The sequence below is a fragment of the Balaenoptera acutorostrata genome, chromosome 11, assembly GCF_949987535.1.
Source record: "Balaenoptera acutorostrata chromosome 11, mBalAcu1.1, whole genome shotgun sequence".
NCBI lineage: Eukaryota > Metazoa > Chordata > Mammalia > Artiodactyla > Balaenopteridae > Balaenoptera > Balaenoptera acutorostrata.
In genome coordinates, this window is record NC_080074.1 from 87,094,317 (window position 1) to 87,166,405 (window position 72,089).

Genomic DNA, 72,089 nt, shown 5'->3' on the forward strand with positions numbered 1-72,089 from the left:
CTCTCCTTCACATCCTCACCCTTCCTATGTTAGCCAGGCCTATTAGTCAGGGATTTCATTTTACCACCTCAAAACTGCTAAGGCAACCTTGTCATTGTAATTTTCACGCCCTTTCTTTTTCTTTGTTCTATATGTCAGTGAAATCTTCTCTCCACAGTCTTCTGTCATAGGTTAATAGCTTGGAACAAAGTTCAATTAGAGTTTCCAGCATAATAAAACAAATGCACAGATGAAAAAATTAGTAGCCACTGCCCTTCCCTGTACTTTATTCAAGGGCTCTTTGTTGAATTTTGCCCATCGGTGAAACTGAATTAGTGGATTTGCTGGGACATTGTCAAATGTGTGTATACCCATAGATTTTGGAGACTTTAATGCAACTGTGTTCTAGATGTCTGTCCTGGTGACATTGGAGTGCCCTAGAAATGTTCTTGATGTAAATTTTATTCTCTCAATGGTGTGGTATTTAAGCATATTGTTAAATCCAAAAGCTCTAAATAATGTATGGAAATTTAACATCTGAACATTATCTTTAAGCTTTTTGAAAAGGATTATTGGTTCATTTCCATATACTGCATTCAGTCAATTAAAATCACCTTTGCTAACAGGTTAAAGTCATGGGTCATTGTACTTATTCTCCTCATGCTGCTGTCTGCTCAAGGTGATTTGGAAATTATGTGGCAGAGAAATTTTCCAAAGAAATAAATGGTACTAGTGCAAATTTACTAGCTGGATTATTTGAGAAGAAATATATTGACACCACTGAACATTATCAACAATTCCACTGCCATCTTCCTCCTCCTGTACTCAATGAGCTGTTAAAAGACACAATTTGTTGAACCATGTAGCTAACAAGAAATAAATAACATGCAGCAGGTGCTACATGGGAAGGCACTGAGTGTTATTGTACTAACTGTGCCTGACTAATTCTAGCCAAAACAACAATTCTGTATTCAGTAAAGGAGAAGAACAGATAATTTAATGGAGATTTGGAGCCTAGTTGTTTGTAATGTCGGGGTTATGCTTGGAAAATAGAACCAAGTGAGAGACATGGCAGGAGGAAATTCTTGGCTGCAGAGACCTTATACTCAACTCACAAGAATCCAGTTCGATGCAGATGATTTAAAACATTGGATAATCCGAGTTTTTTGCTGTACGTTTTTTAGAAGAACTATGGGATTATTTTGGCATGGATCTACCCTCTACATCATACTTCTTTTAAATTGATGTTAAAAGTAATTTTCGTTCCCTAAGCATGTCATACCGATTTATACTAAAGGAAGGTGAGGAGCACAGCATAGTAAAGGGGAAGAAAGCCAGAAGTAACGTTTGCCATTCATAATCTGCAGAAGGAATAGAGATTTTGAATGATATAGGTATTTGTTTTATCTCTTGTACCAATGAGTTGATGTATATTGTTTTGATCATTCATTTACTCAATAATTACTAATTACTATTTATTACACTTAGCATCTACTGTATGTCAGGAACTGTGGACAGAGCAAAACAAAAGACAAATGAGGTCCTGCTTGTGTAGTGACTGTATTCTATTGGGGGAAGTAGACAGTTATTAAGTTAAAAAGGGTAATTACAGATTGAAATGAGTGTGAATTATGAAGGAAATAAAGAGGATGCAGACACTTGGAGAGAGCTTCTATAGGAGGTTTTCCTTTGAGAGTTGAGCTGAAGGATGGGAACGGGTCAGAAATTGCAGGAATTGTAGAGAAAGATTTTCCTGGACAAGGAACAGCAAGGGAGATGTTTTGGAGAGGAGCAAAATATTGCCAAGTTCAAGAAGCAGGAAAGAAGCTGGTGTAGTTAGAGCATCATAGCTGGTGTGGAGCGTAATTTTAGAAGATAAAATTGGAGAGGTAGGCAAGAGCCAGGCCTCTTAGGCAGTGACTCAAAGCTTAGTTTTCATTCTGAGAGTAATAGATCCTACTGAAGGATTTTAAGAAGCGAGTGACTTAAGCTAATTGATTTCTTTGAAAAAGATCACTGGGCTATCTGTGGAAAAGGGGTCGGAGAGAGGAAGAGTAGAATGGAAGGATTCCTTGGGAGGTTATTGCAATAGAATTGATAAATTTTAGACTAGGATGGTGATTGCAGAGGTGAAGAAAAATATGGGGGTTAATGCATACTGCGGAGGTTAAACTGACTTGACTTGCTAATAAACAGGATGAAAAAGGAAAAAAGGTCAGTACTGACTCCATATTTTTGGACTGGGCTCTGGGTAGATGCAGATGACATTTAGTGAAAGGGGGAAAGCTGGGAAAGTCCAGATTTGAGAAAATCAAGAGTTCTGGGAGTTTTGTTTGGATTTATTAAATGTGCAAAGACAATTCTATATTGAAGCAGAGATATCAAATAGGTTAGTTATACAAGAGTCCAGAGATTGGAGGAAAGTTCTGGGTTAGGGATATAAATTTGTTCCTCATCAGCATATAAAAATGGCATCTAATGTCATTGGCTTTGATGGGATCACCTGCAGAGAGTGTAGATAAAGAAGAGGTCCCAGTACCTAGATTGAGGTACTCAACTTCTCAAGACTGAGTAATGGAATGAGACTGAAAAAGAAACAACCAGGGACATAGGAGGAAGCCAGGAGAGGAGAAAGTGACAATGTTGTCAACGCTGCTGACTCTGGAAAACTGTGGTGATTTTTAACTTTGAAAAGAACCATTTCCATGCGATGGTGGGGAATGGGAGCAGATTGGAGTAAGTAGATTTAAGAATTAGGTGGGGGACTTCCCTGGTGGTGCAATGGTTAAGAATCTGCCTGCCAATGCAGGGGACACGGGTTCGAGCCCTGGTCTGGGAAGATCCCACATGCCGTGGAGCAACTAAGCCCGTGCACCACAGCTACTGAGCCTGCACTCTAGAGCCCGTGAGCCACAACTACTGAGCCCTCGTGCCACAACTACTGAAGCCACATGGCTAGAGCCTGTGCTCCGCAACAAGAGAAGCCTCTGCAAGAAGAAGCCCGCGCACCGCAACGAAGAGTAGCCCCTGCTCGCCACAGCTAGAGAAAGCCCACGCGCAGCAATGAAGACCCAATGCAGCCAAAAATAATAAATAAAATAAATAAATAAATAAAAAAGAATGAGGTGGGTGGTTTGGAAGGGGAGACCTTGAGTTTAGAATTGTTATTCAAAAATTTGAGCTGTGAATGGGGAGGCTGAAAAAAGGATAATAGTGGGAGATACAGAGTTCAAGCAAAGTTTTATTTGTTTATTTTTTAAGATGGGAAATGCCAGAATATGTTTGATATTCTAATACCCACAGTCCAATGAAAAGGGAGAGATTGTAGATGCAGGAAATGGGAGCAAGAACTGAAGTAAAGAAGTATTTTAAAAGAACTGTGAGATTCTAAGTTCCTGCATAAGAACTGCATTTGTGCATCTGCATTACACTTAATCTGACATAATATCATTATCATCATAGAATAGTAGGGTTGGAATGTGCCTTTAGAGCTCATCATAAGCAAATTTCTCATTTTACAACTAACCAAATGAAGGTTTCAATAAAAAGGTGAGACTTACACCTTGTCTCACAGCTAATTGATGAATCAGGGAGTGTCCATTTAGCACGATTTGTTGATACAGGGGGTGTGTAGGGAGGAGAAAGCCATTTCCTACTTGATGTCATAACCAGTGCATTTGCATCCATGAGACCACCTAGTACTTCGTAAGCAAATCACTAGGTAGGCTCAGGTTGAGAGGTAGTTAATTTTAGTATAAGGCACCTTATGTCACCCAGTCTTCTCTTCACACCTGAAGCACTCATTCCCTCAGCTGCTGGAATTGCTGGCATCCAGAAATTCTCAACTGACTCACTTTCTGAGACTTGCTTCACCTGAAGAGAGCTACTTTGCCCCATGTCCCACCCTCTTCCTGTGGGCACCCTGCATCCAGTGATTGGTTGATGAAGTACTATAAAGGTTCAGCTCCTTCATCCCAATTTAGAAAAACTCTGAATGGCCACCAAAGACTCCTGTAGGAACTTCTGAGGCTTTTATTTGGATTATATTACAGTTTAGCTCCTCTCTGTGACCAATCCTGTTGCCTCCCAGGTTGTTGATCCCAAGAGTACACCAAGTAATCTTCCTGCTTGAAAGTTTTCATCTCAGGATCTGCTTCCTCAAGGATCCTGACCTACAAAAGCCACAAAGGATATGACCAATAATTAAAACTCCAATACAACGATCTTGGGGTTAATCAGATGCAGCTTAGATATTTTAAAAAGTCACAACTGTTACATAGATTATTTTAGAAAAGGAAATGACTGAAGTCAGACTCTATGTCAGGGTTATGTTGGTGGAGAATTAACTCCATTTGGAATAAGACCCTAACTAGAGATTGGAAATTTGTGGGTATCAGGTTTTGGCCTAATAGAGAAATAGAAGATAAAAATTTTAGGAATTATCAGAGCCTCAGCTATGAATTCTATGTTCAGAAATGATTCCAGGATTAATAAATAGCCTTTTGGTTGAGCATGAAACATGTTGAAACATAGTGAACAAGAAAACTGTACTTTGTGCAGGGCACATAGATACCCAGGGCTAACATAAGTCTGAGCATATGAACACATAGCTAATTCCAGAACTTTCCTTCTGGTGGCGATATGGCTCCTGGTTATTACTACTCTTGGTCAGTGTGAGCTCAGGAGCTGGACAAACCTGCCTCTTTAGGGAGAGGGATGTAACAGAGAAAGGCTGGAGAAGGTGAAAGCTGAAAGTTCAAGACAACCATATACATTTATGGGAAGAAAATTTGCCTTACTAAAGGAAATTTTGTTTTTGTTCTCACATTTCTAGATTCTTTCTGATATCTAAGAATATTTAGTTTATCAAGGGAGTAGTAGCATTCAAATCCATTTTTTGTAAGCACTGTGGCCATTTCTTAAAACCTTCCCCTGTTAATAAGTCCTGAAATTTACTGGGTAGAGCCCATTGTGGGATAAATGAATTCAGTAAAAGGGTCAAATTAATGCCAATGTCTCAAACAATTGAAAACTCTGTGTGTGTGTGTGCGTGTGTGCGTGTGCACGTGTGTGTATGGTAGTATCCTAACTTAAATATTTCCAAAGCAGTCTTACCTCTGCAAAATTATAAGACTAAAAATAGAACACTGCCATTGGAAACCCCAAGAGCAGGATATTTGTAACATAGGACTCATGCTGAAAAGTACTGATGTGGTTGTTAATAGATCTAAGTGGTTAATAAGGAGATGAGCACTAACATCTTTTTAGTTAAGCCCTACCTGTAACCAATTTTGTTAGTAAGAAAGGTCTCATGATGATTTACAAAATTCACTGGCCACTACCTACTTCCAAAAATTATCACAACATTCCAGTGACTAAAGTTGTTGAAAAGAAAATAATGAAATTAGTGAAAATGGAAACAGAAGTTAATAGATATGGCATAGAATATTGTAGATTTTTAGAACTCAGTAAATGCTCCAAACTTCTCTGAGAATGCTCCAAACTTCTCTAAAAATAACAGTGAGAATAGTTGAGTGGAATACAAATAAGTTCAAAAGTTTAAACATCATTGAATGGGAGATGGATTACAAAGTGGACTTTAGTTTAAAAAAAAAAAGACAAGGTATCATGGGATGAGATTTTTAAAGATTATACTATAATCTTTAAAAATCTTTCATTATATTATAATGAAAGTTATTCCAGCTTATTCTTGGACAGCTTATTCCAAGACATACATCAAATGAGAGTGTGATAGTAGTGTATATCATGAAGTTGAAACATTTGGGTACTAATCATATAAATGAGGGAGGATTGTTCACATGGAACCTAATTCATTTTGGACTTGTTTTATTACTGGTTTAACTGCCTAAAAGATAACAGTAGTTCTGGGACAACTGAATATTCACATGCAAAAGAATGAATTTGACCCTTAACTGACACCATATAGGAAAACTGACTCCAAATTAATCAAAGACTTAAATATAAGAGCTCAAAAACTATAAAACTACTAGAAGAAAACATAGGGGTAAATCTTTATGAGAATGAGTTGGGCAGTGGTGCTTTAGATATGACACCAAAAGCACAAGCTACAAAAGAAAAAATAGATAAATTGGATTTCATCAAAATTAAGAACTTTTGTGCATTGAAGGGTATTTCAAGAGAATGAAAACAAAATCCATAGAATGGGAGAAAATATTGATAAATCATATATGATAACAGCCTAGTATCTAGAATATATAAAGAATTCTTGCAACTCTACAACATAAAGACATACAACTCAATTTAAAAATGGGCAAAGGACTTTAATAAACATTTCACCAAAGAATATATACATATGTCCAACAAGTGTGTGAAAAAACTGCTCAACATCATAAGGAATTAGGGAAATGCAAGTCAAAACAATGAGGGACTTTCCTGGGGACCCAGTGGTTAAGATTGTGTGCTCCCAATGCAGCGGGCCCAGGTTTGATCCCTGGTCAGGGAACTAGATCCCACATTTTTGATAGTACAAAAATATTGGAATCAAAGGGAGTCCAAAGCAGAAGAAAAGGAAGAAGCATCAGGAATCACCTGTCAGGAAAACTAAAATCTAGACTTCCTTTAAGTTTGAAAAACAAAACAAAGAAAACTAAGGGAGAGGACAAGTAGGCAAAGAAACTTCCCCAACATTGTATAGGTGAGAAAGGAAGAGATCAACTACTTGAGGAAGATGATGTTATATTAACAGAGTTAAGAAAGAAAACTATTCAAATTCTGTTTCATTTAAGTATAAAATACAGTAATTGATAGATTTTTTCCCTTTCTCCTGCTTTTTTGGAAGCCTATTTTTTCCCTGGAATAATCAAGGAAGTCTCTCTGTCTCTCTGTAGTGTGTGTGTGTGTGTGTGTGTGTGTGTGTGTGTGTGTTGAGGCTGTAAATGATGAAGAATTAAAAGAGGATTTATCATGCACAGCCTTTACATTCAAGACTATCATCACCAATCATTCCAGAAGGGAGACTGTACTTATAAATGATTTTCTTGGGGAAACAAAGGAAAGGAGGAAGTAACCAAGATAATTTTGAAGAAGTATAGATTTGGAAATGACTTTCTGTAAAATCTCATTACCTATTGTAAAGCCAAAAAATTTAGACAGTATGGAATTGGCATTAAGTCTGTCATATAGACCAGAGAGGGAAGAATTGAGAGTCCAGAAACAGTTAAATTCATATATGAAAGCACGATACTTGACAGTGGTAGCATTAAAAATCGGTAGGGAAAGTATGGGCTCTTCAGTATATGGTGCTAGGACAATTGGTTATCCATATGGAAAAAAGTAAATTTAGATCCTAGTGACAGAATAAATTCCAGGTGGCTTTAAAATCTGAAAGTAAAAAGCAAAACTTAAAAAATTCTACAGTCAAAAATAGGAGTATTTTTATGACCTCAGGTTAAGGAAGGATTTCATGAAGGAAAAGATTAGTAAATTTGGCCTCAGTAAAATTGCATTTTCTATACATCAAAAGAGACCATTAAAAAAAATAAAAAACCAAAAAACAGAAAAACAAGACACTGACAAGGGGAGCTATTGGAAAACCTATAGCCACCAAAGGATAAACATTTAGAACTTTAGCAGTAGGAAAAAGGCAAACAACCTATATTAAAATGAGTAAAGGAAATAAACAGGCATTTTACAGAAGAAATAATACAAATGTCAAATAAAATGATCTACAACTTTACTAGTTGTGATAGAAATTCAAATTAAAATAATATACCATTTCAATCCCATCAGATTGCCAAAAAATGAATGACAATACCAATGTCGGTGTGGGTAAAGAGCAATGGGAGCTCTCCTACAATTTTAGTGGCAGTGGTAATTGGTGTAGTCACTATGGAGAGCAATTTGGCAATATGCAATTGGACGGAAACGAACAATCAAAATACTTTCAAAAGACAAAAAATAAATTATAGGGTTTATTCATACAAGGGTTAAAAGGAATGAATTAGGATAAGTATCAATATAGATAAATATGAAAATATATTCTTTCAAAATAATGAATCCTTTATGGACAAAATGGAGAAAGGTTGCTTTGAAAGCGTTGATTTTGGGGCTTCCCTGGTGCACAGTGGTTGAGAATCTGCCTGCCAATGCAGGGAACACGGGTTCGAGCCCTGATCTGGGAAGATGCCACATGCCGCGGAGCAACTGGGCCCGTGAGCCACAACTACTGAGCCTGTGCGTCTGGAGCCTGTGCTCCGCAACAAGAGAGGCCGCGATAGTGAGAGACCCGGGCACCGCGACGAAGAGCGGCCCCCGCTCGCCGCAACTGGAGAAAGCCCTCGCGCAGAAACGGGGACCCAACACAGCCATAAATAAATAAATTAATTAATTAGAATACACTTTAAAAAAAAAAGAAAGTGTTGATTTTGGAACACACAGTTCATTGACATTTTAACTGGTTGGATAGCCCTAACTGCAAAGTATTGATTAGTGGATTGGGTAAGGTGTTATATCCATCAGCATTTTTGATAATTAACAAACCACCTAAAAACTCAGTGTCTTAAAACAGCTACCATTTTATTTAGCTCATGATTTGGTGGGTTGGCCAGGATGGTTGAGACTACTTGGATGGTTGGGGCCTCTTTCCATGTGGTCTTTTATCTTCTAGGACGGGGGTCCCCAACCCCTGGGCCACGGACCGGTACCAGTCTGTGGCCTGTTAGGAACTGGGCCGCACAGCAGGAGGTGAGTGGCGGCCGAGCTAGCGAAGCTTCATCTGTATTTACAGCTGCTCCTCATCGCTCGCATTACCACCTGCGCTCCGCCTCCTGTCAGATCAGCTGCAGCATTAGATTCTCATAGGAGCTCGAACCCTACTGTGAACTGCGCATGCGAGGGATCTAGGTTGCGCGCTCCTTATGAGAATCTAATGCCTGATGATCTGAGGTGGAGCTGAGGCGGTGATGTTAGCGCTGGGGAACGGCTGCAAGTACAGATCATCATTAGCAGAGAGGTCTGACCGCACAGAGACCATAATAAATCAATTGTACGCAAACTCGTATCAGAACCCTATCAGTGAGTGGCAAGTGAAAACAAGCTCGGGGCTCACACTGATTCTGCATTATGGTGAGTTGTATAATTTTTTCATTATATATTACAATGTAATAATAATAGAAATAAAGTGCACAGTAAATGTAATGTGCTTGAATCATCCCGAAACCATCCGTCTCCCCCCCACCCCCTGGCCGGTCCATGGAAAAATTGTCTTCCATGAAACCGGTGCCTGGTACCAGAAAAGGTTGGGGACCGCTCTCCTAGGAGATTAGCACAGGCTTTACGTGCCAATCTCTGGGTTCTAAAGACCAGCAAGAGAGGACATGTCCCAAAGAACAAGTGCGTTCTTGGACCACAGCTAACGTGCGGTGCTCGAAAGCAAGTAACATGGCGAAGCCCAGACCTAGGGCTGGAGAAATAGACTCCACCTCTTGAGGAAGAGCTTTCTTTTTTTTTTTTTTTTTTAACATCTTTATTGGAGTATAATTGGTTTATAATGTTGTGTTAGTTTCTGCTGTGTAACAAAATGAATCAGCTATACGTATACATATACCAAGGAAGAGCTTTAAAGGTACATTGCAAAAGGGTATTTGTACAGGTATGGGAAGAATTTGTGGACATTTTTGCAATCTATTACAGGTGTCTTTATATAGGTATCTGAACTTGGTCTATGAAACTTTTTGATCAGTTACTTGGATAATGATCCTTAACTTAGGGCCAGCTCAAGATGCAGCTTTTAGTAGAATAGCTTTACCCCCATTTTTTATGCAGGACCATTACTTCTGACAACTTTCTGCCAGAAGAGACTGTGGCCTTTCTGGACCTGACCATCTCCCAGACCATCTCTGGAGTGGGATTTACTGGTGAAGCAGCCTACTTCAGGGGCTGCTGCGTAGTTCAGCCTCTACAGGTTAGGACAGACATAACTTCTCAGGACTGGATAAGAAATATAATCTTTTGCTTCCCTGATAATGTAGAGGCCCTATTTGTGAGGAGAGAGTTCCCCTTGGTGGGATCTTTAAAGTAGATCCAATAAGATAATTGAAAAAAAAATAAAATTAGCAGCATTTGGCTCAGGTCTGGAAAGTAAATAAGTCCTTCTTTAGAGATTTATTCTTCTCCAGGATAACAGAGAGGGAAAATAATGAATCAGAGAAATTCAGCCACATCCACTTTCCTGTAACCTGAGAACTTTCTTCAGGAATAGAGATGGGATGAAGACCCAGGCCCTTGAGGTCCAATGGGCTTCCCTTCTTTGGCGCCAACATTCTAGGTGGACTCTGGTTGAAAGTATGTAGCGGTAACCAGCTAAGCAATAACCAAATTAGCTTCTAACTGTGATAAAAGATATTGGGTGGGGTGGGGTGAGGGCAGAGGGTGGAGAGAGCAGACCAGAAAGAGATGTGTCAGAACCTTAATAGTTACCATCCGCTTGGAAGCTGAGTAATGGATCATCAATATTTTCTTCTTTATGTTTTCTGAAGTTTTCAATAGCTGTAATGAGCACATATTATGTTAAAAATCAGGGGGGAAAGAAACTTTCATAGAGCTAGGGTTTAAACCCAGGCCACAAACTGTACATTATTCACATTTATACCTCATACCTACTTTAATCCTATATAGATATGGTGGACTCCCTAAATGTTTATTGAACGCATGTTAAAATTTTAGGGAGTTCAGGGGCTTCCCTGGTGGCGCAGTGGTTAAGAATCCGCCTGCCAATGCAGGGGACACGGGTTCGAGCCCTGGTCCAGGAAGATCCCACATGCCGCGGAGCAACTAAGCCCATTTGCCCCAACTACCGAGCCTGCGCTCTAGAGCCCATGAGCCACAGCTATTGAGCCTGCGCGCCACAACTACTGAAGACTATGTGCCTAGAGCTCGTGCTCTGCAACAAGAGAAGCCACTGCAATGAGAAGCCCGCACACCACAAAGAAGAGTAGCCCCCACTCGCCACAACTAGAGAAAGCCCGCACACAGCAATGAAGACCCAATGCAGCCAAAAATAAATAAAAATAAAATAAATAAATTTATTAAAAAAAATTATAGGGAGTTCAGTTTGGCTCACTGTGATAAAGAATTTTCTAGCATGTAAACTAGTTCCAAAATGAAGCCCTCTGTCAAGTGGTAATCTCCAATCCCTGAAAGTATCCACACAAAAGCTGGAGTAAATAAGCGATATTTTGGAAAGAGTTAATAGCCTGATTGCAGATTTTAGGGACGGCATCACGGGGGAGCTTGCATTAAATGGATGAGTAGAATTTCAGCAGATGAAAAAAGAGAGAGGGTAAGTAGAAATGAAAGAATAGTTGGTAAAAAGAAATGATTAGATAACTGCAAAAGCCCCCACCTCACAAGGATTTTAATATGTCACAGATTGAATGATTGGATTCTTTTGAAGAAAAATACTACATTTTCAATATTAGCATGGATTTTCTAGGTCTTATAGTAAGTAATTTCTGCCATGTGCCTCTATCTCACCCCATTATGTGACTGTCTTATTAAAATTTATTATAAAATAGCATTCCCTATTCACTTTATACCGCTTCTTCTTTTGGGAATATCTAATTTTTATTTTTCACTTTTAGAAACTTCTCTAATTTCAAATTTTCCCATAGTTTTAACCAGTAAAACACCACTGATACAGTGTATGATGAAAATATATCAATTTTGTTACGATGTAGAATTATACTTCATTCATATTCTATATTCTCTTTATTGTGTGTCAGTTTAAATACAAGGCTTGTGATGTTGAAAAACATCAATACTTAGTGGGTATTCCTCTCAGAAGTCAAGCATCTCTGAAACACTGATTTCTTGTCAGGCAATGTCACAAAACAAGTTCATTTTTTGAACTGGTGAACAAAGAACCAAACTTAAGAATGCACTTGGTCTTTGTTCTTCCAAAGTTGTGTTCTGAATGACAATTAAAAGAAAGAAAGTCAAGAAAATATAGCAGCAGAACTCTTGCTCTCTGGAATGTTTTTCTGGTTCTTCCATAAGGTGTCGACAGTTCTCTGTCAACTTGCAGGCTTGAAAAACAAAAAGCAGTCTTGTTTGTCAGGTGTTCTGCAGCATCCCTCCCCCAATTCTCCCAAGTGCACAGAGCTCTGGTTCAGATGTTTCAGTGTTATGTAATTTATTCTGTTTCTAAATGTCATTTCCCCACTATCTCATGATCTGCTTTCAGATTGGGTGCCTACAGCACACCGCCAATTACCCTGAAAACGCTTATGGCTCTATCTTACATTGACAATGCGTGGGTAAAACCAAGGTGTTAACAAGAGTAATGAAACTTTTATAGTAAAATATGCATGTATTTTGGATATATTTTAATCCAAATATTTTGATTTATCCAAATATTTGTCCAGTATTTTAATATATTATTTTCATTGAGGGAACTTCTTGTCCGTACAGTTATTTTCTTACTGTTTGTATTTTCTTTATAGAGACTCATACTAATACATAATTTTATCGTTTCACTTACTGGTATTATATACGTCTCTTTGAGCTCCTGGAGTGATTCAGCCAGTGGTCTTTGACCCAACAGTAAGAGAGAAGTATTCTTCGTAGTCACATAAAAATGTAGTGAATGTGAGTTTATGCTTCCCTTTCGTTAGCCAACTACCATTCATTCCGAAATGAGGTAAATGATTACTTTCACTGAGTTGAAAGTTAAGGATTTGGAAAGGGCACTTGGAAACTAGACATTTGCTGTTCCCTTTAAAATCAAGATCTAAGTAAATGAAAAGTGGTGAAAAAAGATTTTAACAAGGCTTTTAATAAAAGTACATTTTAAAAAATGAGGTGATCTCCATTTTCTGGGGATTTCAAGGTATTTTTCAATCACATATTATGATTCTGTTAAACATCTAAAATATTTAATCATTAAATGTGTATTTTGAGCATACCTATTTTTCACCCTTAAATTATTCTACCTGGTCTTATGTATCAATTACTTTCATTGGAAGAAAAAACTACGTATATACTTTCCATTTTCTATATAATAGAGGTGGTTTAATAACTGCAAAAAAGCCATTAGAACTACCTTATATTTATTATACCAAGAGCTTGTGGAGAGCCAACTAACTTTCCAGAAATGAAGAAGGAAAAATAGTATCTGAGAATCCCCATATTCAAAACACATCTTTCATTTACTTTATTCAGGTCTCATCTTAAAGAATTCCTTATAGGAATCTCTATGGCAATCTGGTGTTTAGACCAGAGGGGAAAGCACATAAGGCATGGCATTTTACCAGTCTTTCTGCTCTTTGTCATATGCTGTTTGGTTATCACCTAGAGGGTACTTCTGTGCCTCAATTTCCCACATTTATCAAAGATGACAATATAGCTCTGGAATATATACATTTTCTATTTGGTTAAATTTTTTCTATGTGTGAATATTATAAAGTATGTGTAGTCCTATATAAATGCCTAATATTCATGTATACATATAGACCTAAGGCTTAGCCTTTAGAATGTTAGGACATTAAAATATTCATGCCAGTTTTTCCAATATATCAATTTATGGGACTGGATCTGGCAAAGCTATCATTTGTAATGACGACTGGAATGCAGATGGATTTTAGTGACTGTATATAGAAACTGGGGGGAGGGAGTAGCAATCGTTCTTTGTTTTTTAGGATGAAGCAGAAAAATCTGCTCTTTCCTATATATGGAGGAATTTGTTAGAAGCAAGAACTAAAATAAGGACTTACCGATCAGCTAGAAATTACATTTCTTTTATCTTCCCACTTCACTAATATTTTTACCCTCTGAAAGTGTATGGATATTTTTACAGAGATATATTACTGACTTTTGGATGAACACCAGTATTTTTCATTTGCAACGAGGAGTATATTACTGGTGTTATCTAAATACTCTTTAACGAGTCATCAGCAATTTTATTATAGTCATCTCAGGCATAAAAGCCGAAAATTAAACATTTCGTTCCATTCTTAAGTAAATTGGCAATGATTCTCAACCATAGGACACAGCATATCTATGGGGCGTGATGTGATTCGGAAGGCTGGATGAGGAAGGCACTTTTAAAAGTACTTCTATTTTAAATATATGTTCCTAAATACGATTTACTGCCATAATGGGCCACTGTTGCCAATAGGATTGTATAATGTTTCTCAAGTGTGTTGAGATGGAAAAGTTTGCAAATGACTGATTTAGGGGACAGTATGATGTTTTATCATTGTAAGACTCAATAACCATATTCAAGAGGAAACATCAAATCATATCAAATAGTAGTGATTACAGGGTAGGTAGATAGAAGGAAGACTGAAATTAGTCTTTAATAAGTCACTCAAAATATCTTCATTAACATTAGATTGCCAAATTATTCACTTACATTCAAGTAATCAAATCCATGCATGTGTTTCCTCTTGGTACTTCTGTTCACCAACTAGTATTTTATCATCTTTTCCTGATTCAGCAGCTACGTGTGGAAAGGTTTTGTAGTTCAATGTCTATGCAAACTTCATTAAGGTAGCTTTTAGTAGCAGAAATTGTGATACTATACTGTTCTTACATAAATGAAAAAATTATTACATTATATAAATTAAAACTAGACAATTGCTATGAAAGATTATTCAGAGCTCCTAATTACAAAGAATAGGGGGAAGTCCATCTTCAAAATGAACCCTTTTCCCCTGAAATCCACATTTACCATGAGATTAATGTTGAAAATATGTAAAATCTACATGTTTTTGATTCAGTAGCCCTGTGTTGATACATTCTTGATTTTTTTTTAAAGATGAGATTTATGGAAAGGGGTATCTATACTTTCAGTGTTTCTAAAATATAAGGGCAGAGATTCTTATCCATTACTTACAACTTTCCTGGGGTATGTAAGTTTCTCCTGTTGCTTTTTGGGCCGTTTCTGAGATAATCAGTAGAGACTCACTAGTTGGAACAGTGGTGAGGACTAAAGAACCCTGTCTCTCTTCTTCGTTACACTGAGACCCTGTTAGTTCTGTTAGTAGGAGAGGGAAACAAGAGTTGCTTTTATTTTTGCCTGTTGTTCAAATAAATGGATGCTGTGAATATTTAGAGCAGTCTATTTTTAAATACTAGCTCTTTTCAGTATTTTAAAAGGAAGATTTCCAGTGGGGGGATGGTATTTAAGAATCATCTCCTAGAAAAGAGGAATGTGATTTTTTCCACATATTCGAAACATATTATCTATAGTAATAAATTAAATGATCTCAGAATTTATAATTGGGGATCACATCTTAACTTGAAGTACATTGCTCCCCAGTATATTACATTCATAATTCCTAATCAGAGTATTTACTCTCTGCTGAAATAAAAAGCACATATCTGCTATTTTAATCATTTTATCAAAGATAAAATAAATTCATCCTCCCCACATAGACCTTCACACCCTGGTAACCAAGTAAATTTGCCTGACACTTGTAGGCAAAGCACCCGATTGGTTTTACCCATACACTTTAATAAATACACAAGGTAAAAATAGAAACAAGAGAAGATGAGTAATAAAGATAAGAGATGTTTACTGCTTCATGTTACTCTTTTATATATATGTGCAGGGTGGGTGTTGCAATTAAAACATATCATCTCTCTTTGGAACTTTGTCAATATAGCCTTTTGTCTGATTAACTGATTTCACTCATAAAATATGATTAAAATTTTAATAATTTATGGAACAATAATTATGAATTATTAGTAGAATTGATTGTATAATTAAAATAATTCTAAAATTTTATATGTATATATAGATATACATATAAAAATATATATATATATAGCAAGAGAGAGAGAAACACACGATGGTTCTTTAAACATGTGGTTGTAGTGTAGCTACCTGGGCAGTGTCCAACATGTCGAAACATATGCAGAAGCCCTTGGTACTAAGTTAATTAAATGTATATTTAAATAATTAAGAAAACAGGTCACTGTAAATTTTGTGAAAACGTGATATTTGTACGTCATTTTTGTTTAATGATCTTGAAACCCTGTCTTTGATTTGTACTTTCAGAAATATTCTTGAAATATACTGTGACAAAAATAAAGATTCATTGAATGAATGAATTATAACATTCTAAACCTTGAATATTTGGCTGTGTTTTCATGTTTTACAGTTATGTGTTCATTGAGTTTGGGAATTGTCACCAACCTCAGTAGATTTTTATCTAGTGACTAAGGAAAGAAAAATTTAAAAGCATAACTGTTTTCTTGAATTTTTGACTCTCCTGGGTCTATCAGGCCACTCAGATTCCACAGAGAGAACTGTAGTTACGAGAAATGAAATAATAACATTATTTCTAAAGTTTGGTTTTGTGGATGAAACATCAGTACCTGGGAATTCATTTCTGAAATTTTCTCCTCTGACTAGCTCCAGTAATATATTTGGAAATGAGTTTTTCCTAAGGCATAGCAGTTCACTCCTTCTCCTCCCCCTCCTCCTCCCCCTCCTCCTCCCCCTCTTCCTCCTCCTCCTCCCCTCCTTCTGCCCCTCCTCCCCCTCCTCCTCCTCCCTCTCCTCCTCCTCCTCCCTCTCCCCCTCCCTCTCCTCCCCTCCTCCTCCCTCTCCTTCCCCTCCCCCTCCCCCTCCTCCTCTCCCTCCTCCCCCTCCTCCCTCTCCTCCTCCCCTCCTTCTCTGTCTCTTCCTCCCTCTCCTCCTCCCTCTCCTCCTCCCTCTCCTCCCCTCCTTCTCCCCCTCCTCCCCTCCTCCCCCTCCCTCTCCTTCCCCTCCTCCTCCCCCTTCTCCCCCTCCTCCTCCCTCTCCTCCTCTTCTCCCTCCTCCTCCTCCTTCTCCTCCTCTTTCTCTTCTACTTGTTTGCTAAGTTCTGTAATCCAAAGTCTATACTTTAAGATTACTGTAAAAACAAGCAGATAGGTTTTCTATTCTTGTGGCATTTCTCCTATAGGAATTTAACACTGCACCATCAGTTGTTTCCTGAATCATTTCTTACAGGAAAAACATTCTAAGAGTCTGTGTAGCCTGCAGTATATACTGATTTTACCCAATACTTCAGAGATTTTAAACTATTTCCAACCAGGAGTTTCTTAATTAAGGGTTTATTTTGACAATGAAAAAAAAATTGTTCAGTGTTTTCTCTCCCTTAACAGCCAAATTGTGTTTGCCAATGCCTCCTTTGGAAATATAGACAGTAATAGGTAAAATGGTTTTAAAATCATTTTGAATGCTGTTGGCTTTCTTAACCACCCAAAAGAAAACTTTTGATTTGGCAAAACGAGTTTGAGTTGAGAAATACTTTAAAAAGTATTTTACTACCAAGTAAAATATTTTTAGTGTAATTCAGATACTTTTTTTTGAGCCTATGCTTGCTTGTCTGTGTGGACAACTTAACAGTGTTTATACTACCTTTGGGAATTTTTTTTTTTTTTTTTACTAATTTAAGTGTGCTGACTTAAAGCTTTTATTTTGAACAGGATGTCAGAGGGAGGGATATTTTCAGAGTGATTTCTTTGTCCATTTAAAAATTAATAGTAGTTTTTCTTTTCTGGTAATAACAAGGCGGTTTTTCTTTTTTCAAAATGAAACTCTTCTTTCAAATATGACAAATTTGAAACCATTCGTGAAATATCTTTCTAGATACACCTCCCATCCATTTATTAGGAGTTAGTTGCATAAGGAAACAGTAGACTATAGTGTTTTTGTGGAACTTATTCAACCCATGACCACTAACACATATGTATGTTATAGCCAAATAATTAACAAAATATAATTATATAAAAATATGAAACAAAATCCTGGTTTAACATAATGATACTTGCAATAGTTCATTGTGGATAAGAATAAGGGCTCTGAAGTCAGAATGCCTATCTGCCAACTTAGATGCTTCCACTGACTAGCTGTGACCTTAGGCAAGTTAGTTTACCTCTGTAAAATGGGCACAAATTTGACCTAAATCATAGAGCTGTTGTAAGAATTAATGGAGATAGTGTATAGGGAAACAGAATAGAGTTCCTGGCATACAGTCAGCCAGAATCCACACTCAATTATGTACTTTTTATATAGCCCAAAGGTGCCCAGTCAAGGAGATGAACAGGGGTAAATGGGGCTGAAATTCACCCATTGGACCTCTTGTTGGCTGTGCTCTTGCTTGTGGACAGGATCAATTAGTAGGAGGTGTCCTTTCATTTCGAACAAAGGTCCCAGGTAGGATAGTGCTGGCTCTGTATGTTAGCTGTCTTTATTATTATCCTAAATAAAAACACATACCCTCTTTTTTCAGATGGTCTTTGGTGATTTTGAACTCAGCCTGTTTTCCACATAATTGTTATGAAAATGTGATGTTAACAACACTGCCTCCACGAGGTAGTTAGAAAGTGAATAAGGCAAATATCCAAGTGCTTATATTAAACTCCATTTATCCTCATTGATATTACATAGAACTTATCAATCAGGAGAAAGATACTCATTGTTAAGATTTAGCATTTATAATAATTAAGGTAGAATGCATAGTGATGGGGTAGGGCTATCCATGATGGGACAGCTATTAAAGGACAGTACATGCCTTGTGAATTTACGCTGGATTTATAGAATAAAACAGGAGGAAGAACATGATTAGAATCTTTATGAGGAGGACCATTTTTTAAATTAATGATGATCATTGATAATAACTACAGTTATTGTAACAGGTAGGGTGGACGGATGGATGTTTGGATTGGTAGAGTGTATCATATTTATATTTTACTTTCATCATTTTTTTCTGACATTAAATGTATAGAAGAATATTTTTAAGCTGAAATTTTATTTTTAAAATGTCACATTTAGGGTTTTAAATTAAAGGACAGTGAAAGAGCAAAACAATGAATTAGGAATCTTAGGTCTTGGAGAGATACACAAAATATGAAATCTATTCTATTTTGAAACTAACACTGGAGAGAAACACAAACAGGCACTCTCCCCTGTTTTCAGTGATACAAAGTAAATTAAGTGTGAATCCTATCTCTGTGGGGAGACCCTTTCAGTAACCATTTTACTGACTCCACCCTTCTGCTGTGTGAATCTGGACACAAACCCCGTTTTTCTTCTTGGACCTCTCTTCTCTCTCTACCCTCTCTATTCAAATATCACTTAGATGTATTAGGATGGCAATATGACACCGTTCAACCATATAGATACAGCCAGCTTGGTGTAAAACCTTCAAAATCACATTAACTCCCTTCCCCCTCTCAGCCACCATATCTGGCTTCCAAAGCACACAGATTTTTTTTCTCTCTTTAACGCATCTTCTCCTTTCCTTTGGCACAGCAGGGACACCATACCCTCATCCCTTCTCTGTTGAAATCCTGAAGTGGCCTTGGAATTCTTTTCCTGGCTCCTTGTCTCTTCCAGCACCAATCAGCTGTCTTAAGGGTAGCACATAAAAACCGCTGACTATGCTGTTGCCCCAATCTAGGTTTCCAGACCGTCTTGCCCTAATCCCATATAAATAGCCTCTGTAGAGACTACTGGGCCACTAAATATTCCTCGTTATGATCCACGTGTTTCTGTTTCCTTTTGTGTTCATGTTTTGTCCCTTCTTGTTCCTCCTCTGCTCCTTCCCCAGGGTAAATTCTATGTTTCAACCCTATTCTTAATCCTAATACATTTACCGTGATGCTTTTCAGATGGGTACTCAATAACCGCCATAAATTAACTCAGCTTGCCTGCCATAGTTCTGGAGAACTTGCACTTTCAACTTGTGAAATGAAAGAAATTTTATACCTATTTGTGTGTCTATCGCACTTCACACAATGTGAATGATTATACTGGTTTAGTTGTAGGTCTTTCCAGCAGATTATAAACTGCATGAAGACATCTTCAGTGCGTATTGTACTTTACCATCGCTTGGTACAGTGCAGATAGCATATGCTTAATAAATAGCATAAAATAGAAGTTGCAGAATTTTGGTGCACAGTACATGTTTTAAACCACATACCTATGATTATATATATTTGGTCTTTATAATTCACAGCATGATATCTGATGACATAGTCACTATTAATATTTTTTTCCATCTGCTATAGGAAGGAAGCCCCTTAATACACTTTGTAATGCTTAATCTTATAGTGTATAGAAAGGAAAAATGTGAATTTTATTATAAAGTTAATTGAATAGACTTGAGAAATTATCAGGTGTTTGATTAGTAAATGCATTTTTAGTTTTCCTAACACATGAAAATGTATATACTGGGAAGGCAATGTTCATTCTAACATGTAAGTAATTATACAAATTCTGTTCTATAATATGAGAAAAAACCTCTTTTTTAGTATTAGGGCAGCCAAGGATATCCAAAATAACTGGAAATTCTGTTGTCATTATTATCATTTTATAAATATATAAAATTACATATATATATATAATCTTTGTAAAATCATCAAGTAAGGAGAGGTATACTCCTAAAAATCAGTGGTTTAGAATAACTGAAAAAATAACTTATAGAGTGTATTAATGATAAGAGGATTTACCTGATTGAAAACTCAACAACACAGATATCTATGACTTAAATTAAAAAGAAAAATTAAGGGGGAAAAAACAAAAGGCGAACAGTATTTGTATTTCTGCATTTCAGGTGAGGTATCTTCATTTTCCTTGTATTTTTTTCTTCTCATTAACTGTAGAAACCCATATAAATAAGTCTCTGGGCAGCTCCAAATGTCCCCATTTCATTTTAGATGGTATTTCCAATAAGGGCACTATTTCTTGCAAAGCATGTTACATCTCACTAATTGTCCTACAAATCCCATTCTTAATTAAAATCAAAATCTTCATCGTAACAACTTTACTATATAGCTTGCAAATATGTGTTCTTTTTGTTTGTTTGGAGGAGGATGCTCCGGATACATTTTTTTTTCCTTTCAAAAAGGAGCAGCCCTGGTGAGAAAAATGTACAGCAATTGATTTTGTTTGTTTGTGGCTGCAACCCATAAAAACTCCCAAGCAAAACTAAATAGTACTTGTGGGGCACAGGTCTGCCACTTCATGGGCAAACAGTAGGTTTTATAGTACTATTAATGCTAGACAATAAGACAAGGTATAATAATTCCAATTTCATCATCTGTCTCTGTTTTGTACTAAATTGTGCACTCCATCATGCATATGCTGGCTATAATGTGACATTTAATTCTGCATTTAGTCTCTGCTTTGTTACCCATGCACGAATATAGTAAGTTCGCTTCTCAAATGCCATGTACCAGCCCTCTAACAACAGCAACAAAAAAAATTAAATACAAAATAAGTTTGAATAACAGTAATGGTGGGAAAATCTATCCCAGGGTTCATTCTTTTTACAGGGAGTTGGCAAACCAGGAAGAATAGACTTTGTCATGTGCAAATATGGTGACCATAAATGGTGCTGGAGGCTTTTCCATTGTCCTCTGAGTTTGCCATGAGAGAAAGCGGGTGAGAGAAAGAAAGACACGTTTGATAGAGTTGTGAAGAATGTTTGAATGGCTATTGGGTGTTGAGCATTGTCTTGCAGTGACCTCAATTCGGTACAGTAGAGACCCTTGAAAGCACTGTCTGAAGTCACAATACCACTATTCTCCTCCATTTACTAAAAGGGATTAGTTAAAAGGGTGACGTTCCGTGCAGAGAGTTCCAAGTATTCCATGAAACAAAAGGCTCTGAAATGTTTTTGAAGTTATTTTTAATTGAGTTGAACTAATTTAATAAAGGTCCTAAGGAGGAAAAAAAAATAAAGGAATGTGATTGTTTTATGATTCTTCACAGATGGAATGGACATTTATAGCATACTTTTCCTTTAGTGTTCCAGAGAACAGTAGCTCCATTTACAGCTACTGTTAGCAATTTAAAACTGCTCCAAAATGAAGTCTTTCAAGAAGTTGACAGCTTATAAATAAATCTGTCTGATAAAATTGAACATAAACTGCATCTGTGGTTAGTTTGCCAAAATTAATTCTACATTTAATTAGAGATAGCAGTCAAACATATTTAATAAAAAACAGTCTTGGGGAGTAAATCAAATGAAGTCAGATTTTAGCAGACGTTTTGCATTTTTTTGCGAGGAGTGATGAAATGACCTCACCTCTCCGATTCCCAGTTATATGGCAACTCTGTAGAGTTATGGGGAAGCCAATGAGTTCACACTGTTTGGAAAGGTTCCTTGCTCAGCTTAGGGTAAAGAGAGAAAACGATCATTTTGTGATTTTGCTTGGTTCCATCACTGGGTTTTACTTTGATGGCATATGTATTAAACTAACAAGTTAATAAGCATATTACTGCTAATGATTACAGAGACCAGGCTAAGGTAATCCTAATTTATATATATACAAGTACATAGAATTGCCCTTAAACATTTTTTTTTTTTTGCTTCCTTGGGAATCTTATTTATTTATTTATTTTTTTAATTTAACCATTGCAATGAGAAGTATTAAAATCATACACTAGATACAATGCCATTTCTTCCCCCGCAAAGACTTCAAAAAATCAGCTTTGCTTATCAAATATTTGTGCTCACTCTGCATGGTTTAAGCAATGTGGCATAGCTCTGGAATCCTGGGGAAGATGCAAAAGCACACAGATCAATCAGAATGCAGCAAACAATATTTTGGAACAAAAGTGACTTACAGTTCAAAGGGCAAAGAAGCAGATCTTCAAACACTGGAAGTTTCAACACATAGTCCATAGTCCTAGGTGAAGTATACAGACAGACGATAGAAACTAGTATTAGCAATAACAGTTTCAAATATATATAAAAATTATATGTGGCTGCACTAATACATACAAAAATTAATACCAATTAAACCAAATTTTATTTTGATCTTTTTAAAGATCAAAAGTGTGATGTTACTTTCTAGCAATATGGAAGAATTTAAGAACTATTATGGAGATAACATTGTTGTAGTTAGTTAATATCAAATATGGATTAAAAAATTTATTCTTTGAGCTCCTCTATATTCTTAACATTGCAATTCTAGAGATAGTTAATCTATACTAAATATTTTTCCAAAAGATCTTTATATCTTGGTGTCATGTAGTTATTCATACAATTTCTGACTAAAATACACAGAGGCATTTTTTTCAGTTTTTAAAGTTTCCTTTAGCTTTTTTGCCCTTTAAGAAGAATATTTTTATTTTACACTCATGGATTTGCCCCCTAAGTGACTTGATGAAAATTTTGCTAAAATTTTTAGAATAATAGGAAGTTACAGTAGTACACATTTATTCCTGGATTTAAACAATATGTCGTTGTTTTGAGGTTTGATCTGTGAGCCTTGCATTACTTATATTCTGAATAAATAAAGCAGTAGTAAATGTGTACAAAACATAAATTCTACCTACCAGTCACTTTTAGATCTATTATTGAATAATTATGCTGTTTTAAAACTCACAGGTCGACTTAGATACTAATGCATTATAGTTGTTTCATCATTTATCAAAATACAAACCAGCTATAGGCTATAGTTAGAAAAAAAAAGTATTAAAAAAAAGTTTATCTCAAAAGGAGGAGTTGACCAGTTTAATCATGCTGTAAGATCTTAATCATCAATGAACATATCCCAAAGGACTGGCTGATCTCCTTAACAATTTATATATTGGAACTGAGGAAACAATCATTTTAATCAATAGTTTCAAACTAGGCATTTGTCTTCCGGTGCCATTGCAGGATTAGGATATCATTAATGCAACTTTGTGGATAAATACTAAATGGCTGTCCTTCTCATTTAATAAAAAATATAAATAAAACAAACACCTTTCTTAATTTAGGAAATATGTAAAAATATAATATTTTTTATTTTCATGTCATGCAGTTTTGTCAGTCCTCGGAAAATAACTTTTTTTTCCCAAAATTTCATTAATAACTTTGTTATTTATAAAATAAACAGCTTCAGAAATGTGGGTTAATAGTTACATGGTTCCTGCAGCCTTGTTAGAAAACCCTTTCAGCAAATCGCTTAATCTCACTGGCTCAAGGTTTCTTCACCTTCAATGTGAAAATATTGACTAAATAAATTCTTATGCAGCTTCTTTGTCTTTAATTCCATGTAGAGCATTTCTACGCTTTCTACTTTTTCTCTAATTTCAAATGAATGCCATGTCTTTTCATCATTTTGGCTGACTTCATGAGGTGACTTTGAATAGAGCAAAACTAATGGGGAAGGGAGACAGTTTGCAACTGACAGTTGTAGTTTTTGCTTTATCATCAGCTATAAAAGATTAATGACAAACAGAGAAGTAGGTCAGCTGATGCTCTCAAAACATTGATGCAGAGGTGATAAGTCATAGTAACAATATTTTTATTAAATAAACTTCTACACTGGGAGTAAAACTTGTCATCCTTTCATTGCTAAGGAGGTTGAGAGGTTTGATTAAGAAATGCCTGAAAAGGTGCTCTGCAAAAATATATATTCTAGAAAGGCTAAATAAAGTTTTTAAAAGCCTTGTAGTTCCTTGAAATCAGTACATTGGATGTATAATGTTAGGACTTTATGGAGAACACAAAGAAAATTGCTCTCAGGCGTCAACGCTTCTTCTACCTTACTTGAGGTTCTCACCATCTGTCAGTGTATCACAGAATTCTCCTGAGTGGACTCCTCGCCTCCTGTCTCTTGTTTCAGATCCATTTATCTCATTGATGATGCCAGACATGGTTTGAAAAATGCAAATCTGGTATGTCATCTTCCTGATTGAAAACCTCTAATGACTTTCAATTGCCTACTGGATAAAGTCTAAACACCTAAGCCGAGTAAACAAGACCCTTATCTATCTAACCCCAACACAGCTTTCCATCCTCCTCTTTATGCAGTTGCTTATGGTGGTTCAGGATGTGCGTCCTTCCATTTACAGCCTTCAAAAACTATGGATCATCTTTAAAAGCCAAAACAAACATCATCTCTTCTGTGAAGCTTTCCTTTTCTCAGGCACCTCTCTGATTTGTGATTCTCTCTCTGTCTCTCCCCTCTTCCATAACTAGTGTGCTTCTTAGTCATCTTTTTTTTTCTAATCTGTTTTTTTTTAATATCTACCACCAAGCACAACATATATATCTAAGAATAAATAAATGAAAGCTAACTCTGTAGTACAGTGAAATGCAACTGATAAATGAGATTTATTTTGTTGCCATGTCTTTTATGGAAGTCATGTCACCTATGTACATATTGTAAATATAAAATCTATGCCTTTTTCCAAATTCTAATAATATGTCTATGCATTGTGTTTCAATGAAAATAAATTATTCTTAAGGTTTTTCAAAGCTTATGTATTTAATGTAACATTCATAATTGCTATGGGTATGTTGTTAAGATTTTAAATTGCCATTTTGAAGCCAAAAGTGAGATTTCAGTATATATATATATATATATATATATATACATATATATATATATATATATATATATACATATATATATATATATATGAAAGTACCTTTCAAAGAGAAGTACCACCTTAAATAAATTAGTAATTTCTTTTAATTGCTTCAAATGTGGATTTTTAAAGTTGTATGCGGCTTTGATGTTTTATTAATTATTTTCAAGGTGGCTTTCTTTCCAGAGCGAAGCATACATATTGATTTTGTGTATGATGAAGATTGAAATTTCTATCTTGGCACTGATACTTCTTGCAATCAGATCTAGAAAGGGTTTGATCGTTTTTAAGCAACTCTCCAACAGTTAACTGTTGGCTGCCAAAGTTCAATTTAGATAAGTGAAGGGGAAGAGTTTAGAAATTTCACACATTAAATGTGTGATGGGAAAAACCCAATATAATGTATTAAAGATGCAGCCTTTGGAAGGAAAACATGGAGTATCATAAGAATTGTGTGCCAGTCTCCAAAGGTTTTCAGTCAGGTTTGGTTCAGAAAAGCCCTTGAATGTGTTGGAAGCAGATCTTGGAAGGGATTGTGTGGTGTGTCGGGGAAAGCACCAGAGTAAGTCTTGGTTACACATAGTCTGTAAAATCGACTGGGGTAGCATGACAAAACTTGGTCTGTGTAGTTTGCCACTGCCAATCTTCATGATTGATACAGATTGTTGGAGCCATATCTATCATATGGTGCTCCATATTGATTGTTAAAATCTGCAAAAATGAATTATTTGGAGTGTATTTTTCCATATCATTGGCTAATTTTTCCTGTGTCAAAGAGTTTAAAAGCATTTGACCTTTGCTCTGAATTCTCAGTTGTTACCATGACTAGAAGGAAACTGTATCACCATTTCTTTATGCATTATACTTGAATAATGATATTGTAATTGAATTCTTACAGAATATAGTAGAGGATAGAAGGTTCTCAGTAAGTCAGTTGTTTCTATTTTTAGGGATGGTTTAGATACTTTGTTTTTAAAATTGCCATCTAGACTTAAAGAGAATTAGAAATCTCCTGCCAAATAAACTCTTTTAGAAGAGCTTTTGATCTTACCAGCCATTACCAAAAAAAGCAGAAAATGGCTTTGGATCTTTTTTAGTATTGGGATTGGTCCTGTTTATCTATAGAATTCAAATGTAATCAACATGAATATGAAAATACTCCAGACTTTTTCAAATTGAAAAGATTCTGCATGTTTGCAAGAGGAGAGTGGCACACAAGAGTTTCCTTTAAATCACCTATAATGTCAGGATCATTATAAAGTAAGCAATCCAGAATGCTGGATTGTACAGCTGGAAAGAACTCACATACGAATGAAAACAGATGGTATTATCATTCTATCCCAAGCACTCTGTGGAATTTTTTGGTCAGAGTCTGATTAAGGTTTCTGAAATTATTAAGTGGGTAGATAATAGAGAATAAGAAAATGAGAGCACAGAGGGCTTGCCAAGTCTTTAATGCTCACTTAAACAAAACTGCCTGCAGGTTCAACAAACCCCTGCCTGGGTTTTGTGGGTTTACAAGGTCCCTCTCCAGTAAAGTTGTTTTAGGTGATGGTCACCATTTTAATTAAAGGAATATCAAACTATATGTTTAGAAAGATAATAATAAACCACCCAAACCCAGATGCTAGATGCCACACATGTTGGAGAAAGGCTAAAGAAGAAGAAAATCCAAAAACATAAGATAAAAGCAGAACCCCAAACACTCCCTCGTTCTACAAGCTGGATTTAAGTTAAACCAATGGGGATAAAGTTACGACCATTTTGTTTTCCGTCTCCTGCAGTCTTCCTCCCCAGTTTCCTCACTCCCTTTATTCCGCATCGAATTATCAGCTGTCTCCATTTCCTACTCTCCAGTGGGCATTTGTGCATTCTGAGTGTTTCCTTTGTATCTCATTGCCCATTAGTGTAATTTTACTTTGGCCTCTTTGGCTTCTTTGAAAAATTATCATGAATTAAACAATTTAGCAAAAATCAAACAAACAAAACTGAAGCCGTGAGATTCTATGATTACTTTCTGTTTGATTCCAACTGAGGAACACTCAAACTTTGAGTTTGTTTATTTCAACCCCTTTTAAAAAAAATTGTAGTTCACCCACGTCTTTTAAAGTGTAATTTTCTTAAATAAAATAATAATAAGTTTCTCACATTCAGGTGGGCAGCTTTGGATTATGGCTCCATCCCCCAAATATCTGTCTGCAGTTTTACGGTGACCATTTGCAAAACTAAATACCTTTTTCTTTCTTTCTACAGTACAGTCGACTCAGATTGTAGCCCTCTGATGTGAAAAATAGGAATTTTAGCTGACACACTTGTCTCTCAAAAGAAGAGTTTGATACGATATTCTTTTTTGTTTTTTTAAAAAAAATTTAAATATTTATTTTATTTTTATTTTGGCTGCATCGGGTCTTAGTTGCGGCACACAGGATCTTTCCTTGTGGTGAGTGGGCTCTTCATTGCAGTGCATGGGCTTCTCTCTACTTGTGGCACGCAGGCTCAGTAGTTGCGGCACGCAGACTTAGTTGCCCCGCAGCATGTGGGATCTTAGTTCCCTCTCCAGGGATCGAACCGGCGTCCCCTGCATTGCAAGACAGATTCTTAACCACTGGACCACCAGGGAAGTCCCTGACATGTATATTCTTGATTTTCCATTTAAGTCTTACATGGTATAAAATTGGGAAAACTTGCAGGACATGGTTCTAAATGCCAGTGATTATCAATGAAGTTAATGGTCTATCTATCAGTAGGAAGGTAGCAAATTTATGTGTGGAGGGTAAACAACAATGCAATCCAAAGAGCAGAGACCAAATTTCTCAGGTCATACTGTAGTCATGGTTAAGATTTCTGAGTAGGGCACAGAACTTTTGAGAGAGGTGTGATAAATGTTTCAGATAAATACTGAAAGCAAATTCGAAAGTGTGGTTTGACAGGCTTTGGGATCTTTTACACATGCAAGTTTTGTTCATGTGAAAACAAGTAAGACTTCTTAAATTGAATATTGAGCTTTACTTGGTAATTTACAAAAATAAACACTGAGTACAACACCAGGTTTGTGTGGGAGTAAGGTAAATTTGTGCTCAGGGACTGATGTGCTGTTTGAGTATAAACATTAGATTCCATATTGCAACTGTCTGTCACTATGCTTGTCGTTAATCAAATAGGTACTAAAATGTACAGCAATGTTTAACTGTATTTAATGTTGTTAGTTTTTATAATCATTGCTGGTAGCTATCCAGGTGCAGGTGGTAGCTTCTTTTTTTTGTTCCAGATTTAGGATTGTGAGATCATTCACTGTCTTTCTATAGAGTTAGAATCTGAGTATACAGGTTTGATTCGATCTGTGCAATTTGGTATCATCTACAGTCTAGTGGTGACGTAGGATTTAAAAATCACGAACATTACTAAAGTATTGGGAGAAGAGGAAATAAATTCTTTTGATTTTTGTGTGTGTCCTGATGATAGATCAAACACATGTATAGTCTTATTTGTAAATATCTATGAATTTACAAGTAAAAAGTGAATTTGGAAAAAAATGGAGGCAGTGTAGTTCCATTTAACTTATTCTATATTTGTCGACATTGAACTTTGATAGAAACAAAGATAGAAATATTTTGAGTGCAAGTTAACAGATATTCAGTATCTTTATGGTAAGTAGTGTTTAGCTTCCAGTGAACAAAATTTACTTTAAATCTCACGGATTTAAGACTTAAGGTAGCTTTTAAAAGACAAGATATTTCTTAAGTTTCCATGCTAGCATCATTTTAATTGGCTCACTCTTTAAGAGTCATGTTAAAAGGGACTAATAAGGAAAAAAAAGAAATATATAGAATATCCCAAAAAGATAACTCATTAGACCACTAAGATTTCATTAGCAATTTATCAAGAAGTTATCTGAAAAGAGTTTCACTTTTCTTCTATGTTCAAGTTTATTTTTTTGGTACATTGCCTATCAAATAGCAAAAAGCTGGGAGCAAAAGTAAAGTAGAAAAGCAATACATACATCAATAATTATTGTCTAGTCTTTCGGCATGATTTTGTACAATTGCTTAAATTCATTGTGTATATTTTTTTTCTTTTAAGAAGATATCAGAAGTGTGTAATTGGAGCACTTGCTAGGTAAAACATCTAAATTTGAATCACTATTGAAATATTCTGTTTGCTAATACAGATGTTCATTTGAAAATGATAGATGGTCCTTCAGGGACCCTGAAGTGTTTTCATAGATTCTCATGCTTGGTTGGCAGTTTTATTGAAAATGGCTGTAAATCAGGAAAGAGAGCTGAAAACACATTTCATGTCGTCTTTAAAGCGACTGTAAGTTATTGTCACAGAAAATGAAGAGGCCATTTTTATAGAAGGTAGCCAGATAAGGTGTTGAAATGGATAGAAAAAACATGTTCCCACAGAAGTACCCCCAAAAGTTACTTGTTAGTTACAGTATATATGGGAGAGGTATGGAAGATAAAAATAAAAATCAGGATTTTCCATGGAGTCTAAAATGTAAATTAGCAGAACCTGGTGGGATTTTGTTGTTGTTGCTGCTGCTCTTTTTTCTTTTTGCTGGTGGTGGTGGTTCTTTTACAAGATGTTTATTCACTAGCAAATTGAATTTGAGCTCATATGCTATAGGAACCAGGTGAACTCATATTCTCCAAATGCATCTGTTGTTTGCTTCTTCCGGAATAAATATTACAATTGTGGATGAACAGCAGCTGGAAGGCTTGCATGTGGTTGCATTCCTCATGGGTTCACAGGATGAAATCACTTGTGTACCACTGACAGTTTCAAATGGAGAAGAAAAGTATATTCCATTATAAGATGTCAGAGAAAAATCATTTAAAAAATATATTTTCCATTTTTGAGCTATATATTTTAGTATAGTGAATGAGTTGGAAGATGTATTTTATACCCCAACATTCTCTGTGACTTATCTATGCTTGTTTCTTTTAAGTCATCTTTTAGAAATTAATGTGTTCCAAATGCCAAAGTCCAGTTTGGCAATACATTCAAAATAGAAGCAATTTGATCATTATGCCGCTAAGTAATATATTTTTTAATTAATTAATTTCTTTGTTTTTGGCTGCGTTGGGTCTTCGTTTCTGCGCGCGGGCTTTCTCTAGTTGAGGAGAGCGGGGGCTACTCCTCGTTGCGGTGCGCGGGCTTCTCATTGCGGTGGCTTCTCTTGCTGCGGAGCACGGGCTCTAGGCGCACGGGCTTCAGTAGTTGTGGCACGCAGGCTCAGGAGTTGTGGCTCGTGGGCTCTAGAGCGCAGGCTCAGTAGTTGTATGCGCACGTGGCGCATGTGCTCCACGGCATGTGGGATCTTCTCGGACCAGGGCTCGAATCCGTGTCCCCTGCATTGGCAGCTGCATTCTTAACTACTGCACCACCACGGAAGTCCCTGCTAAGTAATATTTGTATGGGTATCTTTTAAAACATGTAAGCTACTTTATTAATATTAATGTTTTAATCGAGTATTTTACTTTTTCAGGTGAGGAGTAGGTTTTCTCTGTCTATGTCTCACAGAAAAGTTGGTAAAACAGTGCTAAGGGACAGAATCCTGGACTGGAAGTGAGTGGCTATGGCCACACTGCTGCTACCGGGGAGCTTTGTGGCCTTGGGAAAGACTCTCATCTCCCTGTGCACACTTCCTCCTGTATAAAATGAAGAGTTAGCATTGGATGATTTTTCTTTTCAGATCTGTGAGCCTACAATGGCAGGTCTTAAGTTTCTTGATATTGGCTGCCAACACTGATCTCATCCGTTTCTGACTTTCACTGTAGGTATTACCTGTTCCATAAATTGTGGTAGTTGAGTGTATTTAATGATATACTTTATCATGCACATCTTTTGTATGGCATTCTGTTTTTCCTTCAGGAACACACATTTTTATAATATTCACTGTCTCATAAGGTTAATTCTTATCTCAAAAATGAAATACCTAAGCATCTCAAGGAAGGTAACCTTGCTCTATATTTCTTCTTTTTTCCCTTTCTTCTCTTAACACATGACAGAATAGTTGTCACAGATATTTGAAATGTTGATAAACTTATCAGATTCAACTGCAAACTTATTTACGACCCATGCATTTTGCTTGATTCAGAACTGAAGAAATAGAACAAAGCTAACACGTCAATGGGAATCTAGAAACCTGAATTCCAGTCCAAGGTTCAACATTATCTGATGCTGGGCCCTTGAACAGGTCACTTGTGTTTCAGTTCATTCATCTCTAAAATAAGGGGAAGAGACTAAGTAATGTCCAAGATTCCATCTAACTTTCAAGTTCTGTAATTTGTTTTCCTGTAAATGCTATCATGAAAGTGATGAACAAATTTGCTTAGCATTTTCATAGTCTACTCTTGCTCAAGCATTTTTATTCCTCTTTTAATTCAGTGATTCAACATATATTTATTGAGCACTTACTGTGAACTTAGCACTCTGAGTCAGAAAGTACAAGATTTGAATCCAGTTATTATTTAAATGTGGACAAATCTTCGCACCTTCTTGAGCCGTCTGCAAAATGGAGATAGCAATAGCTGCCTTACAGGGTTGATGAGAGGATTAAATGAGGCAATAAAGTCAGTCATTTAGCCCAGTACCTGCCAAACAGAATGGGATTGATATTAACACTGTCTTATGTGATGCATTTAATTTTTAAACCATTAATTGCAGGGCATATTTAATGCTCTATACAATATAAATATAGTATAACATCACTTGAGTGTAATGGATTTAGAATTTCAGATGCAGTTTTATGTTGAGCAAGTTACTTATCCTTTCTTTTGAAAACTTGGTACAGAAATACCTGTCTCCTCTTGTACTTAGGATTAAGTGAGTTTAAAATGAGATAATGCACAGAAAATTCGCAACATAATATTTGGCATATAAGACTCAAAGATGTTTGTTTTAAGCAAAACTAACCTGGGGTGATTAGGCAAAACTAGTCTGGTTTTGTTCTAGATGAAATTAATCTATGGATTAATTACCTGTGGTGGAGAATTGCCTGGGAAGGGGTGTGAATAGACCATCTGGGGCGACAGAAATATGCTCTCTCTCAATCTGAATGTTATTACAAAGATAAATACATAGGTAAAAATTCCTTGAGCTGTACAGTTAAGACTTTTCATTTTACTGAATGTAAATTATGCCTAAAAGAATGTTTTTTTCTTCCCTAAACCTAAATACTATATTATATTTTATAACTAGAAAAAAACTCAATTAATAATAATATTTTTCTGATGCCATAGCTAAAATGTTACTCCCATACAATATTTTTTTTTCAACAGTACATAAAAATGAAAAAGGGCACCATGATTCCTTGAAGCCCCTGATGTCTGAAAGCAGTTGGAAGAACACTCAGTGGGTCTATGTATTTCACCACCCAATTGTTTCAATTTGGCACACCATATTTTAGGAGATTTATTGCCTGCCTAATTCTCGAATCTACTGTTTTCCCTGGTGCAGACAAAACTGTACATTATGGAGTATTGTTTGTATGAGGGCCTGGTCAAAAGGACCTGATCAGTCCTGTTGCCTCTTTCTTCACATATTTGTCTGAGATGAGGAATAGCTTATGATTTATTCCAATCGAGCTTTATTTAGGATTGGGTCCGTAGGAAGGGGTGGAAATGGCGGGGGAAGGAGCGGAAGGGACAGCACAAATATATACATACAGTGTGTGAAAATAAAGAAAGGCATCTTTTGTTACAGCTGGTTGCAGAAGTTTCTGCTTGCACTGCTGAAGATAGTATGAGATTAGTGGAGTTGTAGCAAAGTCAGGACAAAGACGGGCTGTGTGAGAGGGATCAGTGTGTTTGTTCAGCAGAGCTTTCTCTCCAGTTGTTGACAGATTTAACTGGTGTAATGTTAGGCCTGGCTGACTCCTCCCTATGATTGTCAAGAGGCAATCTTTGCAGTAGTAAATGGCCATGTGGAGTATACCATGAATTCCCTATTTGTGTAGTAGCTGTAGCTTAGGGTGGGGATTTAATATTGAATGGACTCCAGATTGTCTAAATTGCAATCACAGTGTTTATTTAAATAGCCTATGGGGACCATTAAAGCATTTTAACTTTTGCTCCTATGTTTCTCATGTTATGAAATCTTGAAGCACATGGGGGAGAAAAGAAAAATCCAGCCTTGTAAAAGCATTAGGATGCTAAAAGTTCTCCCTGCTGCCAAAAATGCTTCAAGAGTTTTAGTTCTGTGAGCTAACATGTAATGTGATGGATGGGATCCTGCTGTGGTCCGTAACTAGGGGATTTTCCTTATGCAGATATACTCATCTGTCACCGTGTAATCACGGCTAGCTCAGCTCAGGAGATCCTTTCCCATATTGGATCTCCACTTGTAAAGCTAAGGTCTATTCTGCTTACAATAATTTTTATAATGCCGTAGCTTTAAAATTGTGCAAAATTCTGTTTTAATCACGTAGTTGCCATGAAATTATTAAGCTTTTAACTTTACATACAGAAGAGCTATGTCTTTTACTCTACCAGGAAAGCCAGGGTAATGATGAAACTTCAATTTGGTGTGTGAGGCCATGAACTTGAGATGCAGAGGAAACACATACATCTACTTCTAAGGCAGGACCTCTGAACAGAAAGCATGACTTGGGTTTCCATGCTCTGATTTAAAACAACACAATTAAAAACACCTCAGAAATCACTGTCAAAGTGCTAACAGAAATTTCTCCAGTCAGTTCCCTTCTTTAGGATGATTTGTCTATTGTTTCGAAGACCCTAAAGCTGGGGTCCACTTGATGATTCTAAGCATTGTTTTCTGATTGTGACAGCGACCTGGTCCCAGAGATCTTTCTGAATCGCTGAGCTCAATTTTCAACTAAAAAAAAAAAAATTCCTACTAAGTTTCTAGGGCTGTGCTAACTGCCTGGGGCTATATTGAAATAGATTCCTATTCTTGAGGCTCTAACTCTGGGTGAGAGGACAAAGTATGCCTCGCTAGACTAGTTCAAGGCACTCCCAGGGCCCCCTAGACCAGTCCCTTTGCATCTTTTTGCCTTGTGTTTATAGTGTGATAGCAATACCTATCTATCTCAGAAATAAACAGGGGGCTAAGGTGCTAATGTATATAAAAGGCTTTGGCCTTTCTTGAAATAAAGATACTGTAAGAGTTGTTTTGCTGACGGCATGAGAAAATCAGCAATAGCATTTTGCAGCTGGGCAGTGGCCATTTAACTTGACTCAGAGCATACACAAGTGAAAGTGCTTTTCCATCGCAAGTTTTCTGAAATATCTTTTTATTTATCATCATGATGTATAACTGTAGGGTTCATTACTTCCACATACATCATGATCTAGGAGTAGATTTTTTCCCTAAAACTCATTATGTTGCTCTTTATTCCGTATTAGAATAAAAAGTTCCAGATTTCTTTTGATTCAGTGTTCCAAATTCTTGTAACAATATCATCAGTATTTCCCACTATCCTGTCATATACTTGCCTCTCTTCTCTAATTCTTTTTTTGGAAACATTGTTGACAAAACTCCGCAAATTTTATAGAAGCCCCATTTAACCTGCTAATTTCCCTTTTCTTATCCCCATAAAAGTTTTTTCAAGAATTGATCCATTGCTTATTTATTCTCACTTTTAGTTTCCCCTTCTTGCTTTTAACTACCTTCTCTCCACCTCACCCCCTCTCTCTTTCTTTCCTGATTGTGTAAGTATTGTGAACGATCCAGAGAAAATGTAAGCTGTACAGAGGGAAGTGAAGAGTATGTGTAATTCGTAAAACTGACAATCAGTCTCAGAATAACAAGGAGTTGACCATATGTCTCCTACTATGTAATAGGGAGTGATAAAGTATATAGGACTAATTAGAAGAATCTCTGCTTGTTTTAAGAGTTATAGTAAAAAATAATATGTAACTTTCTTTTACCCGATATTCTTTTAATTTCCAGGAATACTCTTTCTAGGACTACCACACTCCAAAAAGGATATTTTAAGGATTATATATTGTTGAAAGGCACTGGAGTTTGGGACTACAAGGGAATCTGAGTTATTTTATTTTTCTGGAGCAAACTCTTGGTACTAATGCTGTTGATGGTTGTTTTGACTATATTACATTTTGCTGAGGCTCGGGACTGCTTTTGGAAGGTTTAGAAGTATCCAGGGAGGCGCCTGCCACTTTGATTATTCATACCCAGCTTTTTATTTTTATTTGAGACATAAAATAAAAACACACCCTGGCTTCTGCTCAACCTCAACTGGCGTTCATTTTAAAAACAAACCCTAAACTGACCAAATGGCAGCAATACAAGTTTTTCTGAGAGTGAGTCATCGTTCATGTCAATCAGAGTTCATTTATGGAAGCATTAAATTCTGGTGCTGGCCAGGCCACCTTTAGACAAATTAAAATGGGTTGGGATTTGGTAGGCTTGGAACGGAGAACTGAAAGGAAAACCAGGGTGACGCTATGACTCAGGAAGTGACTCTTCTCCTTCTGAATCAGAATCGAGCCACTGATAGAATTAGTTCTCTCAGGAAGATGGCAACTTTTAGGTGAAAGGTTAAATGGAATCTCTGACCACCTATGTTCATCTTGTTGTTGGTTCAACTCTGTGCCATTTTGGATAATCACTTACTCTTCACCTTTTCCCTCATTGCTTAGTTGCAAATAAGAGTAATATTTTCCTTTCTGTGTGTCTTAAAACATTTTTAAGGGTAGCTGTGAACTTTTAACCACTGGTACATTTTATACCAGAGGTGGTTTTATTTCAGTAATGTGTTAACTAATTTCTGCAGAAATGTACCACAGTTTTTCTACTCTGCTCTTTTGATAAACATTAGAAAATGTTTCTCTAGATTATCTACCCTCTGCAATTTTGCTGCTTATTCTATTTATGTACAAACAACATCAATTCTAGTTTTCACACTTTTTTGTTCATTCTTTTTCTTAGTATTTCTATCTATATACTTCTAAAAATGATTTTACAGGGATTCATTCTTCTAGAAAACACTTATTGATCACCTATTATGTGTGGCTATTTCATCTTTTTCATCATGTCTTCATCAGAAGCTATTTAGAATATTTTCACTTCCATAATTGATTGATTTCTACTTCATGCCATCTGAAAGCTCAGGATTTTATTAAATCTTACTAATACCTAACATTAGTCAGGTTGTGGATTTTTTTTTTTTTTTTTTTGTATTGACTCTTTTTAGTTTAACAGCAAGATCAAATTTTAAGACCTCTGTACATTTCTCAGCCCGCCATATCAACTGATAATCAGGAGAAGGGTTTATATCTTTTTGGCAAATTTATATGGTTGGTTCATTACAGAATTATAACCATTTTAATCCCCAGCACATTTGTTCATTCTGTATTTATTCATTTAATGCACAATTCTTGAGATCCTACTATGTATCATTAGATTATTAGTTCCTTGAGGCATTTGGAAATTAAGGATAATTACCTTATAGTTTGCATTTCCAACCTCAGCTTAAAAATTAGTATCTCAGAGGAATATGTATGAAATCTCTTTAGGTGATAGCCTATATTTGTGCCCTGTGTCCCTACATTCTTCTGATAAAGAGAACTTAGGCTATAAACTCTGTCATGTGAACCCATCCTTATGTATTAACAGACATATTTTAAGCCAACAACTCTTCTGAGATGTAAGTTCATGAGATATGAGTAAGTCATGACCCCTGAGCAAGATTACATATATATATATATACATATATATATGTAAATATATTTATTGAGTATCTACTATGCGCCAGCCCTTTTTTGAGGCCAGGATACAGCAGGGAACAAAGCAAGGTCTAGAACCATATAGAGCACAGTCTCATAGGAAGACAAAGACAATAACCTTATAATGTTTTCAGGAAAAACCAACCATATTTAAATTTATTATGGATGCAACTTTGTTTTTAATTATATTATTTTACATTTGTGATTACTATACATTTTTTAATGATTTCTCATTGCTTTAATGTTATACTTTATGTATTTGAAAGCAGTTTGTGAACTGTAAAAAGCTGGATATGTAAAGCATGAGTTAAGAGCACACACCCTCTCTGATGGAACTGATCTTGTGCCATAGCTACTGGATTTTCAAAAGTAAATTTAAAACTTACTGTACCCGTGTGTATGAGAGCTATCTTGGGTGCTTGAAATATTGCATTACAGTCTCCTTGGATGAGTTTTGGGAGCCTGCATTTTTAACAAACAAACTAGCCGAATCTACTGCTGGCTTTGGGAGGACCACACTTTGAAGAATGCCATCTTAGAGTTTATCAGAGGGGAGCTTGGAAGGACCCCTCTGAGAATTGAATGCACATATCTTGGTGCCTCCAATTCAGCAGCTGACATTGGTGATACATTTGAATTTTTTTAGGCCATGTTCTAGGTACAAGAGCTACAGAGATGAGTAAGTCATGAACCCTGAGCTTAATGATCTCATAGTTTATTTACAATACCACAGACTTCTCTGCCATTTTATAATTAGTTGTCACGCTATCGTGTGGCGTTTTCCATTTATATACCACTTATATACTTACATATTATTTGACTTACTAAATTGCCTCATTGATCCTGGATGCATGAGTTTTAAAAAATTACACATAGTTGTCATTACAGATGAAAACAGAGGCTCAGGGAAAACTGGTTATGTAGGCCAAATTCTGGTTATGTAGAGCAAGAACGTGGCAGAGCTAGATCCTTTGATTCCAAGTACAGAGTTTTTTCCACTTCATTGCATTTGCGTGCCTTATGATTATTAGTTTAGAACATTTAGAGTATTTCTTCACCTATCGCAGGTATATTATAATATTCAGAGATTCTTCAATCTGTGTAAAGGTTGTAATGTACCATGTTCCCAGCCATTGAAAAATGAAATTCAGCATCCTTAAGTGAAGCCAGATGCCTCCACTGAGAATGGCAAGGATCTCTTGTAATAGGATTACTTGTACATTCCAGGAACTTATGACAAGTGACAAATGAACTGATACTAAGAAATAGCATATAGACTTGCTGAGAAGGAGCCAATCTTTGACCACCTCCAGTTTAAAAGTTTCTTGCATTAGAGACTCTTCTTAGTCTAAGTAGCGCCATTACTCAAAGGTTTATTCTTTGATTTACTATGTCTGTTATTTGTTCATTTGTTCACTCATTCATTCATTCATTCATTCATTCTATAAACATTTACTGAGCACTACTTGTGTACCAGAATACGCCAAGTCACTAGTTATAAAATTATGAATAAGACATGTTCCCTATCCAAATATGAAGCAAACTATATGTAATTACCGCAGAGACGTGAATAAGGGTCTATTCTATGATTTCTCAATTCTGACAGTTACCAGTGGAAATACTGGTTGGAGAAGTGAGTGTGTGGGTGAATTCTTCAGTAAGGGTAGAAATTTGTTATAGTTACGCATCTGGCAGTACTTAAGAATTATGAATGATTTCATGTTTCCATGGGCACACGGTACATTATAACACATTATGTAATATGCTGGTTGATAAAGCACTTTATAATAGTATAACATTGTGCCTCTGTTCCCTCATCCTTAAATCACTGTACACACATCAATTCTCACAGTATCGTTCCTAGGAGTTGTTGCGAGGATGTTTTTATTATCAGTGATCGCTGTGGTAACAACAGTCTAGAGTTGAAGAAAGTGGGACGCAAAATAACTTGCCCAGGGCCACTCCACACCAGATCGGCAGCATCCCCTCTCATAATACTCTGTTCAGTTTCTAAGTCTCAGAACTTCTTTGAAAGAATTGCTAGCCTGGATATTTTGTTCATTTATTTTCCTGTAACTTAGTGTGGCGCTTCATATAAGCAGTAGAATTTTCTGTGGTGGCCCACTGGCAAGCTCTAACGCTTCAGGGCCTTGTCTTGAGAAAGCTGTCAGACAGTCCCACCCTTCTACTTTTCCCTACAGAGAAACCATAGTTGAAGAGCTCTGGTCATTACTAAGGGGATGAGTCTTTGTGGGCTTGAATTTCCGACAATGTAATACATTCCTTCATCAGTCTCTGTCACTCAAAAACATTTAGAGCTATGGGTATTTAATCAGTCGTCCAGTTAGTTTCTTTTTGGCAAATATCTGTGTTATTCTTACATCCCATGGCATTCTCAGGCACAGACTACAAACTAACAATGTTGAAGATCAACTGTGCTAAAACCAGAAAGAAATCAGAACTAAGGTGAAAATCTTTTCAGACTTGATTCCACTCAATGCTTATTAGCTCTGCGGTAGAGAAGCCTGGAAAAAAAAAAATAGCATTTCAGAGTCAGAGAAGAATATTCTTTGCTCAGGCACGTCAAGTCAGATACTTGTCCCTTTCTTGCTGTTACGTGTCAGTTTGCCAACTGTACAGTCAGGATGTGAGTCTGCCTCTTGGGTCTAGAAGCCCACCATGTATGACTCTCTGCAAATATGAGGATACCATTGGATGACAATTAGTTGATTCAACTATTTTAATATTGGTTTGTTTCTTGAATGTATCTTAAAAATTTTTTTCTCTCTCAGATTGCTATATTAAAAAAGAACAAAACTCCCATTCAAACAAAACAATTATTTGAAACCATTTTCCACAGAGCAAGAGGATACTTTATATAGTAATGACTAGCAAGCCATATTTTAATGTTCATGTGATTGACGCAGTGGTTCAAAACAGCTCCTCTGGAACCATTCTTGCTTCTTATATTATAAGGCCTGTTCAAAGAAGGGAGCAGAAGAAAGAAAGTTTCTTTTCTGTCAAATTGATGCAATGGGTATATGGAGACCATATAAACCTCAAGTGACTCAGTTACTACAAGAGACCTAATTACTGACGTTAGACTTTTGAGTGACATTGAGTAAAGTTCTCAGGACCAGCTTGCTTTAGCTTTTTGCAAAAAACTCTATGTTTAGAGTTTTGCACAGAAGTTATCATTGACACTGCAGTAGTAGCAAAATAAAGTGGGGCCTTGGTTTTTATAAAATGTTATTTCTATCTGGATAATCATTTGGCTATATCACTGAACATTATGACTACAATGTGAGCACACAGTAATAATTGGTTCTGGCTCCTCTGGAGACACAGCGAGGCCAGTTGGAAATACTAGCATTGGCTGGGACGCAAGACAAGCTGACTTTTGCTGTTCCTTAATACTTAGGACTCCTTAAAAGTTGTCCCTCTGTTCTTTGATTATACCTGGTACAGGGAAACTGAACCATCGTATTTCTTTTTCCTCCAACCCTGGTTTTCATCCAAGATCCTCAATTTTGGTATGGAAACCTGACAATAGTAATAACTAAAATGACAAGGAAAACGTCCAACCTTCATTGAGTACTTACTAATTACAAGTATCTTGAGTTCTTCACACGCATTGTCTCTATGAGGTGATTTATTAGCCTGGGCTCTTTTGGTCATAAGTGACAGAAACCCAATTCAAATATGCTTGAACATAAAACGGGAGAGAGTGTTGTTGGTTCACATGAATGAACATTTCACGAATTGCCTAGCTTTAAGGCATGACCATTCCAGGGCTTATGTGCTCTCTTTATCTCTCATCTCTCTTTGCCTTTCTCTGTGTTGGCTTCATTTTTAGACAGGCTTTTGTGCATATGGCCTCTGCCCAAGCAGCTCCAGTCCTTTATCCTAAAATTAAAAAGTTAGGGCTTCTTTCCTCCTAACTCTATCAAAAGTCCCATATAGGTCATCTGTTGGTTTGGCCTGTATATTGATTGGGTCCATACCTGAACCCATCCTTGTGGCTGAGGAGATAAAATGCTTTTTTTGGCCAGGGCATGGTTTGAGAGTTGGGGAACAGTTTTTTCCCCACAGAAAAAGATGTGGTTTTTTTTTAAGAGAAAAGAAGATGCAGGCAGGTCAAAACAATCCCCATGTCAACGGAACAGTATTACTTTTCCTAGTTTACAAATGTAAGAACTTTGCCTGAGGTCACAGAGCGAATATATGGGAGGATTTGGACTAAAACCCCATCTGTCTGATTCCAAAGCCCATGTACCCGCAAGGGAGATATCAAGGTTGAGAGTATTGACTAGAGTCAGAATGTCTAGGTGTGATTCTTGGCTCCACCACCACTTACTAGCACTGTGCCTTGAGGAAAAATGTAATCCTTTCAAGTCTTAGTTTCATTACCTATAAAATGGGGGAAATAATTGTATCTACTTTCATAGGGTAATTGTGAAGATTAAGTGACATCAATGTATATAGACTGCTTTGCATGGTTCCTAACACATTATAAGTGCTCAGTACATGCTGGCTGCTATTGTAGTGTTTTGTTTTGTTGTTTTAATTACCACAAAACTATGATTTAAATCACCAGTTGTTCTGACTTCCCTTTTATTTACTGATTTACCCTAGGTAAAAAAATGGATTAATAAACCCAAACCATCACCTGATTAAAATGCCCAGTTTCTTCCATTGCACAACACAGCCAATCCCATTCATTTAATTTATTATTTTTTATATTTTTGATATTATTTTTATAGTCTGATATGACTAACTCTTTTATGATTACTTAATGAAGCCGTAAGCTTGTCCAGAAAGGGAACCACGTTTGCCATACACCTCAAACTAACACAACGTTGTAAATCAGCTCTACTCCAATATAAAATAAAAATTAAAAAAAAAAAGGGAACCAGATTTTTTTCCCCTACTGTATCTTTCACAGTACTTAGAACCTTGTGTATACTATGTACTCAGTAAATATTTGTTGATTTCTTTTCTTTTTTTTTTTTAATACTTTTGATCATGCTCGTGTCTTCAAAGACCATCCATAGGGAATTAGCAGGGGAGATGTGGTTCCTATTCCTTGAGTTTTGTAGGTGGATCCAGATTTGAGGGTGGGGCTGGGACTCAGATGCCAGCAATCTGTGGGAGGAGAGGGTATGCCTCACCCACCACGGGCACACAGGCCAGCAGAGAAGACTCCTTGGGGCCCTAAGGAGTCCATCCAGCTTTCTTTCCATGTCTATTTCATTGTCAGATAAATTTAAGGCGGCACAGTGTGAACAGAATTTTCTTTAGCAAATCCATTAAAAGTCAAACTCTGAACTAGGTAAGTAGAGTTTTCTAAGTTGTTTCAATGAGTTGCAATGCCTCAGTGCCAAATGTGGGTTTTATTTATCTGAGATGAAGAAAATAAGCTATTTAGCAAGATCACTCTTCTAACCACCCATCTAGCCTATTTCCTGTTAAGATAAGTAAAGATTTTGGTATAAAGGGAGTGTTTTGTTTTTTTTTTTTTTAAAGGGAGTGTTTTGAATATGGATTTACTATCAGTAACACACAGGAGAGCTGTTTTCAGAATAAGGTGAAATTTAATGCCACAATTTCAATATTTAAATGTCTTAGAGATTCTAATGATAAAGATGAAATATGACATGCATAGAGTGTATGTGTGTATATATGTATAAAACGCTGTATATGATTACAGAGAGAGTACTTCTTTAGCAAGTGCTAATTTTAAACTCCTTAAATGTTATAATAAAGTGAAACAGCATAGTTAGATTAATGCAATGTTTCTTGAGTCTTGGTTATAGACTATTCAAAAAGGAAGTATATATTTGAGATATCTCCTCAGAAGAATCATGAAAGGCCCTTTGACGTTCGTCTTCACCTTATTTGATCCTCCCATCAGAAGAAGTGGCTTGAACAGAGCCTTAGACAAAGCTATTTAAATTGCCTTTATTTATTTTTTTAAGGGGCCTATTACAGCAACCTAGTCAAGGTTCAAGGTCACTTACTCTTTTCATGTGGTAAAATAGTTTGGCCACTTTGGGCTGGCTGCCTAAAGGCTAAAAAGCCTATATCTTTTAACTAACCTAAGACAATATATATCTCTATATTTACAGATTTTTTTTTCTTTGCGAAAGTAATAACACTCAGTAAACAAGAAAGTGCTGCTAGCATTTTGGCGTTTTCAACTAATTTCTCAGCAAAGAAAATACACTGTTCCCCGGTTGTATTTAGTGTAAAAAGTAAGAGGAACATTCTAGAGACAGAAGTGATTTTTCTAGTTAGTTACCTACAAGGAGATGTATTGATTTCTATTGGTAGTACTGGTTTCTGCCTACAGATGTACATTGTGTCCAGGGGTTTAGAAAACAGAGCCTTTAATTCTTTGTAAATAGTAGCATTGTATGAAAGGGGATTTTTTTTTTTTTAACTGCAACTACAAAAAATATTGTGCACATCGGTTTAAAATGAATTGACCTTTTGTTTCAATGAGGGCGGTGTGTTACTTGTTATGGAGTGACTCCATTTGCCCATGCAAATAAGCACAAAGCCAGGATATTATCAGGCAATGGTAAAATTAAGAGGTAGGTCAGATTTAATGGAAACATCTGTCATTAACCCTTTTACAGAAACTGCCTCAGGGAATCCTTGCAGATAAAAGCTATGCTAGGCTATCTTACCTTGCTTTGCAGAGCTGCAAAGTGATGGCAGTCACACCGTAAAAATTCTGCTCAGAGGATTTACTTGAAAGAATGGCACATTTTAGAATTTGGAAGAAAACAACAAGCCTTATTTCGTGTATCATTGTCTTTATAAAAAATTTAAAGACTGTGGAACAATTAAGGCTGCTATTAATATTTAGATTTTATACCAGCAAACTTGTTCCCTGCTGTTGGCTACATTATGCCATTCCAGTGAGTGTCATCTTATTAATACCTCAAATCACAAATGAAATATTTACAAGCTATTTTCAGAAATTATTTAAAACACAAAATTAGAAAAAAAAAGTGTATCCGTAGCTGCACATGGTAATACATTTTTGCCTGTGTTGTGTAGTGGTGATAAGAAAAAGTTAATTTTGCTAACTGAGCAGTTATTGAAGATAATTCAATTTATGAAAGTTTAACAGTCACTTGGATGCCATTTATTTTTGTTGCTTTAAATTATCGATACTAATAACAAAAGTCTATATGAGTCAATATGCATTTGCAATGAAATTTAAAACACAGCTTTAAAAGATTACAGTCATGCAATAAACTGCATTCGAAAATTGTTTTTTAAGTTCATGTGAGTGAACACAAAAGTGTTAATATTAATTTGTCAGGAGGTAAAGAGGGCAGTGGGAAATCCCTGATTATCTCCATAGAGGTAGAAAATCCAAAGTGATGTTTCAGGTATTTTAGTTATGTTTATTCACAATATAGTTGCTCTTAAAATTATTTTGCCCTTCTTCTCTCTTACTATTTTTATTTTCACGATTGCCTTCGCTATAGTATTTTACTAATTCTTTCTTTATATGATCATTTGTGTCTTCTTCGCTTTTAACCTTCTTTGTCTTCCTACTATTCTGATATCAATGTAGCCTGGCTTTTTCTTTCTTTTACCTTCTTGAAAGTAGGATGCACAGATTAAAATGCACCTCACTTTTGACTACTTCTGCTAAATAAGGCATTAAACTTATCTAGCTAAAAAGGCACTGTAAAATGAATAGAGGGGCCATTTACTTTCCCTTTCGGGGGACTTTTTATACAATATCTGATCCCTTCCTTTGAGTAGGAGAGGCCCACAAAGGTTTGTGCCAGCAGCAAAATGATGAACCATTTTAAAACAAATCCAACCTCCTCAAGGCCATGGGATTGAATTGGGTAGAATTACTCTGAATGTTACTTTGGACAGATTGAGGGGGTGTGGCATGAAAGAGAATTAGTATAACCATGGATATCCATCTGCTCTAAAAAGTACACTACTCATTTTGTAAATTCAAGTATTAAGATGTTTGAAAACAGTTTTTGGACTTTGAAAAAAAAAAGCCAATTAACCTCAGGCTCCAAACGTAGAATTAAATGGACTTAAAAGTTATTTTATGCTGCTTCAGAATTCACCTATTAATTTTATATTGGTCAGAAGTTAGCATTTGATTTCAAAATATAAATCATCTCTGTTGCCTCCTGTGGGTGTATGAACATGGATTCCTATAAGTGGGTCTCTTCCTCTTGGACCGTGAGCTGCTCAAAGGTGGGGACAGGTCTGTCTGCACTGACCATTGTAAAGCACTTATTTCAACTGTATACACACTTAGGCACCTAATTAGTGTGTTTCTTTATTGACAAATGCTTTCATACACTAATACTTGATTTCAGTGTGTAACTCTGCTATGTATAGGAAGGCATGCCATAAGAACCATCAAAAAAGTTGCAGCACACATGACCCTCAACCTGATTAAAGATCATGTTGAGTGCCATCCCCTTCTCCCAGTCACAGTGGGAAAGGCTCTTGGTCCCAGAGGCAAGGCAGACCTGCTTAGTTATTCGCTAAGTGATGGAGTGCCAGCTACCTTCCAACGGCTCACAAAAACATGGTCTTTACCAGAATATTTTGCCTTTTTACCCAGTTTAATAAACCATGGTATCTCCTAGGTGTCATTGTATTTTGTTCTTATTTCTTCATTCATAATATTCTTTGCATCTAATGATTGGACAAGATGTTTTGGGGATATTGACATTTGGCTGAAATGTCTGTTTAATTTTGAAAGAATTCTTATTTTTTTCATTTTTGTCAGGTTTTAATGATTCTCTTCTAAGAACCCTTTTGATGATTTGTCTTTTTCTATGCACCTTTTTTTTTTTTTTTTTTTTAAACAGAGAGCTGTGAAATTCCTTCTCTGATTTTTTATTTGAGGCAAGACATCGACTTTTTTTTCCCCTATGTCCCCTGGACGGTTGACCTGTAGCTTGAAGACACCTATCAGTTAGCCGGACTGTTGGAAACCCTCTCCTCATTGTTATCTCTCTTTGATAATCAAGGCATGATTCCTTGGTTCAGTCAATAGATCCCTGTTTCTTGAAAGAGTTATTTCAAGGAGAATAAGCAGTATTCCTGACTGATGGACCTGCTTGGCCTAAATCTAGATTCTTAAGATGAAACATTCTCTTGTTGCTGATTTTTCCCCCTAACCAACACAAGTGTATTGTTATACTAACAAGATATTCAGAATGGTCTGTTGGAATTATCTTTTTATCCTCATTTTGGAAAAACTTCAATTTACTTAATTGCTTTTTTTGGATATAGTCACATGGTTCAGAATTCAAAAAGTATAATAATGTGTACCACGAAAAATATTTCCCCATTCCCATTGAATATTTGCCCAATTTCTACTCCCTTCGCTCCCTGCAAGTAACAATTGTAACTGGTAACTTGTATGTCCTTTTAGACTTTCTTTACTTGCCGATCCTTTGCAATAGGTCCTACTTATTCCCAGTCTCCCAACTTATACATGTCCATGTTCACTTGACGTTCATAAAGTGTCTAACTATGAAGTGACATTTAACAATGTGCATGTTGAATCTGGGTACTTTTTGCTTGACTTTGCATTCGTCTTTCCACTTAATGTTTTGAAGAGAAATTTCATATTTTCTTTGCTCTAATTCTGGTTGCCAGGATGGCCAAATGCCATTCCTGGAAGGGGTGTGTGTTAGAGTGGGCAGGCAGAACCACTGGCACAGGAAAAGGAAACCATTCCTGTGTCAAGGAGATTTATCTGTTCACTGTTTAAAAAATTGTTATTGTTACCATCATTGACCATTTGTTGTGTGCGACCCATGTTCTGGGTACCATTTTTTTTTAATTAATTAATTAATTTATTTTTGGCTGTGTTCGGTCTTCGTCTCTGTGCGAGGGCTTTCTCTAGTTGTGGCAAGCGGGGGCCACTCTTCATCGCGGTGCGCGGGCCTCTCACTATCACGGCCTCTTTTGTTGCGGAGCACAGGCTCTAGACGCGCAGGCTCAGTAGTTGTGGCTCACGGGCCCAGTTGCCCCGCGGCATGTGGGATCCTCCCAGACCAGGGCTCGAACCCGTGTCCCCTGCATTAGCAGGCAGATTCTCAACCACTGCGCCACCAGGGAAGCCCCCTGGGTACCATTTTAAACAAAGAACAAGGCATGTTCCTGGGTGGTGCCCAAGGCACTCCCAACTGGGCATGTTGGGACTCTATCTATGGTTAAGTTTTCGATTTTGGTAGCCAGATCTTTAGCAGTAAGCAGAAACTAGTCTAGTACAATTGTTTCAAACTGTACTCTGAGGAGAGCTGTAGGTTTTTTATATGTGACCCTGGGGCCAGTTAGTGAAGGGAAGGGGAAAGGACATAACCCTACTACTTTTATCTCTTTTGTAAATTGTGCCCTTGTAAGATTTCTGTTGGAGAAGTATTCCAATGGCTTTAAAAATGTTTGACATCCCTGATCTAGAAAAGTAAATACCATAGCTGGAGTCAAGGAATTGTGTTACCTCTGGCTGTGCCTCATTTTCAATTCCACATTACATGGGGTGCAACAATCTGATGAGAACAAGTTGCAGCCCACTTGCAAACTGATACAATTTTGGAAAAGTTGAGTGTAAATGTATGTTATTTAATTGCTTTATGCTTTTCATGCACTAGAAAAAAATCACTATTTATAGGGATTCTGTAGGCAATTTTTTGTAATGTTAAAGATCTCTTTGTAAAGTGAATAATACCCTATTTTATGTTGTCTAGGTTTGAGTTTTTGATTTATATTTTCTTTAAGGAAGAAACATGTATCAAATAAGAGAGCACAGTAGCATTGACTTCCTAAATTATCTGAAAGGTGTAACATTAAGGGATACACATATCAGGAAAGAAAAGAAGAAGCAATGGGCACTTCCCTGGTGGTCCAGTGCTTTCACTGCAGGGGGCATGGGATTGATCCCTGGTCGAGGAACTAAGATCCCGCATGCCAAAAGGCGTGGCCAGAAAAAGAAAAAAGAAAGAAAAAGAAGAAGCAAAGGATGGAGAGGAGTTTTATTTACAAATAAATGTGTAAAGTGGTTTCCAAGTTTTACGGTGATGGGGAAGGAGATCATAGCAGCAGAAAATGATCTGGCAATAATTTGGAGATGAGCATGGAGAAAGATGATCTACTTTACTGAAGAGTTTTTATTGAGAGATTGATGGCTGTGTAATGAGGAGTTTAAAAATTCTCTTTCCAATATTTTTTTAAAATTTTACTACTGGTTACAAATTACGGAAAGAAAGTTATTTCAGAGTTAAACCTCAGCACTTTCTTAAAGTTGTTACTTTATATTTTGAAGTCAGTCAATTTCATTTATGTAATATCTGGCTGAAGTTTACATATTAAGGATGACTATAAAAAGTGTTTCACATGTCACTGGCATTCAATAGATGATTGCTGAATTCTATTAAATTACCTTCAGATACATCCTAATAATTCTAACAGCACTGGCTACCTTTAAATTAAATAGGTTGTGAAAGCGTTAAAAATTAAGGTAATGCAAAATTAGGAAACTCATTTCTTTGTTTAAATTGGTTAATTCATTATAGAAGCCAATAACATATTTAAGACAACTGAGTAATAGCAGAAAAGACATTCATTAAGTTAAATATTAAAAACTATTTTTTAAAATCAGCAAGGTAGTATTAAACATACTGAAGGTAATATAAGTAGAGATTGTCTATGTAAAAAATCTATTTCACTTAAACTGTAACCCAAAAAGTGAAAGTCGTGTGTATTTTTGTTGTTGTTTAATGCAGTCTTCTGTTTACTTCATTTATCAATAGTTTCCTTGTCTGTCATTCCTTTCTAACTTTGATCTACATGCCTTAGGTAGGGCATGAATTAAAGGGCAAATGTAGAGTTTGGGGATCCCCCATATCGAAGAGCAGGTGCAGGAGGACAAGGGAGTGAGAGGCTCAGAAAGGCCAAGCAAAGAGGCAGGAGAGTCACGCAAGAGGCATCCCCAATTCGCACGGGGAAGCCAAGAGCCGAGGGGTTTGTGTGTGATGGTCTTAGATGCTAAATAGAAGTTAAAGAGGATGAAGCCAGAGAACAGGCCACTGGACTTGGAAATTAGGTGGATATCAGTCGCCTTTGAGAAAAGAGCTTCTGTAAGAAGGTAAGAGCAGAAGCATTTGCAGTGGATTGAAAAGTGTACAGGAGATGAGTAGGAAGAGGCAGTAGACAGGGCCAAGCTCACAGGCAATGCAGTTGTTGGTGAAAAGGAAAAGGAAGCAAAAAATAAGGGAAGCTGGACCAACAAAAGACAATCCAACTATTTTACCACTAACTATGAGTTTGACTGCTATTTGTTACAAATAAACTGCATTAGAAAGCAGTTTTCTTCTCTTCCTAACTTACACTAAACAAATCTGGAATGGTTGGCACCTTTTTCAAAGACTTTAACAATTTGCTTGTGGGTTTTCACTTTTTGTCTACTCTTTTAAATGTAAAAAATTACTTAAGTAGATGTATTTGCGTTGAATCAGCCTTCCATCCTTGTAATGAATGCCATATGGTTATGGTGCATTATTCTTTAATTCACCCTTGAGGTCTACTTGGTAGAGTTTTGCTTTTTTTTTAAAGTGATTTTGGTCTATAATAGTGTGTGTGTGTCTATACACACAATACTGTCTTGGTCATGACTTGGTATCAGGATTGTGCTAATGCTATAAAAGAATTGAGTCTTTTAATCATTTTAATGTTTTGGGACTGTTTAAACAAGAAAAAAATTCTCTTTAACTTAGTTTTATTAGAACAAATATAAAACTACCTGGGTCAGGAAAAAAAAATCTACCTGTCTGACATTTTTTGGAGATAGATCTTTAACAATCTTTTCAGTTTTTCTATGGTCATTTTCCTATATAGGCTTTCCATCTTTTCTGTCATTTTATAATTTCTCTTTAGGAAAATTATTTTCATGATGGGGGAAATGAGTATATCTTAGGCTAAGGAGAAGGAACTAGTGGATGAGAAGGAATTTATGATAAAAATAGACAGAGGAATCATGTAATAAAGGAGAAAATTATTCTGGTGGAAGGAGTGATGGAATACATAACATAATTGGAAGGATCAGAAAGAAGCAGAGGCATTTATCCTTCAACTTGAGAGAAGCAGGTAAGGATGGGCAAAAATAGACTAAATTTATAGGTGGAGGAAACTTGGTAATTAAAGGGGAAGGGGAAGGAGGCAAACATTCATTTATTCTCTGTCTGGCATTGTGCAATGTGTTATATAGAAAAAAATCACACTTAATTTTCATATACCCCTATGAAGCAGGTTTTATCCTCTCTATTCTGTAGCTAAGGACACGGACAGGTTCAGTAATTTGCCCAAAGTATCACTTACGGAAACTGTGAAACTTTTATTAGTATTTACTCAATATGATTACAGAGCTTTAAGTCAAAATATTTATTTTTGTTTCCTGCGACTGGACAGAACACATCTACTACTAGGCATATATGCTTGTATTTGTGTATATTTGCATATACATACACAACTGCAGATAGATCTTATGTGTCTCTAAATATACAAATATATAAGACTAGATGTATGTTTATGTAATTCATGTGAGGAAATTCTACAGTTAGGGATTTAACCTAGAAAGACACCTCTCCAGATGATATAATAGCAATAATAACAACAGCTTCATTTATTGAGCAACTGTATACTTGCTGACAATTTGCATTGTTTATATTTCTAATCTCACCACAATCCTAAAAGGTAGAACTGTTATCACCATTTTTATAGATGAGCTTATTGAAGCTTGGAGAATTTCAGAAACTTGCCTGGGATCACGTTGCTGGTATGTACTGAGCAGGCATTCAAACCTAACTTCAAAGAATATACTGCTCTGTATACCAGACACTGCTTCTTTTTGGATATTCACTTATTATCTGTCAGAATTGTTTAGGATGCCCTTTTCTGTTCACAGAAACCATTCCAATGATTATCACATACTTCCCAGATTCAGCTCTGTGAATCTTCGATTGTCAGAGGGTTTTTTGTTATGACTCTGCTAGGTAGTTATTCTTTGCCTACAATAGTCGATTTGAATAATCAAAATAAAATTAAACAGTTCCTCACTCTTATTCTGCTGAAATGACTAGCCCAGTATCATGCACAGGGAATACAGTTACCAAATGCTGGTCGATAATGTTTATGACCCTCTGGGTAAGGCATGCCTACTCAACAGGGCTGAAGAAACTATACACCTGTTTATTTGTACAAAAATGAAAAAGGTAGCATTTAAAAAAAATCCTGTGACCATATGACTGGTGATTTTTCTACTTGGTAAAAATTAATCAATGTAGACTTTGGAAAATTCACATTTCAAGAAACTTCAAAGACATTTGTAATGATCATACACAGTCACTTACCCACTCCCTTTTTCTTTTTCCCTTTTACTTTTATGCCTCTGTGCCCACAGCATGTGAAAGCATTGAAAGAAAATAAGAATCTTAAACTCATAAACATACCTGCTTACCATCTGGCAGGCATCCCAGCAGTCTGGTGATCTCCTTAGTTATCCAGCAGATAGTAGAAAAACAAGAGTCCTGTGAAGATTTCACATGTTGCCATATCCCTGCCAGATGGTGATTTGTAAAACATGGACAAATTGCACTGGCTCCACTTCCCTCCTACAATCACAACAGAAACACTGTAGCAATGGTGTTTAATTTGAAAGCAACTTCAACTGAATAACTTTTAAGGTATAAACATCTGAAGATTATCATGATAAAATGTATCATTATCTCCAGAGAGCTGGTCCTTTACAAACCTGCTCTTCTGTGCATGGCTACTTCTAGGATTCTCTCTAAAAAAAAAAATCTGTGGAGGGTTGGGAAATGTCAACATCATGGGACATTTGATTACTACCTACTGATTCTTTGCCATAACATGATGTTTTCCTGTCATCTAATGATGGGCCGCAGGACTAAAAAATTATATTGACAAATTTGCCATTGAAACACGAAGAACTGAATCGGGGTAGAAGCAGGGAATCCAACTCTCTAAATGTTAATAAAACAGTAAGTAGTTTTAAAATAATATTTTCCCACTGTTTCAGTTGTTCTTTGTGGTTGCCTACACAATACTCAAATCACTGGTCAGTTTAGATGAAAAATGTCAAACAAGCGGTTTAGCATTGGGTAAACAAACTACTAGTTTGTGGTTCTAACTTTTCAACAAGCTTTGGTCTCAAAGCATACTTGGCCAGAGAGGGATATCTTTTCAACTCTTTCATTGATTCAGAAGTCCACCTGGATCTAGCAGACAAAAACTTTCCTGATATTGATGGAAAATGATAGAAGATAACCTGCTCTTCTTCCCTGTTGGGGTAGCTAGATTTGCTTAGTAGTTTCTATTCTCTGGAGGAAGTATACTGGCCATTTCGTCCTGATGATATGGATGCAAAGTTTTTACATAACTTTTTTTTTCTTTTTTAGTGGGAGCTTTATTAAGATATACTTACATATTAATTCACCCGTTTAAAGCATACAATTCAATTACTTTTAGTGTATTCACAGAGTTTTGATGATGCAAACATCATCATAATCAATTTTAGAACATTTTCATCACCCCAGAAAGATATTCCAAATTTATTAACAGCCATTCCTCATTTGTTTCCCAAACTCCACAGCCACAGGCAACCACTAATTTACTTTCTGTCTCTGTAGAGTTGCCTATTCTGGACATTTAACTTAAATGGAATCATATAATGTGTGGTCTTTTGTGACTGGCTTCTTTCAATTAACATAATGTTGTCAAGGTTCACCCATGTTGTGTGTCAATACTTCATCTTATTTTTTACTGCCAAATAATATTCCTTTGTATGGATATACCACATTTTATTTATCCATTTATCAGTTGAAGGACATCAGGGTTGTGTCTACTTTTTGTGGAAATGTGGCTATGTACATTTGGGTACAAGTTTCTGGGTGAGTATATTTTATTTTTCTTGGGCACATATAGCTAGTAGTGGAATTGCTGGGTCAGTTGGTAACTATATTTTTAAACTTTTAAAGAGCACGAGGACTGTTTTTGTTTGTAACACCTTATTCCTTGTAGGCCAGGGACATAGACTGTAGACACACTGAAAGTCTGTAATCTATAACGTTTTAATTTCTATTTCAGAATAGTGAATGGACACGGGTTTTACAGTTAGACAAATCTAGAATTGAATCTCAATCTCACCACTCACAACTCTATGATCTTGGGCATATTTCTTAATCTCTCTTAAATTTCATTCCATCATCTATGAAATAAGGATAATAACACGTTTTGCCTGGAGTTTGTGTGCGTGGAACGTGATGATGTATAGAAAGCAGCTAGCACAGTGCTGATTACATGGCAACTTTCCAATAAATGTTGGGGTTTTTTTTGTTTGGTTTTTTTATTCTTACTTTTTGCTTTTGAGTTCCTGAGCTGTAGGAACAGACTTAAGGAAAAGCTTTTGGGGATAATTTAGGTGTTCAGGTGAGGGTCTTCTTGGCTGATTTATAGGCTCCTTGGAGGAAGGAATCACATTTTTATGTTTACTCTTCAGGATTATATTTAGAATTTAATAATCAGAAAACAGTAAAAAGAGTGTATACAAAACACTCTGTTTGCTGTAACTTTTAAGAACGTAGTGTTAAAAAATGAGACTTTATTGCAATTCTTGTGCAGGTGTGTCTACGGCATTTTAGTATTGGGGGGAAGCTTATTCCACATGTAGCCCATCTCATAAGAAATTGAAATGAGAAGGAAGTATGATTCTGAGGAAATTTTTGTCTTTTTACTGAAATATATTTGACATATAACATTGGGTAAGTGTAAGGCCTACTGAGGAATAATTTCTAGTTAGAGTTTCAAAGTGAGACCTTTCCATAAAGACCTTTCAAATCATTTATGATTTGCAGCCACTGGGCGCTTGGCTGACCCAGTATTGGGATGTGCACTTAGTTCCATAGAGATAAGAAGGGCTTCCTGAAGGAGGTATTATAAGTCATAAACATTTAAAGTCTTGAAGATCTCTTTAGGGCTGTCTTCTTGACTTCGGCAAAACCATGCTTACGGCACACAGAACGATATGAGTGTTGAAAGATCATGAGCAAAGGGGATTTCATCATCTTTCCCAAGAACGGACTACCCATGTGAGATGATTTTCTGCATGCAGAATCTGGCCTTACTTGTAACCTAAATCCTTTTTGCTTCATTTAAATCCATTTCCACTAAATCCATTTTCCTGAGGCCAAAGTATTATTAACTAGCACAATCTGTTAAAAGAACAGGAAAATATTTATCTAGGTTAGCAGGTTTGCCCCATGTCCCCCGATCTTTTAAACTATCCCAGAGAGGTTCAGCTGGGCATAAATGGTGTGACCAGTGAAACTGAGATGTTTCCTTTCACCAGTCTTTGGGTGGTCATCCTACTGACCCCTTGAAACTCTAGAGGTATTTGAAGAAACCAAAAAAGTTTTATTCACACTTCCAAAGGGGGACGGGGAGAGGAAGGAAAGGAAAAATGTAAAAGGGCTAGGCTAGGAGATGTGGCTCAGATATATTCTTGCTTATACTTAATACTGGGACACATTTTTAAACCCTTTTTTATGGTTTCAAGTTCCAAATTTAGGTATCATTAAGTTTAATGTTTTAAAATAATAAATTTTAGTGGGAAGCAGCCGTATAGCACAGGGAGATCAGCTCCCTGATCCCTGTAGGTGCTCTGTGAGCGTGGGATAGGTAGGGTGGGAGGGAGACGCAAGAGGGAGGGGATACAGGGATGTATGTATACATATAGCTGATTCACTTTGTTGTACAGGAGAAACTAACACAACATTGTAAAGCAATTATACTGCAATAAAGATGTTAAAAAAATAATAAAATTAAATTAAAAAATAAAATAATAAATTTGACTTTATTAATTATATGTGTTATCACATATTGCCTATATTTTTTGTGTCAAACCAAGGAGGAATATTTGAACTCCAATAATTATTCCAATTTATATTATTAAAAACACACTACAATGATGATATCACAGATATTAATAAGCTTTTGTACACTCTTCTCAGGGACAACTCATGCTTTCTTTTAAAACGAAATTTGAATTTCAAGCCTAGATTTCATAGTATCATTTTAAATTGATAACATCTGAAAGGGGTGGGGGGGGGCCAGGGGAGTTCCCCTTTCAGCTCTTCAGAACAGATTCTGTTTCAAGATTGCCAGAAAATTTAGACCTGCTGCAAGTTTAACTTTTGCATCACTGCTTTTTTAAAAAATTCTCTCCTTGCACACTCCTTCCTTCTGATTATACCCTCCTCCCCTGCTCTTAAATGTGTCTATTACCCTCAGGCTTTGACCTTGGGCAGACTGTGAGCACAAAGTCATGTTATTTAGAGTGAAGTAACACCAGTAGTCAGGAAGGAACAATGTAGTTCAAGCCAGATAAAATAAATCTCTCATTTCCTGTCAAGGGACTGAGCCAAAAGCAATGATGAGAGACAGAGGGGGCAAACCGTGCAACTCGAAACACAGACGCTGGGGATAGACACCACCACAGGCCTCCTTTGAATACAGACAACAAAACCCAAACCAGCCAGAGTGACAGGAGACGCAGAAGAGCTACGGAATAAACCAAAACACATAAAACAGAGGGGAATCTGGGCAACTCCTGGCCACCGGAACGACTTATTTGAATTGCTTGAGTAGAGAGTCCTAAGGACAAGACTGAGACATGTGAGGGATTCCAGGGAGTTTCATAAACTTTGAAACACACCTGTGGAGCTGCCACTTTTGACTAAGACAGCTTTAGAATGAAAGACAAACATCGATCTCTGAGTCACGGTGAGCTGCCTATTAAATACGCAAATAGCCATGGGAAGGTGTTCCCGTACTCAGCAGACTGACGTAGAGATGATCACTCTTCCCATCTCTAAGAACTTTGCTTTCTGAATGACTGCAGATTTACTAAACAAGCGCCGATAGAGTGGCTGCTAGCGACCGGTGCTGTTTAAAGTTATTTCAAATATTTAATCCCTCTAATCCTTGAAACAGCACTAAGAGGAGGCACCCGTTTTACTCTTATTTTATAATTGAGCTGCCTGAGGCACTGAGAGGCAAAGTGACTTACTTAGTCACATGGCTCATGAGCGATAGAACCTTGATCTGAACCCCAGTCCTGGGGGTCCAGAGTCCACTCCCTTAATTATTACACTTTGCTGAATACATAGCCGTATCCTACTAGCATGACATTTTACTAATCTTAGTTGTTTGCAAGCCCTGCTCAGATTCTTTTGAAGTCCATTCTTTGTTTCAGTAGTACAATGCTCACGCCTGAATGCTCGTGTCAGACCGAAAAGAAATGTAAAAAATAGTGAGAGCATGCTACATTCATTAACAACGCTGAGTATTTCACTTTTGTCCGAAGCTCTTCCAAGATGGTAAGGGACTGAGAGTTCGTGCATTCATTTGTCCCATCAACAAATGCTCATTATTGAGTGTTTACTACATGTTAGGCACTCTGATGGGTGATGGAACAGTCTCCTGCTGACACAGAATCAATCAAGGATGCATTTTAGATCCAATCTGGTACAGGGTATACTGTATAAGGAATCTTTATGAAGACAGCAAAATTCTTAAAGATGAATACTAGTTTATATTTGGAGATAGGAATTTTTTTAGGATGTAATATCATTTAACCTTTTGAATCAAACATTTAGAAACTACCACATGGAGATGGAAGCATTCTTTAAGACTGTGCACCAAAAGACTCTGCCCACGTAGTGCCAAAATGACAGTGGACATGCATACTTTAGAAAAAGCATGCCTCATTGTGAGGATGTTTCTAAAACTTAATTTGTAGTCTTCTGTAATCCTCCTTGCACCTCCTAGACTAGAAAAAGTAGCAGTGTTTTGGCTAGAAATATACACTGTGCGTAGTTCTCTTGTGGCACATAACATGTTATATTATACTTAGATGCAGCAGTATTATACTTACCTGCAAAACTAAGCTTCCTGAGTGGGGTATTGTATTCTTCATCTTTGTGTTCCACTGCCTGTTGTAGTGTCTGGAATTTAGAAGTTACTCAGTATATGACTGTTACATGAATGGATGAATACATTTTGCATACACACATAAATCAGAGGCATGCACACAACCTTTATATGTGTAGTATTATGCAAATCATGGATGGTTCAAGACAAATTGTACTATTAAAGGCAATGATTATTCCTTTTATAAAATAATAACCATAATAATATAATAGATAATTTATTTGAATATTTACTATAGAAGGCCTAGTAACACCTGCTTCTATGTTTTTAGCATGGGTTGTTTAATTTAATCCTCACCCTAATTATATGAAGCATGTACATGCTTTGTTTTAAGGTCAAATTGAAAATGACCATAAGTGATGGACCCTTTTACTTTAAGTATTATATAATTAAATTTATTCTGTTACTATTATTAGTGGAAAAGACTCAGGAAAATAAAATAATCTTAATTTCCCTCCCCCTTTCTAAGAAATAATAAAATAGTCCCAGTTCAAGAGGTAACTATCGCTCGCATTTATATTTTTGGGAGTAATTCCATGAAAATTTCCATATCCTCAGAGAAGAAAACTCAGGCAGATGAGGAGAGGTTTTGCTTGGGCACTGCATGCTTGTATGAGGAAACTTGTGCATTGTTAGGGTATATAAAACACAGAGATGCCCCATAATAGATTTGGTGGACCCTTGCCTTAACCCTTGGAGAAATTCAGGAAGAAAACTGTATCAGACCAATTGGACATATGTGGGTGGAGAAGATTGCTCCAGCTCTGTCATGCTTGAATTTGAATTAGAAAGATGCCTTTAATAGAAGTTGAACTTTATTTTAAAAGGTAGGCCTTTATATCTATCTTATGTTTATTAACCTGTTCGTATATGATGCCTACACAAAATACAAAATATTTTAACAAAATGAGAAAATTAATTCAGACATTCAGATATTTTGTTTCCTGGTGTCCTTAATACTTGCACATACAGGTACGCCATAAATACTGGCTAGTCTTTTGCTTTCCGATATTTATTGACCTTTTTACCTCTCTGCTTTGTCTTCTGTTGACAGAAAAAGGGACTTTTGCTTAATCTAACCCAGGATGTTTCCTTTAAACAAAAACAAGTACTTCCTTTCTACAGGAAATTTATGAACCAGAAAGTCTGTGGAGACAATTCATCTCTTCTTTAGGTAGTTTGCAACACAGTGTGAACCTAAGGTCGGCTCAGGCTTTGGTGGGGAATAATATCAATTATTTTTATATGCCCCAACTTGGGCTATCTGTTCCCATCTCGCCTCTACTAATATTCATATTTAGGATATGACAATTAAACTAACATATTCTTGGAGAAACATGTATGCTGAAGGTTCTGTGTGATTCACAAAAGCAGAAAAATGAAATCATTGAGAAGCAAGGAATGACTAACACCAATACGGACTGTATTGTAACCATGAGTAAAAGATGAAACTCAAAAACTATTCTCTGTATGGACTGAAAATGATAATGAAAATTCATATCTCTTGGTGGATTTCTTTACCTTTCCTCATGAGGAAACACCCATGAAATCAGGTATCATGATCCAAACAGTTAATAGGAAATATATTTAATGCAACATAAAACTAAAATTGTAGAATTCATTGCTGCTGTCACTGAAGCAAATGGCACAGTAAGTGTAGTTTTTAAAAAAGGGTCATTTTTATGAATATGGAGAATATTGTAATTACATTATCTCGAAACTTTAAGAGGTTCCAGTCAATCACACTTCAGAACAGATCAATAGCTTGGTCAGGAAGAAATATTTCCGTATTTTGTTGGTTTAGCACACTTGACATATTATTGATCTCTAGATTCTATTATTGGGCAATATTCAAGACGAGATTCCAGGTTAGGATAAAAATTGTACAACTTGTTTTATCAATTTTAACTGCTTTATTACTGCCTTGTATACATGATACTATAAAGGTACATACTGATATTATTATGCAAAAATTAATGCATAATTATTAGAACCAACAATACCAAGGCTTCCTAAAACTTGTATTCTTTGTTTATATGCATGTCTTTAATCCTTTATTTTTGTAATAAAAATCTAATGTTTATCTAGTTCTACATTAACTTTTTGGTAACATTTGAAGACATATTAAAGAGTGTTAAATGTAGTGTTTTGGTTAATCACTGTAAAATACAGGTAAAGTGCTCAGTACTTTGTCTTGTGCATGGTAGATGCACAAACAACTTTAATGATTGATTTGGGGCTTTTACAAAAGGACTTAGTATTATTTAATGTGTACTTAATGTTCATTGTTAAATGCAGTTTAAAACAACCCAATTACAACTTATTATTAACCAATATATTAAATAAGGCAAGTCTCACCCAAATTTATTAGTTTGCTACTTATCACAAGAACATTCTCAAATTTAGAGGTGGTATTTTTAAAAATTCCTGATTATTTCTTTATAGCCAGATACAGAAATTGTTATCTAATGCTGTTATCTAAGTTTCACTTAGGCATTTTGATGTTTCTTGAGCTTGGGGAGAAATTTTTTGTTCCACCTGTGTTTTAATTTTTATAAGGCTCTTTCAATATTTCGTTCACCATTCGGCTCCCCTCATGTGAACGGTTTGGAAATGATTTTTATTTTTTCTTGCAGTTATAAATTCAGAAGAGGAGCCCAACTTTGATAAAGAGAAAAAATGAATGGTTTAAGGACTTTAACATATGTGGTTATGGTATTCTATTTTATATAGATACAGTCTTTAATGAAAAGAACTCCAAATACTTCAATGTCCTCATAAGATTCATTTTATAACTGACAGTATTTGTTAAGCCCCAGATTGATTCCTCTCTCTGCCTTCTCAATCCAAGAATTTGTCATTTTTCTTGCACATGGTATCACTAGTAAGCAGTTCTGTGGAACTTGTAATTTCTGTATCCTCATCTTGACAAACATGTTTAATGTTTATAATAGAGGGACCAAAGGTGTACACATATCTAAGATAAGTTTCACTCAGTTTACAAGTATTCAGTGAGGCTTATGACAAACAAAGGTCTTCTATAGGATTCAGAAGGCAGAGGAAGCCCCCTTACTGATCCCCCAGGACCATCAAAACTGATCTTTGAGATTGTTCAGCTCTGGCGTCTCTGGTCCCTTTTTTAGAAAACAAAGTTTTCCTAGATGTCCAGATTTTCTAGTTTCAGAAATAGTAGTATATTTTGATTACTGATGAGAGGGAATATTCTTTAATTTAGAGTTATACTTAATTAAAATATGCTTGGGGTTCTTTATAAAGGTTTTTCCCCCAATCACAAGGTAATCCAAACAGTTAAAGGAATTTTTAATAAGCATTGCAGACATATAGCTCAAGTAAATATTTAATATTTGTAGGGAAACATCAAAAACATTTACATTTTTCAATTATCAGAGAAAATTCATGCAGATTATGAGCAATTAAAGTGCATAATGTCTTGTGACAGTGTAATAGCAATATTGCTACAATTATTTGCTTCCTACCATGAGCAAGTATTTACTAGGGATTTATGTGTGGTAGATTTGTGACCATTTTTACTTGACTAAGTTTCATCACAAACCATTTTACAGTTTAGAAAGTGAAAACTCAGAGTTGTAAAGTAATGTGTTCCTGGTCACACAGTGAGAAAGTTAGGACTCTGGGTATTCTCAACTCTAATTTCTGTTCATTTGTCTAACTGCTAAAGAAGTAATATTTAGAAGTAAATTTTTTTTCTACATGCTGGTCCTTTGAATTTATCTCAAAATATTTCCAAAATTCTGTATTGAACACCACTGTATATTCACCACAGTCCTAGGTTTCATACATACATGACACAGAAATCGTGTCCCATCTTCCTGGGAAAATAATGCTAACATAATTGAACCAGGACAAGCCTGTCTGAGCACATCGGCATGAATTTAATTTTTATTTTTAAAAAGATATGTATACCTGGTTTCCATAATAAGATTAAAATCAGCAAAGTTAGGAAATAAGTGTTCACTTCTATTGTATCTGCATAGTTTGGCTTCCTACAGGACTGAGCCACTTCCGACTGGACACAATAGGTGATTGATAAAAGTTTCTTGATTAAATGAATAGCTTTTCCTTGGTTAAGTTTTTAATTCAGTATGTTTAATACATTATTCTCCTTATATTTCTGTATTAGAAAACATCTGAGAGATTTCAAAGGAGTAGGGGAAATTAATATGTATATGTTGTAGGATTTGGATAAAATTTTTACTGATATAGAAATGCTGAGATTGTTCTGTCATCATTATACCTCAAAAAACATTTTACCATTTTTGCAGCCACTTGAGCTTTAACTACCTTAAGTGTATATGTTTTGCCTTTTATTATTAAATATGAACCATATCAGATTTAACATACAAGTGAGCATATTTCAATTGACTTTTATGGTTAGAACAATGTTACAGAGTTTTTTGTTTCTATAATCAATGAACTTAAGAGTAGCCCTCTGCATCTAACTCATCTCCATATTATCTATCCAGTGTTGACTTGAGCGAGACCTTGAACAGTCACCACTACACAATATACTTTAAAGTTTTAAAAGCTATTTGTTTTGGCTTGTTTTAGTTTAGCAATTGAGAAATTATTTAGTCATAGCCGATCTTACTTACATACAGGAAAAAAACATCAAATCATCATCTCTTTTTGAATCTCTATGTTTTTTCGGAAGGCTTCATTACTTCTGGGGATATAAGTGACTCATATGTGTTGGGAAAACTCACAGTTTCCATGATTGCTCACATTTTTTGACTTTAATATTTACCATTAGAAATGACATTTTATCTTGCCAAGGATATGGGAAAGGGGTCGAGCTCCAGAATTCTCTTTCCTAATAAAACTGTGATTAGATAGACTATGCAATAAATACAGGTTTTGGGGGTTTTTTTTTTCTTTTTTTTTTTCTTTCGTTGATGCTAGGAATCAGAAGAAAATGTAATAAGTAAACTAGTTTTAAAAAGCAGTGATAATTGCGAGAATAACAATTTCTAATTTTTAATTAGGATGTCCACATAGAAATCATAGGGAACTCTGCAACTTAGTTGAGGCTGATGTGATACACATCTGTAAACAGGACTGAGGCCTTGTAAATATTGATGAAAGTATTACAGCTTAGAAAGAAGAATCAGAAATAGCAGGCCAACTGATTTCCATTCATTTTCTATCACATACCACTCAAGAGTGAATAGTACAATATTGAATTATTTTTGATTGGGCTTCAAATCTAAAATATGTAATTTCCCACCATGGGTAGCAGATAAAAACATCTTCTTTTTAAATCTTCCTTTACTTGAATTATATTGGGCTTTACCTGGATCTCTTTTTACTCCTTTGCAAAAATACAAAGCAAAGAGGCGGTTGAAGTTCCCATTATGTCAATAGGCCTCAAGAATGTGGCAATATTTGGTTGTGTAATTAATTTGTTTCACAAAAGGAAGAGCCCTCCTTAGGATTTTTGGAGCTGACACTTCAACTATGCAAACCTAGTCACATGGCACGGGACTGTGGTGAAATCCTGCTCTCTGGGTCACTGGGAATCACAGCAGAGTGATTCCCTCTTGACCCTTGGTTTCTAGAGTTGGTATTGTCACAGCTCCAGAAGGTAACAGGAAATCCTGGGTGCGATGGATATTCAGGACCACTGAATTCCATGTCCCTGCCACTGACAGAGCTTCCTGGGAACTCAAGGCACATGTTTTGCTCTGAAGAAACCTCCACATCCCCATGGTTTCTGGATGAAAGAAAGGTTTATTTGGTGCCTCAGTTATCTCTATCTTCCTCTATTAATTTTGGTAGGGTTTTATTTTTGCTTTTAGAAACTATATGATTAAAGCTCTCTAAACGTAAAGAAAATATACAGAATAGTTTTGTCATATTTTAAATCTCCATTTCTACTCTTTTCTCCTTTGGATCTCTTTTTAGGGAAGGGGGAATGAGTAGCTTCAGAAAGCATCCTAAAAGTATTTACAGCATCATGCATGATTCTTTATACATTTAACTGTCAGGTTTGGGCTACTACTTTTATCACCATTCTGTGTAACAATTTGCAGTAGACCTAGTAATATTAGCGTTAAATGTACATTTAAAACTATAGCACGTAATGCCACTAAAGTGGAGAAGTAGTGTTGGAAACTACTAGACAGACACCATTTAGTCTCTATTTTGAGGAAATATTTGAATGAAAGTGAACAAATAATTCTTGTAACTATAGATATGTATAAGTGCACATTCATGAGCTGTAACATCTTTTCGTAAAATTTTATATTTAACTTTGGAATAGAAATATGTTTGCCTGGAATATTTTGAACTTTTTAAGCTGAATATCACTTAATGATATATTTCATCGTATACGTCTCACTGCATTTTTTATTTGCCAGCCTCCTTGACACTCCCCCAGTATAATAACTATGATCATATATGGAAAAATTTTAAGTCAACATGGGAACAAGGTAGCTCTCTTTTTCTTAACTCACTTAGCTCTTTTAGCTGTAGTTGACTCACAGCAAGTTTCTATCCCAATTCACAGAATTATTGATTAATGTCATGAAATATCGTTACCATCCATAAATGGGAGTTCCTCTTGTACCACCAATGACAATGCCAAGAAACAGACGTCAGGATGGTTAATTTCTAGGTATTCAGCCTATCCACTTTATCAGGGTTCACTCTTTTACTATCTATATATCTGCTCTATGTATGTGTATATATGTTATTTATTGGAATTGTCTTAAGTGCATACTTGAATAGCTTGCAAGGGTCAAAGAGAGTTCAAATGATAGAAAAATGGCTTGTTATTTTCTCCCTCCCCCTCCCCCCATCACTAATGCTAACTGACGGAGAGTGCAAGGCAACGTCCTTCATTTGGAGGGTGTGAATGCCATTCTTGTGAAATACTGTAAATAGTAATTCACAAGAGGGTGACTTTTTTATTGCTTTTACATTGATAACATGCCTTGTGAAGACCTACAGTTATTCTGCTGAATTTAAGAGAGATAAGAATGGAATGTGTGTGCTAATTTAAACATCTGTACATACCATAAAAGAATCCTTTATGATCAGGAAATCAGGTCCTTTTAGATGTTTACCAATATTAAATAACTTTTAAAGTTGTTATCCAATATGTGAATACTTTATTACTTTCCTCAGTTTTTCCTCCCACACTGCCTTTCTGAAGTATTGAGAGAAGGGCTGTGATCCTAATATGGCCCTTATGATCATAATCCCCAAATCTACAGTTTATAAAAATGAATTTGAATCCCATCTAGGAGCAGTATGACTTGTCACAGCAGCATGAGATTGCAGAGCAAACCACAAGGACTGAGAGTCGATGTCGACCAAAATAGGGGTTCAGCCACGGTGTAGTCAATTTGCAAACAGCTTATTATTCAGCTTGATGAAAACATAATGCCCACATGTAAAGGTTGCGGGTGAACATAAAAATTACAGAGTGATTCACTTCTCAAGGGCAGTACCAGAGCAACACCAGCCAGCTACCTTGCAGATGAACCCTGTGTACCTTCACGGTGTTTGGTGTAAGGTACACTAGAAGCATTTGAGGATTTGAATGCCAAAAGCTGTTAAATCAGTGTAGTGTTGGAATGTTTAATGACATTAATTATCATTTATACATGGACCTACTCCTCCTTAAGGCCCAGGAGGCAGTGACTCACTGGGTTGCCATTAACTGTCATTATTGCTAGTAAAGTCAACTTCGTATTCCTAAAAATAAAGAAAAAAATTAATGGTGAAAAACACTTCATTCTCTAATACGGCGTTTGTGTTGCTAACTAACTTATTCTGTATTTTAGAATTCTGTTGGCATTTTGAAATGTAGATGAATCTCAATATTTTTATAACTACAGTTAAAGCCTTTTTTAAAAAAATCTTAAAAAAAGATTTTAAGATGTGTGTGTAATTTTTCCTTTCCCTAGGGTTTCCCTGGTATGGAAAACAAACAAACAAACAGACAAACAAAAACTTGCAAAAGATCTGCAGAGGAGTTTTGTTTTTGTTTTAAATTGATCATTTCTGAGGGACAGAGGTCAATTTGGAAGGATAGCCACCTAGAGATAGAAGCAAACGGCTAGCCAGTTCAGGGCAGAACTTTCTCCAGTCTGAGAATTTGGCACTGTATAGTGAAACGGTTCATATTTTGTAACGAATGAGGGACAAGCCGTAGGATAAATAGTTGTAGAAATTGAAGTTGCATAAAGTTAAAATATGTTCAATTATACATAGTGAGGGAGATGCTTTTCTTTCTTTCATTAAGAAATTATTTATATATAATGGCCAGTGAGTTGAAGGACGGTGATTTATTTTTTTGACCTAAGATATTTATTACATTTTCTTTATGGTCACTATTCCTGGTGTGATATCATTTAGTTTTGGTTTCTGATAAAAGAAAAAATATTTCCATAGTTTTCTTCTATGCTGTTTCTTTGTTGCTTTATTTCTTTGTTTTAAGGATGCTACTTGGTTTGCCTTATACGTTGTAATAGCTTCAAATGATCCATTAGAAAAGCCAGTTTTTATTTCTGATTTTGAGTTTTTATTTGTAAATATTTATTTGTAACTGTTAATGGTTACAGGGGTTCGTGTACGGACTATGTGTATATAAGAGTGTACGATAGGCTGAAATGCAAACTGCGGTTGTTATCAGTGGTTAGCATTTACCGAGTAACTGCATATTCTAAAAGCAGAATTGGTGAAATGAAAAAGTAGATGACATTAGGATAAGATATAGGTACAAGTTGCCAAAAGTAATTGTTTTTTACGCTCAGAGTCACTTAGAATCTTCTCACAAAGGCTATTACTGCTGTCATAGAGTATTTACTGAGAACTCATAGTTTGCTAGGTACAGAAAAAAAGCATTGGACAGAAAGAACCGTGATTTCAGACAGAAATGTAAAACAGGATTTGGGAGACTTTAAGCTTCCATCGTCAGGAGACGCTGGGGTTTAGCATTCTGTTTCATGTGGAGACCCACAGTTAATATGGTCCTTGTTGAAACTTAAAACAGCTCTATTAGGAGCTTGATTGAGAAGTGGGGGAAGAGGCATAGAGTAAACAAAAGTGTGCGTTTTCAAGACAGCCTAATTGTATACAGTACATTTGCTTCCGCAGTTCCTTCTAATCCGTCAAATAGTAAAACACACAAGTTTATTCTATTAAAGTAGATAAAACTGTTAGGTAAGTAGAATACGTGGACCAAAAGGGGAAAAGGCATCTGTTTAACAATTCTCTACTGTTCAAAGGATCACAGAAGTACTGTTGCCTGCCTGTCGCATTCAATCAAGTTGGGTAAAATGCTGCTTTGGAGAAAAGGAAGGAGGGAACTGAAAGTATTTGCTTACACCTTTTTTCAAAAATTCCTCCGAGTGGTGGTGATGAGAGTCCCAGGGGCAGGGGAGAATTTGGGTTTGTGAAGTGAAAGAGTTATTGGCTCCCCCTCACCCCCATTCCTGTCTTTTACTTTGGTCCTGCCCAGGAAAGCTGCACGCAGTCGGAACTAATTGTAACTCACTCAGGAAAGTCTTCATTAGCACCACCACACATGGTTACCAGATGTGCCGAAAGGCAAGGCCAGGGAGACGAGGGCTGAGGCACCCAGGGAGTGGAGAGAAACAAGTAGCTTCATTTGAAAACTTAATAATCTGCCTTTTGTTTCCCAGTGTATTGTGTTCGAGAAATGGGAGAGAAGGGAGTTTGGGAAGATGAAATGCCTTCTTATTCACTCATTCTCTGGAAGCTGAATGGAATTCTTTGTCTTCTTCCAAAGATCAAAACTTTTTGTGACTGTCAGTGTGTTGGGAATGTTTTACTTTCTCCATCAGAAATGAAAAGTACCTGGATTATCAAAGCAGTCATGTTTTTCTCATGGCTGAGATTGATAGTCCTAAATTAGGGGTCTTTGAATAGAGAGAGTGGACTTAGAAAAAATGTTAATGACACGTAAAAAACTGTCTTCAGATTACAGTTCCAACTAAGCATCATTGAAAACAAGAGAACAGGATTTTTCTCATCTCATCATTCCTAACCCTGAACCAAGTCAGGAGTAGAGTGGGGTGGCATTATGTCTTCTTTTGTACAAACTGTGCTGATTTTTGGCAGTAAAGAGTACTAATTGCAGACCCCTGAGATTAAATATTTTATTTGCACTACTTATGGGTATATTCCCTGCAAGTTTGGATTTATTCCTACCCACTGTGCTCCACAAGAGATTAATTGAAATCACAGAATTTCTGCTGTTTCTGAAAATGTATTCACCATCTTCTCACTTAACTTATACCGCTGTCTCTATAGACATAGATTATTTTGGAAAGCCAGTAACAACTACCCTACCTAGATGAAACCTCTCGTTCTCAAAATGGAACCTTTTGACACTGCAGGAAATTATGACAGTAAAAAAATGATACCGTGATTTGGATTCTCATAAAAAGCAGAGAAACTTTGTTATTTATTTATTTATTTAGTGCCTGGATTGACATATTTTTTTTTTTAAATTTCATTTGCAATGATCCTGAAGTTTCAAAGTAATTTTAAAAATTAGACATCAAAAATGTCAAATAAATGAGTTGTAAAAATCTTGAACTCTGCAACTGAAAATTTTAAGACTGGCTAGGTATTTTACTAGCAATTTTAGGACAAGCCATTTTGGGTGATGCTTTATCCCCTCCATTCCTAATCCTGCAGTAGAATCATAAAGACACCTGGAAAAAACATATAGCAAGTTAAAAGAGAAAAGTTCCACTGGTCTTGGAAGAACATGGTGTAGATTCATTTCATTTTTAGATAAAAGACCCAGTGGTTATTAACTTATTGGGGGTCATGGAACCATTTGAAATTTTGATGAAATCTGTGGACCTTCTTCTCACAAATGTACTTATACACAGATTTTTAATGTAATTTAAGACTTTCCAAAATCCACTTCCAGTTTGAGATCTCCAGTTTAGAGCCTTCCAATACTTCCCCCCACCCCCCCAAAAATACCCACAGAGTTCAAGTGTTACAAAGTGTGAATTATATGACCTGTTCTATTTAGTCCTAATAAGTGGTAGAAGAGAGTAGTCTGAAGGAAATTTCATTGAAAATGAAATGTTCTTCACCAACATATTTAGTTTCTACTGTTAAAAGAGATGCATCTATATTTACTTTCCTTAGTTAAGTTTTAACTTTCTTTCAGATAGTAATCATACCTTCTTTTTCACTTAGACTTCCCAAACAGCTTAGTATAGCTTTACCCACACAGTACTTACCTGGCATGGTCTGACTGAATGAATGAATGAATGAATGAGTTAATTTTAAGGTTCACTTGTTGGTAGCTTCTATAGTTAACAGCAGAAAATGCTACCATACTAATTAAATTTGCTATGAAAATGTCACCTATAATTTTAGTTTTTATAACTGAACAAGAAAAATATATTCAATCTTAAATGTTTGGTGTATTATATATCAAAGCCTTACTGTAACAATAAATTAGTGGTCAATTCTGGCTGATTTTATTATAGGTAAAATTACAAAAAATACTGGTATTTTCAGGAAATAAGCTATTTTAAGTGGTATTTAAAAATGCAGATTTTAGTAGATGTTGTGTTAGATTAGTATATGACAAAAACTAATATTTATAATGATATCTTTTTTTTTTTCAGCACATGAATACTTTAGCTTAGGCCAATGTGAAGTGTTTCATTGCTTAGAAATACTAACAGCATTTTACATAACTTCTTAGTTTCCCATTGAATATTTGCCCTGTTATGATCATTCTAAAACATGGATTTGACCCTATGCTTAAAATCACTTTTGGTATCCTGAGTCCCTTATGGATAAAATTGGGAAGTCACAGCTGTCACCATAGTTATTTATTAGTAACCCCTGCCTCAGCTTTTGTGGTTCTCCCCACACTGTAATCTCCAACCGTACTGTGTTACTCTTCTTTTCTTTTGTACGCTGTGTGCCCGTGATTCTCGTTCTTCAAGATGTGTGAAAATGAGGCATTACGTAATATTTTTATGGATTAATATAGTCAGAGTGCTGAGCTAATAATTTATAAATGATTTTTAAGAAGACTACTGCATAATTGGTAAGTTAGAAACTAGCAAATATAAGAACATCATAGTCTGAGAAGAATACTTTGGTTACTGAGCTATGCCAAAATGACTACTATTCGTTTTTTATGGGGTTGACATAACACAGCCACGTGGACGCTAGAGGCAGACTGGCCCAGTTCACTCCCAGGCCCCTTCCTTTGCTCACCCTGTGACGGAGCATGGGATTTCACCCCTCTGGGCTTCAGTTTCCCATCAGTAGAACAAGGGTTAGAACAACACCTACCTTGAGCATTGTTATAAGAATTAAATGTATCGATACATAGAAAGCAGTTAGAACCAAGCCTGGCACATATGAAGTGCTGCACTGATGTGATGAATTTGAGCTATCGATGTTTCTCCATTCTTTAATTAAACAGAGAGATCCAAAAATACCTTATGAAACAGAATGTTAAAAAATGGATTGTCCTCCTATTAAAAAAATTTTATCTTTAAACTACTATATTTTGAATTTTTAGGGCTTCTTTCCTAATTCATTCTTCATTCAGGAACATTAAAAAAGCATAAGAACTTAGAAGAGAAAAAATTATTAGAAGACAATGGTCAACATTTAAAAACATATAAATGCAAAAATATCAATCCAATTAAAGAAGTATTCACTGGTCTGGCAAAGCTAAGGCGAAATGGAGTTGTATCTAAAAATAAAAAGGTTGGGAATGTTTTGGCTCTTGGTAACTATTTCATTGAGTACACTTAACTGTGGTATAAACTGATGGGGCGATCTCTCAATTTTAAAGTGATTATCAGTAGTTGCTAAGCAATATCGAAAATAGAAAACAATGTAAATTTGCTATTAAAAATGTCATCACTGTGTGGGAAAAACTACTTTTTAGAATTTCTTGCTGTGTCTCTGTATAGGAGTATATTAAGTCATTATTTCTCATAAAAGTAAAATATGGTTGTTTATTTCTGAAATAAATTGGTTCTGCTTCTAAGTAGCACCAACTTATTTGTTGACTTAGGTCCTTAACATTCTTGTGTTTGGGTAAAATGTCTTTTCTCTTTATTTGTTTTTAGAAAAAAATAAAAAGTATATTTTAAACTCACTAAATAATATTAAATAGATGTTTGCTGCTAATTAGTGTATGGTTTGAATTGTAATTATGTCATCCAAAGGGACTTTATAAATGTAGTCTAGTTAAAATGTGATTCAATCTTCCATCATTCACAGAGGCATACATTCATTATTATTCATTTAGTGCTCTCTGATTTGAGCTCTAAATGTAATCCAAGAAAAGATGGAGGGATTTTACTTTTATTGTTATGATTTAATATAGCAGATCCCTTAGTTATCATCCTATACTAATCCAGGGATTGTTACAACTTCTTAGAGTCTGTTATTTGATTTTTAAATCAGTCTGTTTATCATACCAGCAGAGCAGCATGTAAATTCAAGAGGTTAGGGGAAGATAACCCATCTCATTACAAGACAATCAGCATATATTTTTTCTACTGTCCAAATTTTAGTTTAACTTGAGATGAACCTTCGTTTCAGCACTTTGATATATTACTACTTTAAAACTCTTATCCATGGCTTCTGTTAATCTAAATTATAAAGAAACTACCAACTTCATTTATCCAACCATCTTTATTAAGTCTGTGTTGTGTGACAGGCACTGTGCTAAGTGCCAGGAATTTTGCACTGAATAGGACAGTTATGATCTGCCCTGAGAGATCTTAACAGACTAGAAGAAAACACGGTCACTAAAAAAGTACTATTATTATGAAACTGTTGGCCGCTACCAAAGTTTTGACTTCACAGAGTGCTCAAGAGCAAAGGCAGCCAGGGAAACCCATCTCACTCCCAAACCCTGGAAGTCATAGAATAGCATTTTCTAAGGCTCAGAAGCCAGAGAAAGCACGATGAAGTCAAGGAACTGCAAGGTGAGAAATACGGGATAGCAGAGAGAATGTTGAACAAGCAGTTAACAGGGACCAGCCTGGGGAGGCCCCTGGAAGCTTGTTTAAAAATGTTGGACTTTTCTTAGACTTGTGGTAGTGATGGAAAGTTTGATGTGATTGGATTTGCATTTTTTTTCCTCTCTTTTTTTTTTTCCTTGTTGGTTATCTATTTTAAATATAGCAGTGTGTACATGTCAATCCCAAACTCCCTAACTATCCCTCCCTGGCACCCTTCCCCCATGGTAACCATAAGTTCGTTCTCTAAGTCTGTGAGTCTGTTTCTGTTTTGTAAATAAGTTCATTTGTATCATTTCTTTTTAGATTCTGCATATAAGCGATATCATATGATGTTCCTCTCTCTCTGTCTGACTTTTACTTCACTCAGTATGACAATCTCCAGGTCCATCCATGTTGCTGCAAATGCCTTTATTTCATTCTTTTTAATGACTGAGTAATATTCCATTGTATATATGTATCACAACTTCTTTATCCATTCCTCTGTCGATGGACATTTAGGTTGCTTCCATGTCTTGGCTATTGTAAACAGAGCTACAATGAACATTGGGGTGCATGTATCCTTTCGGACCATGTTTTTCTCTGGATTTGCATTTTTAAGAGATGAGTTTAGATGTGGGGTAGAGGATATGTTGGAGGGAAATGAGATTAGAGATGGAGAGAAATGAGTAGCCTGCGATAGAGGTCCAGAGAGAGATCATGATAACCTAAAGTTAAAGGCAGAGCCAAGTTCTCATATTGGGGGACTTGAGGGCAAGAAGGTGACTTTGGTGGAAGAGTGGGCACATGAAGAAGGGGCTTCCATATAAGGGCCTCTGTATATATCCCAGTCTTGCTTTCACATGGCCCTCCTTATGACTTTTCATCTTGGTCTTAGAATATACCATGTTTTATTACCTTTAGGTAACTACTTGAATAACCTCTCAA

The 72,089-nt window shown here is 36.1% G+C and overlaps 1 long non-coding RNA gene across 2 annotated transcripts; it reads right to left on the reverse strand.

Moving 5' to 3' along the window:
* Nucleotides 1–4,042: 4,042 nt before the first annotated feature.
* LOC103013040 (uncharacterized) lies at nt 4,043–51,605 on the reverse strand. 2 transcript variants are annotated; one of them, XR_009009784.1, is made up of 4 exons: nt 51,561–51,605; nt 22,589–22,650; nt 10,438–10,506; nt 4,043–4,151 (listed from the first exon to the last, which is right to left on the reverse strand). It is a non-coding gene; the product is annotated as an uncharacterized LOC103013040 (long non-coding RNA). The 2 variants fall into 2 exon arrangements; XR_452216.1 differs by having other exon boundaries at nt 10,426–10,506.
* Between the last annotated feature and the right edge of the window lie 20,484 nt (nt 51,606–72,089).